The sequence below is a fragment of the Pelodiscus sinensis genome, chromosome 2, assembly GCF_052426305.1.
Source record: "Pelodiscus sinensis isolate ZL-2025 chromosome 2, ASM5242630v1, whole genome shotgun sequence".
Lineage (NCBI taxonomy): Eukaryota > Metazoa > Chordata > Testudines > Trionychidae > Pelodiscus > Pelodiscus sinensis.
In genome coordinates, this window is record NC_143053.1 from 152,908,418 (window position 1) to 152,980,158 (window position 71,741).

Below are 71,741 nucleotides of genomic sequence, written 5' to 3' on the forward strand. Positions count from 1 at the left end.
CTCTGCGGGCTTCTGGGGGTGGAAGCTCTCCTGCAGCCCCCCAATTGCCCCCTCTCCCCAGATGGCAGCCTGCGGCAAGTGCAGCCGGTCTGATGGCCGAGCGCTGTGATGTGCCCAGTGTGGGTACTCCGGGCAATCCAAGCCAGGACTGCTTTGCAAGCGGGGCACCCCTGAGAATTGTCTGTCCGGGGTGGGGGGTCGGGTCCCTTTAAGCACAGCCCTCGGCTAGCCTGAGACAGCAGCTCCACGCTCTAAGTCCTCATCTGATGCCCTGCTGGCACTGCTTCTGGCCATCCTTAACCCTGGTTCAGGGTCCACTCTGCGTGGACATGCTAGTTCGAATTAGCAAAACGCTAATTCAAACTAGTTTTTTAGTCTGGATGAGTTAGTTCGAATTAGCTTAGTTCAAATTAAGTAATTCGAACTAAGTTAGTTCGAATTAGCGCTGTAGTGTAGACATACCCCCCACTCGCTGTCCCTTCCCAAGCCAAAGTCAGGGCCACCTGCCGGCTCTCTGTGCACATGGGTGCAATTAGGCTGAGCCAGGGCCTGCTGCTCTGAAGATCCCTCGCTAAAAAGCCATGCCGTGACTCCGACTCGAGCCGAGGTTGCTGCGGCGGCAGCACAGAGTACTAACCGCTATACAATCACGGCCGAGCCATGGGCCCCCGCGGCAGCTGAACGGGAAAGGCTCAGCTCTGCGCTCGCACAAAGGCCGCTTTCCTCACCTAGGGCTGCAGCTTCTCACGCACCCCTCCTCTCCGCACCCACTGGAGTAACTGAATTTTAGCCCAGGGGGTTTCCCTGAGTATCCTTATCAATTGATTGCTCTTTCCATCTAGACACTTTCCTATGCTTGCAACTGTAGTTTTGCTTTGATAATAAAAGCTTGTGTCTTTTTTTCTAAATAACCGGGATTGGTGGATGGCTGTGTCCTTAGGACTCAGCGCCCAGTTATAAGGGCAGAGTCCATTGTTGTCTGTGTTGTCCTTCCGTGTTTCCCAACTCCAAGCAAAAGGGAGGTTGGGGCAGGGAGAGAGTTTTACCTTTGGGAGGAGATTTCCCAAGTGATCTCTTCCCTGGTGTTCTTGGAATTACTTGGGTGGGGGCAGCGGATTCCCCAAAATCTGGGTATTAGGATTTTGGGGTGAAGTTTTTGTACCAGAGCCTGTAGAAGCCAGGTTGTCGGAGTGCTCTTGCGGGCCCCCACTTCTGCATTCGTCGTGCCAGAGCGGGGAACAGCCTGACACGTCCCAAGCCCCAGCCAGGGCCAGCTGCTGGCTCTCTGTGCACATGGGCGCAATCCGGCTGAGCCAGGTACTGCCACTCCGAAGATCCCTCACTAAAACCCTCCCGTTGTGACTGGCAGTCAAAGCGACGTTGCTGCAGCCACACACAGCACAGAGTACTATCCGCTGTACGATCACCGACGTGCCTTTACCATGGGCAAGCCAGAGCCACTGGCTTTGCAGGGTCATTATCTCTCTGCAGGTAAAAATCACCTTGTGGGGGCAGGAGTGCTGGTTCCTGTATGGGAATAGAGGGGCCAGGCACCCTGCTGGCCAGGCAGGTGGCATTTCTTTCTCTCCATGCAAAAAGCTGGCGGTAACAGCACTTTCCCATCAGGGAGTTGCAGCCCAGTCTCCGGCGCCAGGGATACTCAGCACGATATGAACAGAGAAGGCAGGCATTATAGCACTGAGGTGACCGGAGACTTTATGGAGGGTGCTTTTGGTCCCATGCGCTTTGCGCTTGTCCCCTCCCCAGAGGGGAAGGAAAAGAGAAATCCCTCCTCCCCTCGTGGGGTTAGCGCCAGCGAGCAAAGGGAGCCGCGTCCTCGGCGCGATTAGCACCTTAACCGAGCAGCCGGCGCACGCTGGTTTCAGAGCTTTGAAGTCAGGCGAGCAAGCGCTTTCCCTGCTTCCCTGCCGCGGGACACGGCGCGAGCGGCTCTGCTACTTGCGGGGCATTTCCGGCGGCATTTTCAAACCCCGGCAGAGCACGTGCGCGCAGACAGCCCCTCCCGCACTCGGGCCGACGGGAGCCCGCGGCGACAGGCAGGGAGCGCGCCCGGCGCGCGGCTCCAGCACGGGACATGCAGCGCAGGCGATGGAAAGGGGCCAGCTGGGGACCCCGCCTGGGGGGCGGAGCGGGCGGGGGCGGGGCTACTATTTGAAGGCACGAGGGGGGCGGGCGCAGCCTGGGGGAGGGGCGCCTGCCGGCGGGGAGCAGTGGGCGGGGCGGGGCGGGGCAGCAGCCAGGGGCGCTGAGCGGGGCGGGGCTGCCGCAGGGGACAGTAGCGCGGGGAGCTACTGGCCGCAGCACGAGTCCCACAGATATTGGTGCGCGTGCCGCCTCCTCGCCGCCTTAACCCCGGGGGCCCCGCGCCATGGCCCCGCCCACACTCCTCCCAAGGCCTTCGGAAGCGCAGCGGCGTCCCCTTACTGCGCAGGCGCCAACTTTCCCGCCAAAAAAGGGCGAAACCAAAAACGTAATAGGGCGGAGCCTGCCCCCCCCCCCACCACGTGGTCAGGAGATGGTATCGCCCAGGGCTGAGCATATAAAAAGGCGAGTACTGGCCACGCCCCTTTCACTCCTGGACGCACACGCCGCCTTGCTGCCCGTCTCGCCGGTAGGGGAAAGGTTTGTCTCCGCGGACGCGCCTTGGCTGCTCCGAGCCGGGTAACCGCTGCGCTCGGCTCCCCCCCGCCCGGAAAGAGCAGCGCGGAGCGGGGAGACGCCCGGGGCCGCCTCCTGGGGCCGCTTTGCTCCAGCCCGGCGTGTTCCCCGGCGCGCGTGGAAAGCGTTTCTCTGTTTCCCGGCCAGGCCGCCGCCCCCTGCTCCTTGGAAAGGCTCGCCTGAGAGCGCTTCGACGGGAGCTCCGGTGAGAGAGTGTAGGGGGTGGGGCGCGTGGGCGGTGTCCCCAATAGGCTGGGCAATGTATCTGCTAGTCTCAGTGTCTGGGTATCTTCCTTCACTGGTGCCGGTTGCACAGACTGTCTGGCCAGGCTTTGAGCAGTTTGAACTGTGTGTAACGGGAGTGCTTTGTTACAGCTGAATGTACGAGGGGCCATAGATTGGGAGGCAAGGCTTTGAGCTGGGCCTGCTTCTTGCACCACCACCCTTACAGGAAAGGCAGAGGAAAAACTGAGGGAGCAGCCAATGGGGTTGCTTTTGAGAGCTCTGATGGAAGTTTGGGTAATTGAGGCAGTGCTGGGAAAGGGTTGGACGGTGGCTTGTGTCATGAACTGGCTGATGAATTCTCCAAAAGTCTGTGTGTCAGGTGATGTTCCCTCACTGGGGATGGCTTCGCACAGGCTGGAGCTGTGTGTTGAGCAGTTGGAATTGTCTCTAATGGGAGTGCTTTGTTACATGTGGATGGACAGGGGCAATAGATTTGGAGGCAAAGCTGTGAGCTGGGCCTCCTTTTTAGAGCCACCATCTTTGCAGACAGAAAAGTGAAGGAGCAGCCAAGTGAGGAATTTCCCAAATATCTCATGGGAGCTTGGGTGAGTGTGGTCATTTTGAGGGCAAGGCGGTCTGTGTTTTTAGTTGGCTGCACTCAGGATCCACTAGTCTCAGTGTCTGGTGATTTTATATCAGTGGTACCGGTTGCACAGACTGTCTAGACATGGTTTGAACAGTTGAATTGTGCCTAATGGGAGTGCTTTGTTACAGGTGTATCAACAAGTGGCAATAGAATTGGAGGCAAGGCTGTGAGCTGGGCCTCCTTTTTAGAGCCACCATCCTTGTAGGAAAGGCAGGCAGAGAGCAAACGCAAGGAGCAGCCAATTAAGGAGCTTGCCAAAGATCTGGTGGGAGTTTTGGTAAGTGTGGTCATTTCGGGGGCAAGGCGGTCTGTGTTTTTAGTTAGCCGCACTAAGTATCCACTAGTCACAGTGTTTGGTGATTTTATGTCACTGGTGCCGGTTGCACAGACTGTCGGGACATGGTTTGAACAGTTGAATTGTGCCTAATGGGACTGCTTTGTTACAGGTGTATCAACAAGTGGCAATAGATTTGGAGGCAAGGCTGTGAGCTGGGCCTCCTTTTTAGAGCCACCATCCTTGTAGGAAAGGCAGGCAGAGAGCAAACGCAAGGAGCAGCCAATTAAGGAGCTTGCCAAAGATCTGGTGGGAGTTTTGGTAAGTGTGGTCATTTCGGGGGCAAGGCGGTCTGTGTTTTTAGTTAGCTGCACTAAGTATCCACTAGTCACAGTGTTTGGTGATTTTATGTCACTGGTGCCGGTTGCACAGACTGTCGAGACATGGTTTGAACAGTTGAATTGTGCCTAATGGGACTGCTTTGTTACAGGTGTATCAACAAGTGGCAATAGATTTGGAGGCAAGGCTGTGAGCTGGGCCTCCTTTTTAGAGCCACCATCCTTGTAGGAAAGACAGGCAGAGAGCAAACGGAAGGAGCAGCCAGCTGAGGAGCTTGCCAAAGATCTGATGGGAGCTTGGGTGAGTGTGGTCATTTCGGGGGCAAAGCGGTCTGTGTTGTTAGTTGGCTGCACTCAGTATCCACTAGTCTCAGTGTCTGGTGATTTTATGTCACTGGTGCCGGTTGCACAGACTGTCTGGACATGGTTTGAACAGTTGAATTGTGCCTAATGGGAGTGCTTTGTTACAGGTGTATCAACAAGTGGCAATAGATTTGGAGGCAAGGCTGTGAGCTGGGCCTCCTTTTTAGAGCCACCATCTTTGCAGAGAGAAAAGTGAAGGAGCAGCCAACTGAGTAGTTTCCCAAAGATCTGATGGGAGTTTGGGTGAGTGTGGCCTTTTAGGGGCCAAGGCTGTCTGTGTTTTTAGTTGGCTGCACTCAGTATCCACTAGTCTCAGTGTCTGGTGATTTTATGTCACGGGTGCCAGTTGCACAGACTGTCGGGACATGGTTTGAACAGTTGAATTGTGCCTAATGGGAGTGCTTTGTTTCAGGTGGATCGACAAGGGGCAATAGAATTGGAGGCAAGGCTGTGAGCTGGGCCTCCTTTTTAGAGCCGACATCTTTGCAGACAGAAAAGTGAAGGAGCAGCCAATTGAGGAGTTTGCCAAAGATCTGGTGGGAGTTTTGGTAAGTGTGGTCATTTCGGGGGCAAGGCGGTCTGTGTGTTTAGTTGGCTGCACTCAGTATCCACCAGCCTCAGTGTCTGGTGATTTTATGTCACTGGTGCCGGTTGCACAGACTGTCTGGACATGGTTTGAACAGTTGAATTGTGCCTAATGGGACTGCATTGTTTCAGGTGGATGGACAAGGGGCAATAGAACTAGAGGCAAAGCTGTGAGCTGGGCCTCCTTTTTAGAACCACCATCTTTGCAGACAGAAAAGTGAAGGAGCAGCCAAGTGAGGAATTTCCCAAATATCTCATGGGAGCTTGGGTGAGTGTGGTCATTTTGAGGGCAAGGCGGTCTGTGTTTTTAGTTGGCTGCACTCAGGATCCCCTAGTCTCAGTATCTGGTGATTTTATGTCACTGGAGCCGGTTGCACAGACTGTGGACATGGTTTGAACAGTTGAATTTTGTCTAATGGGAGTGCTTTGTTTCAGGTGGATCGACAAGGGGCAATAGAATTGGAGGCAAGGCTGTGAGCTGGGCCTCCTTTTTAGAGCCGACATCTTTGCAGACAGAAAAGTGAAGGAGCAGCCAATTGAGGAGCTTGCCAAAGATCTGGTGGGAGTTTTGGTAAGTGTGGTCATTTCGGGGGCAAGGCGGTCTGTGTTTTTAGTTAGCTGCACTAAGTATCCACTAGTCACAGTGTTTGGTGATTTTATGTCACTGTTGCCGGTTGCACAGACTGTCGGGACATGGTTTGAACAGTTGGAATTGAATGAACTGGGACTGCTTTGTTACAGGTGTATCAACAAGTGGCAATAGATTTGGAGGCAAGGCTGTGAGCTGGGCCTCCTTTTTAGAGCCACCATCCTTGTAGGAAAGACAGGCAGAGAGCAAACGGAAGGAGCAGCCAGCTGAGGAGCTTGCCAAAGAGCTGATGGGAGCTTGGGTGAGTGTGGTCATTTTGGGAGCAAGGCGGTCTGTGTTGTTAGTTGGCTGGACTAAGTATCCACTAGTCTCTGTGTCTGGTGATTTTTATGTCACTGGTGCCGGTTGCACAGCCTGTCTGGACATGCTTTGAGCAGTTGGAATTGAATGAACTGGGAGTGCTTTGTTACAGGTGGATCGACAAGTGGCAATAGATATGGAGGCAAGGCTGTGAGCTGGGCCTCCTTTTTAGAGCCAACATCTTTGCAGACAGAAAAGTGAAGGAGCAGCCGACTGAAGAATTTCCCAAAGATCTGATCGGAGCTTGGGTGAGTGTGGTCATTTTGGGGGCAAGGCGGTCTGTCGTTAGTTGGCTGCACTCAGTATCCACTAGTCACAGTGTCTGGTGATTTTATGTCACTGGTGCCGGTTGCACAGACTGTCTGGACATGGTTTGAACAGTTGAATTGTGCCTAATGGGACTGCTTTGTTTCAGGTGGATGGACAAGGGGCAATAGAATTGGAGGCAAGGCTGTGAGCTGGGCCTCCTTTTTAGAGCCACCATCCTTGTAGGAAAGGCAGGCAGAGAGCAAACGCAAGGAGCAGCCAATTGAGGAGCTTGCCAAAGATCTGGTGGGAGTTTCGGTAAGTGTGGTCATTTCGGGGGCAAGGTGGTCTGTGTCGTTAGTTGGCTGCACTCAGTATCCACTAGTCTCAGTGTCTGGTGATTTTATGTCACTGGTGCCGGTTGCACAGACTGTCGAGACGTGGTTTGAACAGTTGAATTGTGCCTAATGGGACTGCTTTGTTTCAGGTGGATGGACAAGGGGCAATAGAATTGGAGGCAAAGCTGTGAGCTGGGCCTCCTTTTTAGGGCCACCATCTTTGCAGAGAGAAAAGTGAAGGAGCAGCCAACTGAGTAGTTTCCCAAAGGTCTGATGGGAGCTTGGGTGAGTGTGGCCATTTGGGGGGCAAGGCGGTCTGTGTTTTTAGTTGGCTGCACTCAGTATCCACTAGTCTCAGTGTCTGGTGATTTTATGTCACTGGTGCCGGTTGCACAGACTGTGTGGACATGGTTTGAACAGTTGAATTTTGCCTAATGGGAGTGCTTTGTTACAGGTGTATCAACAAGTGGCAATAGATTTGGAGGCAAGGCTGTGAGCTGGGCCTCCTTTTTAGGGCCACCATCTTTGCAGAGAGAAAAGTGAAGGAGCATCCAACTGAGGAGTTTGCCAAAGATCTGATGGGAGCTTGGGTGAGTGTGGTCTTTTTGGGGGCAAGGCGGTCTGTGTCGTTAGTTAGCTGCACTAAGTATCCACTAGTCAGTGTTTGGTGATTTTATGTCACTGGTGCCGGTTGCACAGACTGTCGAGATATGGTTTGAACAGTTGAATTGTGCCTAATGGGACTGCTTTGTTTCAGGTGGATGGACAAAGGGCAATAGAATTGGGGGCAAGGCTGTGAGCTGGGCCTCCTTTTTAGAGCCACCATCCTTGTAGGAAAGGCAGACAGAGAGCAAACACAAGGAGCAGCCAATTGAGGAGCTTGCCAAAGATCTGGTGGGAGTTTCGGTAAGTGTGGTCATTTTGGGGGCAAGGCGGTCTGTGTGTTTAGTTGGCTGCACTCAGTATCCACTAGTCTCTGTGTATGGTGATTTTATGTCACTGGTGCCGGTTGCACAGACTGTCGAGACATGGTTTGAACAGTTGAATTGTGCCTAATGGGACTGCTTTGTTACAGGTGTATCGACAAGTGGCAATAGAATTGGAGGCAAGGCTGTGAGCTGGGCCTCCTTTTTAGGGCCACCATCTTTGCAGAGAGAAAAGTGAAGGAGCATCCAACTGAGGAGTTTGCCAAAGATCTGATGGGAGCTTGGGTGAGTGTGGTCATTTTGGGGGCAAGGCGGTCTGTGTCGTTAGTTAGCTGCACTAAGTATCCACTAGTCACAGTGTTTGGTGATTTTATGTCACTGGTGCCGGTTGCACAGACTGTCGAGACATGGTTTGAACAGTTGAATTGTGCCTAATGGGACTGTTTTGTTTCAGGTGGATGGACAAGGGGCAATAGAATTGGAGGCAAGGCTGTGAGCTGGGCCTCCTTTTTAGAGCCACCATCCTTGTAGGAAAGGCAGACAGAGAGCAAACACAAGGAGCAGCCAATTGAGGAGCTTGCCAAAGATCTGGTGGGAGTTTCGGTAAGTGTGGTCATTTTGGGGGCAAGGCGGTCTGTGTTTAGTTGGCTGCACTCAGTATCCACTAGTCTCTGTGTATGGTGATTTTATGTCACTGGTGCCGGTTGCACAGACTGTCGAGACATGGTTTGAACAGTTGAATTGTGCCTAATGAGAGTGCTTTGTTTCAGGTGGATGGACAAGGGGCAATAGAATTGGAGGCAAGGCTGTGAGCTGGGCCTCCTTTTTAGAGCCACCATCCTTGCCTGAGAGAAAGCTATAGGAGCAGTCAAGAGGGGTGCTTACCAAAGACCTGACTGGAGCTCAGGTAAGTGTGGTGTTTGGGCGGGAGGGTTTGGGCTGTGGGTTGTCGTGAACTGTGTGGGTTAACTGGTCAGTAGTCTGTCTGGTCATTTTCTTTTACTGGTTCCCATTCCTGGACTATTTTCTCATATGTTGAGCCATTTGAATTGTGTATAATGGGAGTGCTTTGTTACAGTTGGGTGTACAAGGGATAGATTTTTGAGGCAAGGCTTTGAGCTGGGCCTCCTTTTTAGAGCCACCAGTCTTATGCCAACGGCAGAGCAAAATCGGAGGGAACAGCCAACAGGGTTGTTTTCGAAAGATCTGATGGGAGCTTGAAGTAAGTATGGTGTTCGTGGGGCCTTTGTCGTTTGGTGGCTGGGCTAGGTATCCAAGTGTCTTAGTGTTTGGTGGTGATCCTTCACTGGTGCTGGTTGCACAGACTGTTTGGTGGTATGTTGAGTAGTATGAATTGTTTCTATTGGGAGTGGTTTGTTACAGGTGAGTCTGCAAGGGGCGATATAATTGGAGGAAAGGCTTTGAGATGGGCCTCCTTCTTAGATCCTCCATCCTTGCACCAAAGGCCAGCAGAGAGAAAACTGAATGAGCAGCCAAGTGAGGCACTTGCAAAATATCTGATGGGAGTTTGGGTAAGTGTGGCAATTTTGGGGGTGAGGGTGCTGTGTCGTAGTTGGTGGGCTAAGTATCCACGAATCTTCGTGTCAAGTGATTTTTCTTCGTTGGTGCTGGTTGTGCAGTCTGGCCATGCTTTGAGCAGTTTTATTGTGCCTAATGAGAGTGCTCTGTTACAGGTGGGTCTACAAGGGGTGAGATTTTTTTCAGGCAAGTCTTTGGGCTGGGCCTCCTTTTTAGAGCCACCAGTCTTACACCAAGAGCAGAGGAAAAACGGAGGAAGCAGCCAACAGGGTCACTTTGGAGAGATCTGCTGGGAGCTTGGGTAAGTGTGGTCTTTGTGGGGGCTTTGTCGCTTGGCTGGGCTAGGAATCCAAGACGCTTAGTGTCTGCTTATGTTCCTTCACTGGTGCTGGTTGCACAGACTGTTGGGCTGAGTTTTGAGCCGTTTGAATTGTGTGTAAAGGGCGATAAGATAGGACAAAGGGCCTTTAGCTGGGCTTCCTTCTGAAAGGGACCAGCCAAAGTATGGTCTCTAGAGCCCTTTTAAAAATATGGGCATTTCTGAGTGGTTACAGCTAAATTAATCCCCATGGTTTTGTATTTCTAGTCGGGAATTTTTTTCCTCCCGTCTGCAAACTTACATTCAATGACATGTTATCAATCCATTTGAGGGTCCTCCCTCTTATACCATGACAACCTACTTGACGGGAGAGCTTTTGATGAGGGATCTTGCCAAAGTCTTCCTGGAAATTGTTGTAGTCCAATAAAGAGGCTGGCTTCCCCCTTCTCCACAGGTCTGTTAACCCTTTCCCACTCGAACTCTCCAGGAGGGCATGACTTGGCTTTACAGAAACTGTTCTCCCCTGCCCCCAACAAATTACATCTCGCACAATTTTGTGCTTGACCATGGTTCCAAGTAAATTGCCCAGTAAATTACAATTGCTTCTTTTGCTTGGGGGTTCTCCTAGTATGGTTTTTACTATGGAGGACACATATAAGTTCGGCCTCTCTTTCAGTGCCTTTGAAAATCATCCGGGGTTATACTTCTCTCACTGTACCTTTTTGATTTCTGTTTAAGCAACTTACTCATTTCTGTGTAGTTCCCCTTTCCGAAATTAAGTGCTACAGAGAGGTTAGCGGGGTACCGTTTTAGTTTAGATGGAGCCCATCCTTCCTGTATAGGCTCCCCCTTTCCCCAAAGCTCCCCCCTGCCTGATAAAGCTAAATCCCTCCTGTCAACACCACCGTCTCCTCCACTCATGGAGACTGAAGTGCTGCCTGCCTACCTGGTCCTGCGTGTGGAAGCGGAAGCCTGGGAAAGGTCCGAGAGGAGCGCTCGGGTAAGTGTGGCTCTTTTTGGGGAGGTGGTCGGGGCGGAGGGTTTGTTGAGGGGAGGTGGGATGAGTATCGAGTGTCTGTGTAGCCAGACAGGAAACCCCCTTGTAACATCCATCTTTGCTTGCCTGGAAGCATGCAGGCAACACAGAGCAGTAAAACAGCATAGTCTTTGAAAGCCTGGACAGGAGGCCCAGATATGCCAGCTCATAAGTGACCCTGGATGGCTGTAGACAGAGATAGGCCAATTGTTGACCTTGAGGCTGCGAAAACTGCCTTGGCTGGCACCTATATTGATATGAACACACAGCTGTCCGTGGGGGGAGGAATCTCTCGCCCAGTAAAGAATGTCCAGTACTCACAATTTAGTTCTCTCTCTGACAAGTGTAAATTAAGTTGAAACTCCTTTGTAAGAACTGGCATCACAAAGACAGACCAGCACAATTTGGAATCTTAGATAAGAAAGAGGATACGGGCCCCTATGGGTATAAAGATGGGTCCAGCACCACATTTACTCTGAGTGTCAATCTACCATCTATCTGCAGGTCGGGTTAGGTGTTTGACCTCCCGAGGTTCCACGGAGATGCCCACCTCGTATTCGTCTTTCCTAGGAATTGAGGGACTGGCTCTGGCCTGATACGCTGGAGTAGAGAGGCACAGAAGGGGGTAAAAATTGTACCTGGATGTGGTCCTTTGTCTGTCTTAAGTGTACACGTAGACTTACAGCTCTCTAAAGATTAAGCTGTTACTTGGTACCATTATTTCTATTTTCTATCTTAATTTTCTTTGTAACCATTTTTAAGATCTATATTTGCTAGCAGTTAAGAAATAGAGCAATAGCCATTATAACCATATGATTTATAAGCTTCTTTAATAAACCTGTAACTGTTTAAGCTTAAACCTGACTCCTTCAGTTGCTGTAACAGAACCAAGCACAATTTAAAAGAACTCCAGCCGGTCATAAGGGACAGGTATAGGGAGAGCTTGGGCATTTGGATCGTGTCGCTTCCAGAGGACAGATCCGTAGGGGCATCTCTCAGTCTTCCCTAGGCTGCCCGCTGCGAAGGGATCCTGTATCCTAGCAGTCAAAGTCTGAGATGTAATAAGCTCTCCCTGTAAACTCTGGGGCGTCTGTCGGCCTCTTGGCTGCCCTCCGCGAAGGGATCCCGATCCTAGCGGACAAAGACACGGACGTTAAACTCCTTGGGGCGCCCTTCAGCCTCCCAGGCTGCCCACTGTGATGGGACCTTGTGTCTCAGCAGTTAAAGACTTGGGTGTAACACACAAACACACACTGCCCTGACCATCGGCTGAGAGCATTGGCGTAGTCGGCAGGATTGTGTTATTGGTTCAAATACAGCAACGTGAAGCCAGTCACGATTGATGTGGATTTTAGCTATATAGAGAAAATGTTTGCCCTAACTGGTGCTAGTTGCAGGGAGTGAGACGTCATGTGTTTGGCAGTTGAGAGTGCTCTGTTGCAGGTGGGGACCTTGAGGGGAGATTGGGCTTGGAGGGAAGGCTTGAAGCCAGCAGCCGGAGGGAACTGAGTGAGCAGCCAAGAGGGGAGTTTCCCGTAGGAAGGTCCAAGTGGAGCTCAGGTAAGCGTGGCTTTTGGGGGGTTGCGTTAAGAACGGCCATAGTGGGTCAGACCAGATGCCCGTGTAGCCCAGTATCCTGTCTTCCAACAGTGGCCGGTGCCAGCTGCCCCAGAGGGAGTGACCAGACGGGAACGAAGCGATCCCTCTCCTGTCGTCGGTTTCCAGAGGCTAGGGACGCCATAGATGGACCTGACCTTCATGAATGGATCTAGTTCCTTTTTTGGAGCCCTATTCAAGTCCTGGTCTTCTCAAGCTCCTGTGGCAAGGAGTTCCGCGGGTTGACTGCGCGCTGCGTGAAGGAACAACTTCCTTTTTTGTGTTCAACCTGCTACCTATTAATTTTATTTGGCGACCCCTCGTTCTTATGGGAAGAAGTAAATCACTTGTCCTTATTCACCTTTTCCGCCCCAGTCACGATTGTATAGACCTCTGTCGTCTCCCCCTCTTTTTCTAAGCTGTGAAAAGTCCCAGTCTTTTTAATCTCTCTTCACACGGGACCCGTTGCGAAGCCCTCGTCGTTTTGGTGGCCCTTCTCTGAACCTTTTTCAATACCTGGTGTATCTGTTTGGAGATGAGGCACCGACGTCTGTACGCCGGATGCAAGGTGTGGGCGTACCGTGTCTTCAGAGAGGGGCGATAAGAGATTCTCGGTTGTCTTCTCTCTCTCTCTCTCTCTCTCTCTCTCTCTCTCCTTTTGAAAGGATTCCTCAGGTTGTGTGTGCTTTTTGACTGCTGCTTCGCATTGAGTGGATGAATGTTTTCAGAGAACTCCCCCAATGACTCCAAGAGCGAGTGCTCTGTCTCTCTCCTGAGTGGTTAGAGCTAAATTAGTCCCCATGGTTGTGTACTTGTACTCGGGGATTCTCTTTTCCTCATGTCCGTTCCTTTCCATTCAACGATGTGAACTTTCCTTTGCCACTTTGCTGCTCACTGACTTAGTTGTGTGTGATCTTTTTCAAGCTCTTTGCAGTCTGCTTGGTTCTTAGCTATCTTGAGCAGTTGAGCATCACCTGCAAATTTTGCCAGCTCACTGTTGACCCCTTTTCTCCAGACCTTTTATAAATAGGTTGAATTGGATCGGTCCCGGTGCGGACCCTTGGGGGGTGGGGAGGAAACGGGACACCTCTCTCCATTCTGAAAACTGACCATGGATTCCTTCCCTTTGTTTCCTGTCTGTTTTTAACCATGATCTTTGTGGGCACAGCCCACGAAAGCTCACGAGACCATCTACGTATTTGAGTAGTCTTTCAAGTGCTTCCGGACTATTGGTTGTTTTTAAGGTTTTCCTGGTACAGACTAATTCGGCTACCCCTCTGAATTTTTTTTTCCCCCCCAGTTATCAATCCACGAGAGGATCTTCCCTCTTATCCTATGATAACATACTTGACGGGAGAGCCTTTGGCGAGGGACCTTGTCAAAGGCTTTCTGGAAATCCTTCTAGTACACTAAAGCGGCTGGCTTCCCCCTCTTGTCCGCATGTCTGTTGACCCCTCCCCCTGAAAGAACTCTCCAGCAAGGCATGACTTCCCTTTCCAGAAACCATGTTGATTTCCACTCGGCCCTCCCCCCAGAACAAATTCTGTTCATCTGACAATTTTATGCTTGAGCATGGGTCCAAGTAATTTGCCCGGTACCGACGTTAGACTTACCGTGTGTAATTGCCAGAATGCCCTCTAGAGCCCTTTTAAAACTAGGGGTGGGTCCCGTTGGCTGTCTTCCCAGTCATTAGGTACAGAAGCTTGATTTAAAGGCTAGGTTACCAACCCCAGTGAAGACTTGCGCAGTTTCACATTAGACTTCTTCTTCTTTGGGAACTCTTGGGTGAATGGCGTCTGGTCCCGCTGACTTGTTACCGTGAAGTTTGATCAGCTTGAGGTGTCACTAGAGGAGGTTTCGGAACAGTCAGGGACAATGGCTCAGATTTGTCAGCTCAAAAGATTTGCTCGGCTTTGGGAATCTCCCTCACTCTATCCTCAGCTGTGAAGACGAAAGCGAAGAATTCCTTTAGTTTCTCTGAGCACCTCATGGTCTCGGAGTGCTCCTTCAGCATTTGGATGGTCAAATGGCCCCGCTGGCTGGCTGGCTGTTTAGCAGGCTTCCTGCTTCTGATGTACTTAGCCAAATGTGTGAGTTGGTGTTTTTTTTTTTTTTTTTTCCAATTTCTTTCTTTGGCTGCTTGGCTAGCTGTTGTTCAAACTCCTTTTGGCTTTTCGTCTTCTATTTTTACACGTAATTGGACCATTTATGCTCCTTTCTGCTTTGCTCAGTAGGATTGAACTTGCACTTCTTTTTGGAACGATGCCTCTTTCTCTCGCTGCTGCTTTTTCTTGGTGGTTCTGCTAGAGTGGTTTTTAATGTGGCGGACGCATTTAAGTTGTTGGGCCCCTCTTCCAGCGTCTTTGAAAAGTGTCCGGGCAGCTTGCAGGGATTTGACTTTTGTCACCGTACCGGTTTGATTTCTGCTTAAGCAACTTCCTCATTTCTGTGTAGTTCCCCTTTCCGAAATTCAGTGCCACTGGGATGTCAAACTGGATGACATTATGGTCACCACTTGCAAGCAGTCGGTTTCTATTGAGCTCTCGGATCAGATCCTGTGCTCCACTTGGGACCAAGTCAAGAATTGCCTCTCCCCTTGTGGATTCCGGAACCAGGTAGCCCAAGGATCAATCTTTTTAAGGTATGAAGAAATGTTCTCTGTGCATCCCGTCCTGAGGTGAGGTGTAGCCAGTCAATATGGGGATAGCGGGGCATTTCAACTATTATTACTGAGGTTTTTATGGTGATAGCCTCGCTAATCTCCCTTAGCGTTTCGTAGTCACTGTCGCTGTCCTTGTCAGGTGGAGGATAATAGTTCCCTAGGGCTATCCTCTTCTTCTTCTTGGAGCAGGAGATGGCTACCCACAAATATTGCGTGGCATATTTAGGTTCATTTAAGGTGTTTACTTGACTCGATTCTGCATTTTCTTTCACGGATAGTGCCGCTCCCCCACCAGCACGACCTGTTGTGTCCTTCGCATCCCTGCCCGGGGTATGGCTGTGTCCCATTGATCGTCCTCATTCCACCAAGTTTCCGTGGTGCCTATTGTATCGTTATCCTTCTTTGATACGAGGCAGTCTGGTTCACCCGCTGAATATTTAGACGTCTAGCGTTTGTGTAGAAGCACTTGAAAAGTGTCCCTCCTGATCTGTCTGCCACTTGCAGAGGTGTTAGCCTCTGTTTTGTTTCTCATCTGCTCTTACCCATACCCTCTCATCTTCCATCCTGTCTTTCTTACTAGACCGTAGAGACTCTGCATGAATAGAGCCTCCCCTAAGAGATGTCTGTGTAGGATCCAAGTGCTCCTCCGCACCCGTGGGCTTTCCCTTAGCCCTTAGTTTCAAACCTGCTCTACGACCTTTTTAATGTGAAGTGCCGGCAGCGGGGTACCATTTTGGTTTAGGTGGAACCCATCCTTCCTGTATAGGCTCTCCCTTTCCCCAAGGCTCCTCTTCTCCCCCCCCCCCCTCCCCCCCCACTGTTCCTGATAATGCTTAAATCCCTCCAGTCTACACCATGGTCTCGTCCACGCTTGGAGACTGAAGTGCTGCCTGCCTACCTGGTCCTGCGTGTGGAAGCGGAAGCGTTTCAGAGTTAGCCTGGGAAAGGTCCGAGAGGAGCTCTCGGGTAAGTGTGGCTCTTTTTGGGGAGGTGGTCGGGGCGGAGGGTTTGTTGAGGGGAGGTGGGATGAGTATCGAGTGTCTGTCTGATTTCTCTAACTGGTGCCTGTTGCAGGGAGTGAGACACCATGTGTTTGGCAGTTGAGAGTGCTTGGTTGCAGGTGGGGACCTTGAGGGGGGGATTGGGCTCGGAGGGAAGGCTTGAAGCCGGCAGCCGGAGCGAACGGAGTGAGCAGCCAAGAGGGGAGTTTCCCTTGGGAAGGTCCAAGTGGAGCTCGGGTAAGCGTGGCTTTTGGGGGGTTGCGTTAAGAACGGCCATAGTGGGTCAGACCAGATGCCCGTGTAGCCCAGTATCCTGTCTTCCAACAGTGGCCGGTGCCAGCTGCCCCAGAGGGAGTGACCAGACGGGAACGAAGCGATCCCTCTCCTGTCGTCGGTTTCCAGAGGCTAGGGACGCCATAGATGGACCTGACCTTCATGAATGGATCTAGTTCCTTTTTTGGAGCCCTATTCAAGTCCTGGTCTTCTCAAGCTCCTGTGGCAAGGGGTTCCGCGGGTTGACTGCGCGCTGCGTGAAGGAACAACTTCCTTTTTTGTGTTCAACCTGCTACCTATTAATTTTATTTGGCGACCCCTCGTTCTTATGGGAAGAAGTAAATCACTTGTCCTTATTCACCTTTTCCGCCCCAGTCACGATTGTATAGACCTCTGTCGTCTCCCCCTCTTTTTCTAAGCTGTGAAAAGTCCCAGTCTTTTTAATCTCTCTTCACACGGGACCCGTTGCGAAGCCCTCGTCGTTTTGGTGGCCCTTCTCTGAACCTTTTTCAATACCTGGTGTATCTGTTTGGAGATGAGGCACCGACGTCTGTACGCCGGATGCAAGGTGTGGGCGTACCGTGTCTTCAGAGAGGGGCGATAAGAGATTCTCGGTTGTCTTCTCTCTCTCTCTCCTTTTGAAAGGATTCCTCAGGTTGTGTGTGCTTTTTGACTGCTGCTTCGCATTGAGTGGATGAATGTTTTCAGAGAACTCCCCCAATGACTCCAAGAGCGAGTGCTCTGTGTCTCTCCTGAGTGGTTAGAGCTAAATTAGTCCCCATGGTTGTGTACTTGTACTCGGGGATTCTCTTTTCCTCATGTCCGTTCCTTTCCATTCAACGATGTGAACTTTCCTTTGCCACTTTGCTGCTCACTGACTTAGTTGTGTGTGATCTTTTTCAAGCTCTTTGCAGTCTGCTTGGTTCTTAGCTATCTTGAGCAGTTGAGCATCACCTGCAAATTTTGCCAGCTCACTGTTGACCCCTTTTCTCCAGACCTTTTATAAATAGGTTGAATTGGATCGGTCCCGGTGCGGACCCTTGGGGGGTGGGGAGGAAACGGGACACCTCTCTCCATTCTGAAAACTGACCATGGATTCCTTCCCTTTGTTTCCTGTCTGTTTTTAACCATGATCTTTGTGGGCACAGCCCACGAAAGCTCACGAGACCATCTACGTATTTGAGTAGTCTTTCAAGTGCTTCCGGACTATTGGTTGTTTTTAAGGTTTTCCTGGTACAGACTAACTCGGCTACCCCTCTGAATTTTTTTTTTCCCCCCCAGTTATCAATCCACGAGAGGATCTTCCCTCTTATCCTATGATAACATACTTGACGGGAGAGCCTTTGGCGAGGGACCTTGTCAAAGGCTTTCTGGAAATCCTTCTAGTACACTAAAGCGGCTGGCTTCCCCCTCTTGTCCGCATGTCTGTTGACCCCTCCCCCTGAAAGAACTCTCCAGCAAGGCATGACTTCCCTTTCCAGAAACCATGTTGATTTCCACTCGGCGCTCCCCCCAGAACAAATTCTGTTCATCTGACAATTTTATGCTTGAGCATGGGTCCAAGTAATTTGCCCGGTACCGACGTTAGACTTACCGTGTGTAATTGCCAGAATGCCCTCTAGAGCCCTTTTAAAACTAGGGGTGGGTCCCGTTGGCTGTCTTCCCAGTCATTAGGTACAGAAGCTTGATTTAAAGGCTAGGTTACCAACCCCAGTGAAGACTTGCGCAGTTTCACATTAGACTTCTTCTTCTTTGGGAACTCTTGGGTGAATGGCGTCTGGTCCCGCTGACTTGTTACCGTGAAGTTTGATCAGCTTGAGGTGTCACTAGAGGAGGTTTCGGAACAGTCAGGGACAATGGCTCAGATTTGTCAGCTCAAAAGATTTGCTCGGCTTTGGGAATCTCCCTCACTCTATCCTCAGCTGTGAAGACGAAAGCGAAGAATTCCTTTAGTTTCTCTGAGCACCTCATGGTCTCGGAGTGCTCCTTCAGCATTTGGATGGTCAAATGGCCCCGCTGGCTGGCTGGCTGTTTAGCAGGCTTCCTGCTTCTGATGTACTTAGCCAAATGTGTGAGTTGGTGTTTTTTTTTTTTTTTCCAATTTCTTTCTTTGGCTGCTTGGCTAGCTGTTGTTCAAACTCCTTTTGGCTTTTCGTCTTCTATTTTTACACGTAATTGGACCATTTATGCTCCTTTCTGCTTTGCTCAGTAGGATTGAACTTGCACTTCTTTTTGGAACGATGCCTCTTTCTCTCGCTGCTGCTTTTTCTTGGTGGTTCTGCTAGAGTGGTTTTTAATGTGGCGGACGCATTTAAGTTGTTGGGCCCCTCTTCCAGCGTCTTTGAAAAGTGTCCGGGCAGCTTGCAGGGATTTGACTTTTGTCACCGTACCGGTTTGATTTCTGCTTAAGCAACTTCCTCATTTCTGTGTAGTTCCCCTTTCCGAAATTCAGTGCCACTGGGATGTTAAACTGGATGACATTATGGTCACCACTTCCAAGGAGTCGGTTTCTATTGAGCTCTCGGATCAGATCCTGTGCTCCACTTAGGACCAAGTCAAGAATTGCCTCTCCCCTTGTGGATTCCGGAACCTGGTAGCCCAAGGATCAATCTTTTTAAGGTATGAAGAAATGTTCTCTGTGCATCCCGTCCTGAGGTGAGGTGTAGCCAGTCAATATGGGGATAGCGGGGCATTTCAACTATTATTACTGAGGTTTTTATGGTGATAGCCTCGCTAATCTCCCTTAGCGTTTCGTAGTCACTGTCGCTGTCCTTGTCAGGTGGAGGATAATAGTTCCCTAGGGCTATCCTCTTCTTCTTCTTGGAGCAGGAGATGGCTACCCACAAATATTGCGTGGCATATTTAGGTTCATTTAAGGTGTTTACTTGACTCGATTCTGCATTTTCTTTCACGGATAGTGCCGCTCCCCCACCAGCACGACCTGTTGTGTCCTTCGCATCCCTGCCCGGGGTATGGCTGTGTCCCATTGATCGTCCTCATTCCACCAAGTTTCCGTGGTGCCTATTGTATCGCTATCCTTCTTTGATACGAGGCAGTCTGGTTCACCCGCTGAATATTTAGACGTCTAGCGTTTGTGTAGAAGCACTTGAAAAGTGTCCCTCCTGATCTGTCTGCCACTTGCAGAGGTGTTAGCCTCTGTTTTGTTTCTCATCTGCTCTTACCCATACCCTCTCATCTTCCATCCTGTCTTTCTTACTAGACCGTAGAGACTCTGCATGAATAGAGCCTCCCCTAAGAGATGTCTGTGTAGGATCCAAGTGCTCCTCCGCACCCGTGGGCTTTCCCTTAGCCCTTAGTTTCAAACCTGCTCTACGACCTTTTTAATGTGAAGTGCCGGCAGCGGGGTACCATTTTGGATTAGGTGGAACCCATCCTTCCTGTATAGGCTCTCCCTTTCCCCAAGGCTCCTCTTCTCCCCCCCCCCCTCCCCCCCCCACTGTTCCTGATAATGCTTAAATCCCTCCAGTCTACACCATGGTCTCGTCCACGCTTGGAGACTGAAGTGCTGCCTGCCTACCTGGTCCTGCGTGTGGAAGCGGAAGCGTTTCAGAGTTAGCCTGGGAAAGGTCCGAGAGGAGCTCTCGGGTAAGTGTGGCTCTTTTTGGGGAGGTGGTCGGGGCGGAGGGTTTGTTGAGGGGAGGTGGGATGAGTATCGAGTGTCTGTCTGATTTCTCTAACTGGTGCCTGTTGCAGGGAGTGAGACACCATGTGTTTGGCAGTTGAGAGTGCTTGGTTGCAGGTGGGGACCTTGAGGGGGGGATTGGGCTCGGAGGGAAGGCTTGAAGCCGGCAGCCGGAGCGAACGGAGTGAGCAGCCAAGAGGGGAGTTTCCCTTGGGAAGGTCCAAGTGGAGCTCGGGTAAGCGTGGCTTTTGGGGGGTTGCGTTAAGAACGGCCATAGTGGGTCAGACCAGATGCCCGTGTAGCCCAGTATCCTGTCTTCCAACAGTGGCCGGTGCCAGCTGCCCCAGAGGGAGTGACCAGACGGGAACGAAGCGATCCCTCTCCTGTCGTCGGTTTCCAGAGGCTAGGGACGCCATAGATGGACCTGACCTTCATGAATGGATCTAGTTCCTTTTTTGGAGCCCTATTCAAGTCCTGGTCTTCTCAAGCTCCTGTGGCAAGGGGTTCCGCGGGTTGACTGCGCGCTGCGTGAAGGAACAACTTCCTTTTTTGTGTTCAACCTGCTACCTATTAATTTTATTTGGCGACCCCTCGTTCTTATGGGAAGAAGTAAATCACTTGTCCTTATTCACCTTTTCCGCCCCAGTCACGATTGTATAGACCTCTGTCGTCTCCCCCTCTTTTTCTAAGCTGTGAAAAGTCCCAGTCTTTTTAATCTCTCTTCACACGGGACCCGTTGCGAAGCCCTCGTCGTTTTGGTGGCCCTTCTCTGAACCTTTTTCAATACCTGGTGTATCTGTTTGGAGATGAGGCACCGACGTCTGTACGCCGGATGCAAGGTGTGGGCGTACCGTGTCTTCAGAGAGGGGCGATAAGAGATTCTCGGTTGTCTTTTCTCCCTCTCCTTCTCCCTCTCTCTCCTTTTGAAAGGATTCCTCAGGTTGTGTGTGGTTTTTGACTGCTGTTTCGCATTGAGTGGATGAATGTTTTCAGAGAACTCCCCCAATGACTCCCAAGAGCGAGTGCTCTGTCTCTCTCCTGAGTGGTTAGAGCTAAATTAGTCCCCATGGTTGTGTACTTGTACTCGGGGATTCTCTTTTCCTCATGTCCGTTCCTTTCCATTCAACGATGTGAACTTTCCTTTGCCACTTTGCTGCTCACTGACTTAGTTGTGTGTGATCTTTTTCAAGCTCTTTGCAGTCTGCTTGGTTCTTAGCTATCTTGAGCAGTTGAGCATCACCTGCAAATTTTGCCAGCTCACTGTTGACCCCTTTTCTCCAGACCTTTTATAAATAGGTTGAATTGGATCGGTCTCGGTGCGGACCCTTGGGGGGTGGGGAGGAAACGGGACACCTCTCTCCATTCTGAAAACTGACCATGGATTCCTTCCCTTTGTTTCCTGTCTGTTTTTAACCATGATCTTTGTGGGCACAGCCCACGAAAGCTCACGAGACCATCTACGTATTTGAGTAGTCTTTCAAGTGCTTCCGGACTATTGGTTGTTTTTAAGGTTTTCCTGGTACAGACTAATTCGGCTACCCCTCTGAATTTTTTTTTTCCCCCCCAGTTATCAATCCACGAGAGGATCTTCCCTCTTATCCTATGATAACATACTTGACGGGAGAGCCTTTGGCGAGGGACCTTGTCAAAGGCTTTCTGGAAATCCTTCTAGTACACTAAAGCGGCTGGCTTCCCCCTCTTGTCCGCATGTCTGTTGACCCCTCCCCCTGAAAGAACTCTCCAGCAAGGCATGACTTCCCTTTCCAGAAACCATGTTGATTTCCACTCGGCCCTCCCCCCAGAACAAATTCTGTTCATCTGACAATTTTATGCTTGAGCATGGGTCCAAGTAATTTGCCCGGTACCGACGTTAGACTTACCGTGTGTAATTGCCAGAATGCCCTCTAGAGCCCTTTTAAAACTAGGGGTGGGTCCCGTTGGCTGTCTTCCCAGTCATTAGGTACAGAAGCTTGATTTAAAGGCTAGGTTACCAACCCCAGTGAAGACTTGCGCAGTTTCACATTAGACTTCTTCTTCTTTGGGAACTCTTGGGTGAATGGCGTCTGGTCCCGCTGACTTGTTACCGTGAAGTTTGATCAGCTTGAGGTGTCACTAGAGGAGGTTTCGGAACAGTCAGGGACAATGGCTCAGATTTGTCAGCTCAAAAGATTTGCTCGGCTTTGGGAATCTCCCTCACTCTATCCTCAGCTGTGAAGACGAAAGCGAAGAATTCCTTTAGTTTCTCTGAGCACCTCATGGTCTCGGAGTGCTCCTTCAGCATTTGGATGGTCAAATGGCCCCGCTGGCTGGCTGGCTGTTTAGCAGGCTTCCTGCTTCTGATGTACTTAGCCAAATGTGTGAGTTGGTTTTTTTTTTTTTTTTTTTTTTTTCCCCAATTTCTTTCTTTGGCTGCTTGGCTAGCTGTTGTTCAAACTCCTTTTGGCTTTTCGTCTTCTATTTTTACACGTAATTGGACCATTTATGCTCCTTTCTGCTTTGCTCAGTAGGATTGAACTTGCACTTCTTTTTGGAACGATGCCTCTTTCTCTCGCTGCTGCTTTTTCTTGGTGGTTCTGCTAGAGTGGTTTTTAATGTGGCGGACGCATTTAAGTTGTTGGGCCCCTCTTCCAGCGTCTTTGAAAAGTGTCCGGGCAGCTTGCAGGGATTTTACTTTTGTCACCGTACCGGTTTGATTTCTGCTTAAGCAACTTCCTCATTTCTGTGTAGTTCCCCTTTCCGAAATTCAGTGCCACTGGGATGTCAAACTGGATGACATTATGGTCACCACTTCCAAGCAGTCGGTTTCTATTGAGCTCTCGGATCAGATCCTGTGCTCCACTTAGGACCAAGTCAAGAATTGCCTCTCCCCTTGTGGATTCCGGAACCAGGTAGCCCAAGGATCAATCTTTTTAAGGTATGAAGAAATGTTCTCTGTGCATCCCGTCCTGAGGTGAGGTGTAGCCAGTCAATATGGGGATAGCGGGGCATGTCAACTATTATTACTGAGGTTTTTATGGTGATAGCCTCGCTAATCTCCCTTAGCGTTTCGTAGTCACTGTCGCTGTCCTTGTCAGGTGGAGGATAATAGTTCCCTAGGGCTATCCTCTTCTTCTTCTTGGAGCAGGAGATGGCTACCCACAAATATTGCGTGGCATATTTAGGTTCATTTAAGGTGTTTACTTGACTCGATTCTGCATTTTCTTTCACGGATAGTGCCGCTCCCCCACCAGCACGACCTGTTGTGTCCTTCGCATCCCTGCCCGGGGTATGGCTGTGTCCCATTGATCGTCCTCATTCCACCAAGTTTCCGTGGTGCCTATTGTATCGCTATCCTTCTTTGATACGAGGCAGTCTGGTTCACCCGCTGAATATTTAGACGTCTAGCGTTTGTGTAGAAGCACTTGAAAAGTGTCCCTCCTGATCTGTCTGCCACTTGCAGAGGTGTTAGCCTCTGTTTTGTTTCTCATCTGCTCTTACCCATACCCTCTCATCTTCCATCCTGTCTTTCTTACTAGACCGTAGAGACTCTGCATGAATAGAGCCTCCCCTAAGAGATGTCTGTGTAGGATCCAAGTGCTCCTCCGCACCCGTGGGCTTTCCCTTAGCCCTTAGGATGTACGGTTGGTGTATTGTGGGAGAAGAGGAAGAAAAGCATCCATTACAGCATGTCCCTGGAGAGGGATTGTTCATTGGGGAAGGAGAGGATTTGAGCCCAGGATTTGGAGTTTTAGTCCTTTAGCCCTGCCTACCATTGAGCATGGCCCTTCTGCTTGATCAGTGATTTTCAGATAGTTATGTGTAAGATGTGTGCTGGGTATCAAAAGTAAAGGAGCATTTCATAACTTTAGTAGATTTTTCATGCAAATATATGTAACTCAACAATATTAAATTAAATATTCATTTGATATCTCTCCTCCCTTAGCATGCAAGAAGTATTGTGCACAAATGAAATTACGTAATGTGTGCTATTCATTTTACACTGCTTTGTCAGCAGTGTATGTCCTGTAACAATGTTAAGCTTGGATGAATCCTGTTTTATAAATCTGATTTATTTCTTGGAAGGAAAAGGAAGAAAACATCCTTTTTTGTGAACTCTCTAATTTATCCATTCTCATCAGGAACATGGTAGACTACAGGAGTAATCTGTAAGCCTTTAAATATTTCTAACAGTTTTGAGTTGAGTAAGAAAATGTTGAGTTTCTTTAATCTTTGATTTTTACTACAAGGCATACTTGCTCTTTGGGTAAAGATCCTCCACCTAGTGTTCAAGTAAATAAAAGCCTATTGTACACTAATGAAACATCGTAATTGATGCTTTAAATCTTAGATCTAGAAACTCAAAGCTACACTTCCCACAGTAACTATAATACAATATAAGTAAGTAATGATTAATAGGGCACAGTTACTGTTCTGGAAGCTTAACTTTAAATCTCATAACTTTAAATCTCATCCCCCAATCACAAAATACATGTCTCAAACAGCACATTACAGATGACCATTTCTGTTTCATTTTAAGAAAAACAGATTACACATTCAAAATAAGTGCATTGAGTTTATTTCCATGAGAGAGGCTCCACAACGAAGAAAAACAAGAGATCACAAAAGCTAAATACTGTAACAAATAGGGCTGGTTTAGATTTTATTTTGGCATTAGTTTTGTATCTTCGCTTCAAATGTTTTGAGAGGCACGGAAGAGAACCAGTGTGCACTTTGCTCAATGGCCAGCCTATCCCTATTATATCAGTGACAAATGCCATCATTAATATGACAGTAGCTTTCTCAATGAGAATACTTATGTTTACATATATCATTAAGATCTGGCAGACATACATTATTACATGATTTACATAGCTAACCATTATTAGTAGGAACGAATAGCAGGTGGAACTGTTGCCCAGTCTTCTTCATTTAAAGTTTTGTCAGTTACAGGTCTGTATTTTAAAGTAACCTAAAGATACAAAAGACAGTATTAACTAAAGCAAACAAGAGCAAGAAATCACAAATTATGTCATAGAAAATACTGGCAACTACTGCTCCATCACAATATTCAGAATTAGAAAATTGACAAAAAAAAACTTGCAAAAAGCAACATTAAGTCAAAAGCATCTCAAATGGGAAAAAAAAACCCACCTCTTTCCAGATCTAAGTAAGATTTATTTCTAAGTTCCTTCTTGCTTCCCTACCAGTAACATCTTGGAGCATTTGAAGGCACAGTCTGTATTCAAGGGAATAAAATGCCTCATGTCACTCAACAAATCACCCTTCTGGCACTTAAGGAGGTTAATCACCTGGAAGGGGAGGTGATCCTGAGTACTTCGTATTAGAGCTGTACTGTAGATCACCTTGCAGGGGGAGTGTGCATATAGGGAGGGGGTTGTAAGAGCAGAGATTTTTAAAGCTGTAAATTATTTATACTAAGCATCACCACACACATCTGTGTAATAAGAATTATGAACTAGCCTGTTGTAAGATGAAAAACTATTCCAGTTCCCAGCCAAGTACAAAATCAATTTTCTACAAAGCAATTCAGGAATGGCTCTCATCTTGCACATTTAGTTCTTATACTCCTAAATTATACTACTGTACAGTAGACTTCCACTAATCTGGCACCTTTGGGACCCAGGTGGTGCTGTATTACCAGATATGTCCGAGTACCTGGAGGTACTATAAAGGAGCATACTCCCAACCCAATCCCCCTTCTCTCACCTCCCCTCCCCTCCCCTCTACCAGAGCCAAACTCCTCCCCTCCCTGCTGTAACCCAGTCTCTCTTCTGCCCCAACCTTATGTCTGGGTTCCAAGGCAGCTCCCTATGCTCAGCAGCCAACTGCTAGCAAGTGCAGGCTGGATGCTGTGTGCACTGGGGACTGTGAGCGGAATGGCGCATGATGGGAGTGTGCATGCGGTTTATAGTGGCCCGGCCGTGAGAGCGGCTGACTGAAGCACTTCCGCGTTCCAGTTACTGCCCGACTATTGGGAGTACCAGACAACTGGACACCAGACTATTGGAGTTTTACTATATTTAACTAAATGAGGTACTTCATAAAGAAATTTCAACTAACTTCCATTACATTAATGCAATTTCCACTTGAAAAACAGGATGGGACAAAAGCCCCCCCCCCCCCCACCCCCAGAATCAACATACCGTCCCAGTCTTGGCATCCATAAAAGAAAGGGTGTGTTTTCTCCAATGCTCTTCAAAGGGTCTTTTCTGTTGCCCTTGTATTGGCTTGGAAAAGTCATATTCATCTACCCTTACCTAAGCAGTAAAAAGAAAGTATTATGCAGTAGATCACAAACTGCATTTTCCAAATGAATTTAACTACCAACAAGATTAGGTCACTTCTAATTATACTGCTGTAATACCAAATTAATGCTGTAATACCAGATTAAGTTTTGTTCTACATTTTATGTTAATTCCTGTTTTTATTTCAAAATTAGTGCAGAATTTCAGCAAGTTAAGTAGGATTGTAACTGTGTGGAAATTCTAGAGTGCATTATCTTATAATGCGTACACTGTTTTCAATCTTTTTATTGCTAGCCAGTGACCATATCATAGCTATTCTTTTTATCAATATTTTAAAAGTAAGATTCAGTGGGACTGATTAGAAGCTGTGTTTATTGCATCAATACCCAGCTGATTCTGGTTACTGAGATACTGATCAATGGGTGTGAAAGGGTCATTTAGATTTACTTAAACCATTGAGGCCACAAATCAGTTTACAAGCTTGAAGTCAATATCAGGAACACTTTTTCAAGCATCTTAAATCAATTTTAGAGTTTTAGGAATAAGCAATGCAAACTGAAACCTCACCCTTCTCCCAACCTCAAGTATATGTGATTTAAAACCAAGATATGTTTGCCAAGAAAAGTTGTCCCATATGTATGAAAACCCTATTTATGAAACATGTTTAAAGTACACAAGCACCTTGTAGTCCTCTCTGGCATGAGCACCACGAGATTCTTTGCGAGCCTCAGCACCATAAATAGTTTGCATAGCACAAATCATCAAATTTTGCAGTTCCAAGGTCTCCACTAAGTCAGTATTCCACACCATACCTAGCAAGACATTACACTACATTGAAGTATGTTTAGCAACAAGTGTAAGTACTTCTCATCAATCTCTTTTGTTTGCTGGTACTGTACTTAGAAGACAGTACTGTAGTCACAACACATGTTTTCCTACGCAAAAAGTGCATCTCCATCATAGCATGCAGACATCTCTCGCCAGTCTTGCATCTTTCATAAGCTGACAATCAATTTTCCCTCTTTTCCATCCATGTGCAGAATAAACTGTGTGCGCACTGAGGCATGTGCAAGTGTGCGCCCCTAGCAGAAAGAGAAAACCAAGCTTTCTGCTGATCACTGGCTGTTGCTGGAATCTCTCCTAAGCAGCCACACAAGTGCACGGTTTACAGGCAACATGTCTGATAATACTGATTAACTGTGCAAAAGTAGCATATTTTGGTTTTGAGGCATGTGCCTGCCACTACTAGAGACAATTGTGAAATCAAACTTAATTATCTGAGTCAAAAATAATTATTAAAGACTAAATGTGCCCAAAATGAGATTGAATCTTGCATGTAATGCATCAAAACACAATTTTGTCCTCATACTCAAGCAGCGTTTGTTTCAGCTTACAAAACTTGGCTCCAAATTTAAATGAGGTCACTTAAAAAAAATCTTTGGAGCTAGCTGGGCAAAAAAGTTTTTCCAGCAGAATTTTACTGGTATCCAGTGGATACAGGCTACGTTTTTAAGAAACTGTATAATCCAATTGCAGGGATCACCAATACGCTGATATCATGTCATTCATCCATAAGATCTTAAATTGTAAGACAGGCTTTTCCTCAACTTGGTGTCTAACAATCACTACAGCCTGTAACACAGCCTCTTTTAGAATGTTCAGTTCAAAGCCCATCTCTACAAGTAGCTACAAAAAGAAAAGTTGCGGAAAGGAAAAAAATAATTTACCGATTATTTAAGAAACTCTTGAGTTGTATCCTATTTTTAAAGGAAAAGGTGTACACCCTCCTTAGAGAGCTTAGTAAAGCTGGATTTGTGTATCTTTTTTCCCCAAATAAACATATACCAGAACATTGTTAAGAATAGATTAACCTTTACACATTATACTATTTTCAGGATTTGTTTATAATAAATTAAGACTAATATCCTTCTGCATATTTGAGGTGAACACACACAAGTTTTCTGGGAAGGAATAATATTTTCCTTATATTGAAAAGTGTTAGGTTTTTTTCTAGTTTGTGTAAGTTAACTAACATTTACACGTCTGATTTTTTCTAATCTACATTTGCATTCTATAAAACATTCAAACAGAACCTCTTTAAAATGTTTCCATGCAAATTCACAAATGTCAAGACAACTGCAACAATAGTTTTGAAACTGCAGCTCAAGTCAGTTGATTTTTATATTAACTCTTCATTGTAACTGAAAATACCTTTGAAATGTAGAGATTTACACACAGTGCGCCCCCACACTGAGTAAACACACGTACACCCACAGGTAACAAAATGAACACACAAGCTACTGTAGAATTGTACCTCTGTCAAATGTCTTCAGGTCATCCAAATCACGATAAATGTGGCCAAGTTTCTCACAGCCTTCCTGTAGTACAGAACCTGTTCGGAACACTGCAGCATGGCTTTGCATTGTCTACAAGACACCAAAATGTTTTAAAAAATAGTATACTTCCAAAACCTGTAAGAAGTTTCAAGGAAGGCATTAGAATGTCTTTTGTAATCTCAGTTTCTACAGAATTAAGCTTTCTTTTATAATTTCCCGTCATTGTGGTTGCAAACCCATTCTGTATGTGAAATAATGCAACGATTCCATTCTGAATAGGAAATCTGAAAAAGTTCTAAGGGCCAAACAATCCCCCACATATTTATGCAGGGATCATCGAATTGAGGACATAAATGCGTGGTTGCGCAGGTGGTGTCGCAGAGAGGGATTTGGTTTCTTCGATCATGGGACTCTGTTCCGGGCACAAGGATTGCTAGGAAGAGATGGGATCCATCTAACCAAGAGAGGAAGGAGCATCTTCACGGGCAGGCTTACAATCCTAGTGACGAAGGCTTTAAACTAGGTTCGTCGGGGGACGGTGACCAAAACCCTGAGGGGAGTGGGAAAGTCGGATACCGGGAAGAAATGCAGAGAGGAACTAGCAAGAAAGGAGGACCCCTGTTGCAAATGGAGAAGATAGGGTGATCAACTGGTTACCTGAGGTTTTTGTACACTAATGTGAGAAGTCTGGGCAACAAACAGGAGGAACTGGCCCAGTCCAAGAAATATGATTTAATTGGGATAACAGAGACTTGGTGGAATGACTCGCATGACTGGAGCACTGTCATGGAAGGGTATAGACTGTTCAGGAAGAACAGGCAGGGAAGAAAAGGAGGGAGGAGTTGCACTATATGTAAGAGAGCACTACGATTGCTCTGAACTCCAGTATAAAGAGGGAAAAAAAACCTGTTGAGAGTCGATGGGTTAAGTTTAAAGGCACAAACAACAGCAGTGATGTTGTGGTTGGTGTCTGCTACAGGCCACAGAATCAGGTAGATGAAGCTTTCTTTGGACAGCCAAGAGAAGCTTCTAGATCGCAGGCCCTGGTTCTCGTGGGGGACTTTAATCACCCTGACATCTGTTGGGAAACCAATATGGCAGTACACAGGCAATCCAGGAAGTTTTTGGACAATGTTGGGGATAACTTCTTGACAAGTGCTGAAGGATACAACAGGGGCCGTGCGCAGCTTGACCTTCTGCTCACAAACAGGGAGGAACTAATAGGGGAAGTGTGGAGGTGGGTGACAACCTGGGAAGCAGTGATCATGAGATGGTAGATTTCAGGATCCTGACCAAAGGAAGAAAAGAGTAGTAAAATATACACCTTGGACTTCAAAAAAGCAGACTGACTCCCTCAGAGATCTGATGGGCAGAATCCCCTGGAATGCTAACATGAAGGGGAAAGGAGTCCAGGACAGCTGGCAGTATTTTAAAGAAGCCTTATTGAAGGCACAGAAAGAAACCATCCTGACGCATAGCAAGAGAGGCAAACATGGTAGGAGACCGGATTGGCTTACGGGGGAAATCCTTGGTGAACTTAAGCACAAAAAGGAAGCTTACAAAAAATGGAAACTTGGACAAATGACCAGAGAGGGGTTTAAATGTATAGCTCGAGGATGCCGGGGGTTATCAGGAAGGCGACAATGGAATTACGACTGGCTAAGGATGTGAAGGATAACAAGAAAGGTTTCTACAGGCATGTTAACAAGAAGGTGGTGATCAGAGAGGGTGTGCAGCCCCTACTAGATGAAAGAGGTAACCTAGTGAAAGATGACGTGGGGAAAGCTGAAGTACTCAATGCTTTCTTTGCTTCCGTATTCACGGACAAGGTGGGCTCCCAGACTACTACGCTAAGTGACGCAAGATAGGATGAAGATGGACAGCCCTTGGTAGGTAAAGAACAGGTTAGGAACTATTTAAAAAAGCTAAACGTACACAAATCCATGGGTCTGGACTTAATGCATCCGAGAGTACTGAGGGAGTTGGCAAATGTCATTGAGGAGCCTTTGGCCATTATCTTTGAAAAGTCGTGGAGATCAGGAGAAATCCCGTATGATTGGAAAAGGGCAAATGTAGTGCCCATCTTCAGAAAGGGGAAGAAGGACGATCCAGGAAACTATAGCCCGGTCAGTCTTACCTCGGTTCCTGGAAAAATCATGGAAGGGATCCTTAAGGAATCCATTTTGAGGCACTTAAAAGAGAGGAAAGTGAATAGGAATAGTCAGCATGGATTCACAAAGGGCAAGTCGTGCCTGACTCATCTGATTAGGTTCTATGATGAGGTAACTGGCTCTGTGGGCCTGGGAAAGTCAGTGGATGTGATATACCTTGATTTTAGCAAGGCTTTTGATATGGTCTCCCACAATATTCTTGCCAGCAAGTTAAGGGAATGTGGTTTGGATAAATAGACGGTAAGATGGATAGAAAGATGGCTAGAAGGCCAGGCCCAGCGGGTAGTGATCAAGGGCTCGATGTCAGGATGGCGGTCGGTTTCTAGCGGAGTGCCCCAAGGTTCGGTTCTAGGACCAGTTTTGTTCAATATCTTTATTAATGACCTGGATGAGGGGATAGATTGCACCCTCAGCAAGTTTGCGGATGACACTAAGCTAGGGGGAGAGGTAGATATGCTTGAGGGCAGAGATAGGGTCCAGAGTGACTTAGACAAATTGGAGGATTGGGCCACAAGAAATCTCATGAGGTTCAACAAGGACAAGGGCAGAGTCCTGCACTTGGGACGGAAGAATCCCAAGCATAGTTACAAGCTGGGGACCAACCAGTTAAGTAGTAGTTCTACAGAAAAGGACCCGGGGGTTACAGTGGATGAGAAGCTGGATATGAGGCAACAGTGTGCCCTTGTAGCCAAGAAGGCTAATGGCATATTAGGTTGCATTAAGAGGAGCATTGCCAGCAGATCCAGAGATGTCATTATTCCCCTTTATTCGGCTCTGGTGAGGCCACATCTGGAGTAGTGTGTCCAGTTCTGGGCCCCCCACTACAAAAAGGATGTGGACACACTGGAGAGGGTCCAGCGGAGGGCAACCAAAATGATTAGGGGGCTGGAGCATATGACTTATGAGGAGAGGCTGAGGGAGTTGGGTCTGTTTAGTCTGCAGAAGCGAAGAGTGAGGGGGGATTTGATAGCCTTCAACTTCCTGAAGGGAGGTTCCAAAGAGGATGGAGAGAGGCTGTTCTCAGTAGTGACAGATGGCAGAACAAGGAGCAATGGTTTCAAGTCGAGGTGGAAGAGGTCCAGGTTGGATATTAGGAAAAACTATTTCATTAGGAGGGTAGTGAAGCACTGGAATTGGTTACCTAGGGAAGTAGTGGAGTCTCCCTCCCTAGAGGTGTTTAAGTCTCAGCTTGACAAAGCCCTGGCTGGGTTGATTTAGTTGGGATTGGTCCTGCCTAGAGCAGGGGGCTGGACTTGATGACCTTCTGAGGTCTCTTCCAGCTCTATGATTCTATGAGTAGGGCCTGGACCAGTAGGAAAGTAGAGCCACACAGCACCACTCTACTCCCAGCTCTGCTCCAAACCTTTCCGAAGCCTCTGCCCCCAACTGAAGTCTGGCTCCAGACCTGGCCCTCAGCCCCCTTATCCATGTCTGCATTTTCCCCTGGTCTCATGTCTCTATTCTCAGTTCTGGGAAGAAAAGGGAGGGGGGCACAAGCCCGAAAAGCTTGGGGGACTACTGTCCTAAAATGTAAAAGCTACCAGGATTCCACAATGTAATAGGGAAGACTATAAAGGAGTTTAACTAGGAAGAGCAGAACTGAATGACAGAAAGCTCCAATTATTCTAAGATTGTGGGTAGGGTTTGGGTAAAGTACCAACACTTTATACACAAAACTGGATCCCTGAACAGCATATACTGATTCTAGGTGCAAAAGTCACCTGTTTTGCTATAACCCCTGACTGGAATCAAATAAAGCTTGATGCATTTGCAATCTCCAATTATTAATTTGTGATGTTCAGAATTTTCAAGAGGTCCTGACTAAATCAATGAAAGTTTCTGAATCACAGTGAACTCAACTTACAAAAAGAACTGTTGTATTTCGAGTATAAGTCAATTCTGTGCTGAGTGAGGTTCAGAAGCACTTTAAAATGACTCATTGAAGTTATGATTGTAGCCTAAATTATTTCTAAAAGGGCTTAAACTCACTTGGCCCACATTTTTGCTTGTAACTGGATACCCTCTCTCTACAAGTTCAACATGGAATGATCTCTAGGCTGTTAGTTAAGGTGGATTAAAGTTCTTGGAAGTTTAGCTTCATGTTGTGTTCAGCATCAATTCTCTAGATTTTGCTATAATTAATAAGAAAATTAAATGAAGGCATTGCATGAAATTAAAAAAGGGGGTATTCAACACAGGTAAGAAGGATTTTTTTTTAATACAACATATAATTATATTGTGGAACTCACTATTACAGCACATTGTAATAGTGAGCAAAATTCCGAAAAGGAAAGGACATATGTATGGATAACAAGAATATCCACTTATAAAAACATTTGGAAGAGATTAAATCTTACGCTTCAGATTTTAATCCAATCTTTAGTAGAGATCATGGCAAGGCCTAATGTAGGTAGAAATTACATCACATGTTTACTGCAAGGTTCTTGTATCTTCCTCTAAATGATAAAATATGGTTGGAAGTGAATACAGGACTAAATGGACCACAAGTCACATCTAGTATCAGCTCCCGTGTTCCTAAAACTGTTGAAGTGGCTGTCTTACTACATTTCACTTCATGCATGAAGTGTAGTTATAGCCATGTTAGCCTCAGGATACTAGAGAGATGAGGTTGGCAATGCAATATTTTTCTTGGTCTAATCAAAGATATTACCTCATTCACCTTGTTTATATTTCACTTTTACAGCTAGGTGTTTCCTTCAGGAAGTAATCTTGGCTACCAATCAGATCCATATATAATGATTTGCAAACTAATCACTTAAGTCTTGTCTAAACACTTATAAAAACATAGTTATAGATTTGGCTTCTGGAAAACAGATTAAAGGCCACATTTTCACTTGCCGTGCTAGAGACCGATAATCTGGCATATGGTTTAGCAAGCCTAGTTAAAACCCATAAATCAAATGCTGAGGGCAGCTCCAGTCAGCAATGCCCTCAGTCCCAGTCATGAGAAGGGAAGCTGATGGGAACATTTACTCCTGTCGTCTTCCTTCTGTGAAGATGGCACCAAGCACATCTTAAGGTAAACCAACTCCAGCTATGTATTTTACATAGCTGGAATTGTGTACCTTAACCCAACCCTCCTCTCTAGTCCTTATATATGCACAACATCTCAGAATTTGTGCGCGCTATGATTTATCAGATGCTGAGCTTAAAGCATAGACCAAAGAGCAAGAACAGAGCATTTTCATTGGTGAGTATGAAAATATTTCATTGGGAAAGGTGCATCTGATCAGATCAGACAAAAAGTAGATCAAAAGAGGATGACTGTTTCAAATAGACAGGAATAGAATTCCCTATAATCTGAGCCCTTGGACAGCTGCCCAAGTCAGATTAAAATGCCGCTCAGTTCATTAGTAGAGCGCCCACAGCTCTGATTCTATTGAAGGTGCACATCTGCTCATGCCTCAATGCACATTTTTTTTCCATCTAGGTATAGAGTAAATTGAGGGAACATTGGAGATTTCAAGTGGCATTTCTTTTTCCTAATTTAAAGGACAAGGGTGATCTTTTGGGCAGGTGATTCAAGCAGAAAGATCTTTGTGTAGAAAAAAGGCTGATATTGATAAACTTCAGTTTTCCAAAGCCTGAGCTTCATTTTACTAAATATCAACTTAGCTTTCATAAATATCCACAGTATATCTTAAATATCAACCTCAACTCAAGATATTATGCTCCAGTCACTGGTACTGAGGTCCTTACCTTCTGCATATTAAGTCTCAATTCTGATGTTCTTATGTTTCCATTGGCAAATCGTAGTTTGTCAAGTTTTGCAACAGATTCTTCTCCAGCATTTGGTTTAATTGAGGGAACTGATTCTCCTATGAAGGGTAAATATCTTCATTTTTCTTATTCAATTATTTCAATAAGATCAAGATTTAACGATCCTCAGGCTTTCACAATCTTACAAAGCAATAATTATTTTAAGTGTTTTTTCTTCATTTTAATACATCAAAGTAAAAGTCTATGAATAAACAATAGAACCTGGAAAGTGATAAAATACACTTTTATGAAGCAAGACACATGTACTTTTTCTTGTATTATGTGGGATGCTTATATGAAAACATGAGTTCAGGATTCATCAATTCTCTGTGTTTATTCTCCACCGGAACTTGTTAGAAGCATGTTTAGTGGCTAGAGAGAGTATAAAATGAGATCACCCATGTTCCATTCCTGTCTGCCACTAACTTCATGTGACTTCAGTCAAGTTCCAGCCTAACAGTACTATGCTTGAGTTTCCTCACCCGGAAAGTGCAGCTACTACTTACCTGCTTCATGGGGATGGGTATATTCAGTTCATTTATGTTTACAGAGAACTCTGGGATTAAAGGAACCAGAGTGCAATATATTAACTATGCTGTCGAACATACATTTTTGTATGTTTTGCATCACAGGCGGTAAGTCAGGATGCATAATTGAACCAAAACATTTCAGAACAGACTTTCCACACTACCATTAAGTATACAATGTTTTACAGCTTGAAAATGGTTTAAATGTTAGTGTTAATTCTACTGTAATTCTGAAAATATATTTAACTTAAATAAAAGTGTAAATAGAATGTTAAGATAGTTAAGCTCAGAAGTAAGACAACAGTAAAAATTCCAGCCTTTACTCACACTATCCTTGATAACACTTCACACTGTGTCAAAGAAGACCTCATCAATACAGCCGCTCCCCGAGTTACGAACAAGTTATGGACCAACACTTGGTCCGTAACTCGAAGTGTTCGTAACTCGGATCCCATAGAGTTACATAGAGACCGCGCAGTTCGTAAGTGCGGATTGCTGTTCATAACTCGGATCCGCATTTACGACTACTTTGGTCATAAGTGGAGGTGGTCGTAACTCAGGAAGTGGCTGTAACCAAAGAGGAAACCAAGTTTTATCAATACTATGGAAGTATGCTATCCTATGCCAAATATCTATCCATTTACATTCTGTATTAGGTCCCAAGGGGGATCTACAGTTGATAATCCCAGGGTGTAGAACAGGCCTGGGCAAAGTACGGCCCGCGGGCCGCATCCGGCCCACCAAGCTACTGGATCCGGCCCACAGAGACAGGACCTCCTGCTTGCCCCGCGTGCCATGCAGAAAAGTAGTTGCAGGGCTCTGTTTCTGTTTTGAAACTGGAGAGCAGCGGAGCAGTTTTAGGATCTGCCCCGCCCCCAGCACATTCCCATTGGCCGGTTTCTAGCAGAAATCAGCCAATGCAACTTGCATGTTAGAATAACAGGCAGCTAAGAAGAACCATGCCCCCTCTCCTGGGCTCAGACAGTCATGAAGCACATGGCCAGTCAAGCAGGCTGGGAAACATTTTAAGCTCTGTAGGCAGGCAGGCAGGCAGGCTAGTTTGGCAGCTAACAAGTAAGTCTCTTGGCCACAGCCTGCTTCTGGCACCCCAGCCCTTTCCTGCCCCAACTCTCTGCCCCCCCCAACATACCCAAACCCTCTGTCCCCCTCTCACACCCATACCCCCTCCCAGACCTGGCACCCCAATCTCCTACCACCCTAGGTCACATCCCAAACCCCTGCATTCCAGTCTCCTGCCCTAGGTCACAACTGCCTGCTTCATCCCAATTCCCTCCCAGACTCCAGTCTCCCTCCTGCACCCCAGTCCCTTACCCAAAGCTCCCTTTTGCACCCAACCTCCATTCCAAAACCCATGTCTCCATGAATATCATGGAAGAGTGCAATCCTTGACCACTTTTCAAAATCTTGGAGTGGCCCCCTGTGACGGCACGTTGGGGGTTCCCCGTCTCCTGCACCCCGAAATGGCACAAACAGACAGTACCAGCCAGTGGAATTGAGGGTGGTTTATTGCTCCTCCAGCACAGCGCAGCACAGATGTAATCTGGTTACAGGAACTGGGCTAGGAGGCCTCAGGCCCCCTTGAGATGGGGGAGACTGGGCCCCTAAACTCCAGCTCCTCTCCCTAGGCTGTCTCATCCATCCTCCCAGACAGCCACCAGCCAACTAACCCACTTCCAGCCCTGCCCCCCAGCCAGGGCCGCATTCACCTTCCTTTGTTCCTCTCCATGGGGGGTGTCTGGCCACTGGTTCAACCAGTTTGTCCTTACCTCTGCCTAGTGAGGTTTTCCCTGCTGGGTCTTGCTCCAGACAACAGAGGTCACCACAGCCCAGCAAGTACCCCCACTACGTCACACCCCCCATCAAAAGTTATTGGCCACCGCTGCTGTAGAAGTTAATGTAGGCTACAGGACACACACAAGCATATTTGGGCACAAACTGATCTGTAGCACTTAAATGATGTGTGTAGACTCAAACTCATACTGAGGGAACAAGAGTGGTACAGCCCAACTGAAGTGGTAAATAAGGATGGAGTGTCACATCTACTCCATATACAGAGAAAATGCAGTGATTATCGTTGTTGACAAGAAAGATGTGGGGAAAAGATCTCAAGCCTATACCTAGTAGACAGACTCACAGTTCTCAGAGAAATATGTATATTTGTACTGAAGAATTATCAATGGGGAGGATGAGTGGCAAGAGTTAAGGTCAGCGCTGGTCATGGGAAAAGGAATCTCTGATTTAATTTTGATATAAGAGATCTGTTTTTTGGTTGAAAATGTAAAGTGTTCTATTATGATTTAAGTTATCTCAACCTTAATGCTTAGAGTTTCATGACTATATATTGTTCCCAATTTCAGAAAGGCATAGGAAGTGAGCCTATCATACAATATTTAAATCCCGTTTCTTCTCCCTGGCTAATATTAATAAAGCCTCTCTAATAAAAGAGTTAATCCAACTAAGATTCCTAGTTTGAGAGTACATTCCTTCTATATCTTGGCCCACATACCTAGTGGGACAGGGCTGAAGAGAGGTAAGTGGATGTTGTTTTAGATACAGATTTTATTTATACATGTAAACTAACCAGAAATGAGGGGCATTATGCTAACCTTTTTAAATAAACTAAAATAAAGTGTTCTTCTGATCCATAAAAATCAGAAGTTATTAAAATCAAAACCCACGGTAACCGTTTTAGAATGAGCTCATGTTTTTATATAAAAGTAGAACAACAGAAGTTACAGTGGAAAGATCTAAGTATTAAGTCATTCTGTAAACTGCTTTCTAAAGTATCAGATATGTTGCCATCTGACATGCACCTAAAGGAATTAATTTTATGTTAACATTTTAAAATGTAACATGTTATACGTGCAAGGCTGCAGCAAATGTCATCATCTCAGACTTGTTTCAAGTAAGAACAAATAGTATAAGGTGAGTTTGCACTGTATCTTCCATCTTAAAATGTAGTACACTCCAAGACCTTGTTTCTTAAAACTCATGATAGCATCAGTAGTATTAAATTGTTCTGGTATGGAAGAAAATCCTCTCAATCACATCGTCCAATTGCTTTGTCAGAATTATATTGCCCTACAATTAGATACAATATAGGGACGTATGAGACTAGCCGACTATCCGATAAGCAGAAGTTTGTGTGACGAGTCACTTCCCACCCCCCCCACTTTGCTGCCTCTATCAGAGAGAGACAGCAATGGGGGGGAAGAGGGGGAGGGAGGAGAGAAGCCGGAGCTGGTGTGGGGGAGATCCGGCTTAAAAGCCAGTTCCCCCCAGCACCATCTCTGCGGAGGGCAGGGTAGGTAGAGTCACAGCAGGGAATGGCATGAGTGGGGACTGAAGCAGCCTCTGCTCACGCTGCTTCTGCTGCAATTCTGCTATTGAAATGTACAAGAGCCCCATTTCTAAAGGAAGCCCTGAATTCCCTGCACGGCTTCCACTTTTGAACTGTAGCAAGAGTTCAGAAGGACTCTTGCTACAGTTCAAAGGCGGAGGCGCTCTTGTAGAGTAATTGAATAGTTGATGGAAATCCCATCAACAATTTGATTAGTTTATTAATCTAAATTTAACATCCCTAATGCAGTATGGTGAATTCTTGACGTTAGTAACACTGCACATTATGTACAGCAACAATAGAAAATTGCAATAGCTTTATATTTTCAATAGTCTAGCTATTAACCCTATAATTACTTGCTAAGATGTAAAGATATAAAGTAATAGAATGCCTTTTAGAGGATGGGAATTGATAACAATTTGTTCTGACAATATTTAAGGAGTTAAACTTGAACAGTCTTACCAGGCTTGCATAATTCTGCAATAGTAAGGGCACAAGCACGACCGAAGACCACCAAGTCCAAGAGAGAGTTTGCTCCAAGTCGATTAGCACCATGAACAGATGCAGAAGCTGCTTCACCACAAGCATACAAGCCTGGAACAACTTGATCTTTGCCATTCACATGTGTAATTACCTGTAATTTCAAAAGAAATTCACTCAACATGTTTGCAAAACCATCTGTAAAATAAGGATCACTAGCAGATGAGGCCCGTTTTTGTCTGGGCAAAATCTTATTGCCTAAATTAACATAGGAAAGTTCAAGAAATTAAATATACGTAATAGAAAATTTTATTCATGTACTTGCAAGAGGTAAAAGAGTTTTGAAATCCTGCAAAATTCAACTTCAAAGATTCATTTTATTGATTTACCATATATAGTAAATTTGAAATCAGAAACCTGTAAAGCTTTCATTACTCTTTCTGTAATTAATTTGAATTATTTTGTGATTTGCAACAGTAAAACTTTTCTTTGCACTAAAATTACAGTAGAATAGGTGACTCAATGTTAATTTTGTTAGCAAATATTTTGATGAACTCTACTCATAATAGCCAGGACTTTTTTCTGATGGAAAACAAAATAATTATTTAAATCTTTCACTCAGCATATTCTGGTGTAAAAAGTAGTGCATTCAGCAAATTTAAGTGGCAGGATTTTATGAAAAATTTGGTATCTGTAGGAAAGCATGAAGTATGACTATTTGGCACTAATAAATCCAGAAACTCACTCTTCAAAATATGTAACAGATTTGTAGTACAGCATCAAAGTTTCATTGTATTTGAATATCAGTTATTTATCTTGAAAGCACAAAGTCAGTTCAAATAGTAAGCAACCAATTTAAAGGTGGGAAAGGGAACACCATGAAAATAATTTATTAACTGAAAATATCACATTCTTTTATGCAATTTAATTATCAGGGCTTGACAAACGGGGCGAAATCTACTAGCCAGCTCCGTGCTGCGGATGCGCAAGACCCGCATTGTGCATGCGCACGCCGCTGGTGAACGGGGTGACCGGATGAAATCTACTCACCATGGGCGAGTAGAAACAGTGATTTGTCGAGCCTTGTTAATTATGATGTTTTACCGGCATCAATGTGAGACAAAGCAGCATGGCTCACCAAAATATTTTTGTAGTAAAATTCAGAGCAGAGTGGGAAGAAAATTGGACTCTATAATGCCAGACCATGTTGACAAGGCAGAATTTTATATTTATTTTAAAAACTGATCTAAATAAACTAATCCAAGAAATCAGACTGGTAAATTCTCAGATTCGCTCAGCCTGACACAGGGACTGGTTGCCATTAAAATTGGTATTTACACAGCAGTGAACTTAAGTTACCAATTTTAGTGCAGAGAATGCAGTAATGGAGCTAATAATCCATATCACCTAAACCTTTAATGATTTATAGTTCAAGCCCATCTATACAGCCATTTTTACCTATACAGTATTACCCTCGTCTGAATAAACTTTCACATGGACAGTTTAAAGAACGCCTGTATACTTAATGCATATTGAAAAGACTACATTTCATATTTTGCATATTGTCTCTGGAGTTCCATCCCTATGCAAACATCCCAAGAATGCTGTGACAACTTGTTTACAAGACAAACAAAGTTATAACTTTTTCAAGTTATCTTAATATTATATCATTTAACATACTTGTACATATAAATTTAGTAGCAAGCTCACTTCAGACTAATTTTATAAGGAACCCAATATTTCATTTCTACTAGAGAAAACAAGATTTCACGATACTGATCTATGATAGTTACCTGCCCTTTGTAGTTAGTAGGAATACCTCCCATATTGTAATGCACAGTAGGAAGAACAGGAATAGGTTCTTTTGTGACATCCACACCAGCAAATATCATAGCTGTTTCTGAAATTCCAGGGAGGCGCATTGCTAGCTGTTGTGGTGGTAAATGGTGCAACTGCAAATATACATGATCTTTCTCAGGGCCACAACCCCTAATGTGAAAGGAAATAGGAGTGAAAGGTTGGAATACTGCTCTCCACAGAATTTCCCCTATATAAAAGCACTCATTTCTAAAGTATCTTGACCATATTATCTAGACACTATATATAAAGACTTCAATTTTATCCAGTCATCTGCATGGTAACATGAACCACAAAAAACACCAGAAAAACAGAATTTAAGTCATTTTATTTCTGCTTTGAATAATCATTTGGGAGTTCAAAACAGATATTCACAACCAAATGTGTGTGTGTGTGTGCGCGCGCACGCGCTTACAGATGCATCCTATTTAGAAAACTGATGCATCTGGAAGCACAGAAGAGCATCAATAACTGACCTCCTTCCCCAACCTTAGTACACGTAAAATGTTCCCCATTCTACTGTCTTTCCTACCATAATTATGAAATTCCTGTATTTTAAATGAATTTCTAAAACAACTTTAATATGAAGTCTCCTAGTGTCCTGCAAAGATGTTGATGTTACAGCAATTTACAATTTGTAGATTACAGTTATCAGACCATTTAGAAATTATCTAGTGAATCATCAGGTGAATGTTAAGAACATCTGTGGTATCTTTTGACTTCAGAAAAATATCAAACAGGTATGGGCCAGATTTTCAAGAGCACAGCAGCTCTTGCTGTCTCCAATGAGAGCTGATGCGTTCTGAGTGTTTTTGAAAATCTGGCTTAAAGCTTTAATTTTACTAAAACAAAAAAGACTAGAGAACTTTTCTGATTACCCTTTTAAAAGGGATCAAGATTTTTGCCTAAAATATATGTAAAATCTTCAGCCTTCTACCAGTTTAACATGGCTGCTCGAGATGATCAAAAATCTTCCATGAACTATTGCAACTCCCTATCTGCTTTTACCAAATACAAAAACTTATGTCACTGAAAAATTAAACAAACCTTCCTTCGCGGATTTCAATCGTCATAGAACGAGACACAACATCTCTGGAAGCAAGGTCCTTTGCAACAGGCGCATATCTCTCCATAAATCTTTCACCTTCACTGTTAATAAGAATACCTCCTTCACCACGACAACCTTCTGTAATAAGACAGCCAGCACCATAGATGCCTGCAAAGCAAGAAGCAGCAATGTTATGAAATACTTACAAGATAATTTTGTAATCAAGTTATTGTAAAAACAAAAGTATTTAATTTAAAAGATACGGAGGATTCCATAAGACAAAAGTGACACAGATCTCTGGCAAAAGGTCCCCTGTTCTTTGCAAACTGCTCTCACTTCAGACCGACAAAAATATCTTATAGGATGTTTATCTATAAAACAGTAAAATGTAAGGGTACGTCTAGACTACATGGCTCCGTCGACAAAACCATGTAAACTAGTTTACCCGGCATAGTCAATGAAGCAGGGATTTAAGTAATCCTCGCTTCATTAAAATAAAAATGGCCACTGCGCTGTGCCAACGATCAGGTGATCTGGCACAGCGCAGCAGCGTTTCACGAGGCATACTAGAGCAGTCAACAAAGGCTTCCCTTGTCGACCATGCCGCATCTAGACTACCGCGCTGTGCCGGATGAGCTGATCGTCAGCACAGCATGGTGGCCATTTTTATTTTAATGAAGCTGGGATTATTTCAATCCCCACTTCATTGACTATGCTGGGTAAACTAGTTTACATGGCTCCGTCCACAGAGGCATGTAGTCTAGATGTACCCTAAGGTATCTACAGAAATGTTTGACTTGTTAAGACTCAATACTTGTGAGATGTATACAAAAGTAATATTTACTGAAAATGTATTTATTCTGAAAGTATGCTTTATGGACTTGGAGTAAAAATTAGTCATGGGGTATTGTGTCTTAGTGATGACCTGTTCAAGCAAGGTAAATACAGGGCTGACATAGCCCAGAGAAGAATGCTTATGTGTTTGAAAGGCTGAAGGTGTCAGAAACCTGACACCCAGCACAATAAAAGACAGTCCCTTTTCCCAGAAGCGGGGAATAATAAAGTCACTCACAGTACTGGCTACCACGAGAACTGTTACACCTCTGAATATTATAAAGTTAATATTTTAAATTGCTTTCTATTATATTCCACCCTTGGACTGATTTTATGACAGTCTGCAATTCCACATCATTGCTGCTCTACTCCTTACAGCTAAAAGGAAGGAGGAGGAGTGCAACAGATATGCTTCTGTGGCTCCCTGGATCACCCAGGGAGTAAAGACTTAGCTCAGTATTATCTTCTCTTCCCTCAAATTTAGCAAGACCCTCTTCATTCCTCTGGGTGATCCTGGGAAGTGACAGTGTTGACTGATTTACAAAATTTAAAGGAATACTGGTTTTGGTAATTCAAAAGCTTAATTAACATTCTTTGACCAAAAAAAATATTAATGTTATACATGTGTATATATATTATATGTACCACCACACAATGAAATAGTCAGAAAATTGTAGTTATAACACCTTTGACAGTTAAGAAATTCAAAGATCAAGTAACCATATCTCATTCACTTTTCAATGTGGACCATTAGCCTTCATTACCCCTACGTTAAATACAGGTTCTTTACTACAAATAACAAGGATAATCCGAAAGACACACTGTACTTCACTTTAACACCAACACCTAGTTTCTTAGCTTCCATAAACATTTTTATAATTACAATATAAGAAGCAGTCCAACAGATTTCCACCTACCCTAAAAATGAACAATTGCTGGAAGACGTCATGATATTTCAATACATCTTCCCCTTCCCACTCTCACTACAATTCAGATATCTAGCCAATTTACTTGGTAATTATGTCCCCACACCTTCTGAAATCACACAAACTGCACAACAATAAACTTATGACAGGCCTGGCAGGATGCAATTTAAATTGATAGTTGTCCATAAAGGTGGGCTTCTCCTAATAGAAATTAATGGAAAATAAATAGATGACAGTCTCAAACACATCCTCCCTCTCACATAGCACCCACAGGAATTCATGTTGTAGGCCCTGCAATCATATAGGCAATTTTTACAGTCCTGATGTTATGATTCCACTTGCTAACTGCTAGGAGCACAGAGGCTGCTTTCAGACAGAATCCACTAAGCAGCTGGGTTGGACTTCCCTATGGCTGTGGGTTAGTCATCATGGCCCTCACCAACTGCTTCTGCTCTCTCTGCCATCACCAGAGTTTTCTCCATACCTTGCACCTGCAAGGATCCAGTCAGTGTTTTCTCTAAGCTGCCTGGCAGCAGAGCTTCACAGGTGATTAATTAGTCAGTCAGCTCCATGCAAGGAGCCCTGGGAAGCTGTGCCACCACACAGCTTAGAGCAGCAGTTTCCAACCTTTTTAAGCCCAAGATCACTTTTTGAATGTAAATGCAACCCAGGATATAGCTCAAACCCAAATACCCTTGCTCTTCCTCCTTCATGCCTCTCCTCTCCGAGGTCCTGCCCCTGCTCACTCCATCCTCCCTCCCTTTCACCAGGTAGGGGCAGATGGGTTTGGGCACAGGCTCTGGTCTTGGACTAAGGGATTTGGAGCGTCAGGGGCTTTGAGCGGAGCCTTGACCACAGAGTTGGGGGTGCAGGAAAGGGTTCAGGTTACAGAATGTGTAAGAGTTTGAGTCCAGGGGGCTCAGGACTAGGACAGGAGTTTAGGGTGCAGAAGGGGGTTCATACCTCTTGTGGCTCCTGGGTGGTGGTGCAGTGGGGCTAAGGTAGGCTCACCCTGCCCTGCCCCACTCTCAAAAGCAGCTAGCAAACTCCCTACAGTCCAAGCCCTATTGTGCCCCCCATCCGTTCTGTGGGGATAGAATACATGGTGGGAAGGGGCACCCTGACATCAGTGCCCCTCCTCTGCACTACAAGCAGGAGGCTCTGGGTGGGAGGGCGGAGGGGAGAGCTCCAAGGGCAGAGGGCAGGAGCAGCATGGCAGTGGGGGGAGTGCAGCTCAAGTGCTGTGCTTGATAGCCTCTTAGCCAGCCAGTCACGATCACCTGTCAGAGGCTCTAAGATCTATCAGTAGAGCTCAATCTACTGGTTGGTGACCATGGGCTTAGAGGGAACACTGGTCAAAGCCTGCTCACTCACTGGAGGGCACTGGGACTGTCAAAGGAAGAACCTTTCAGCAGCTGTGTGGCCTTCTCTACAACTGGGGGTTCATCACTCTCCTTAACATCCCTGGCCAAGGATCTCTCTTCCCCAGACCAGGACCAGAGTCTCCTACAACTTCTGTCTGGGTGCGTCTAACCCCTTGGCCATGGAGAGAGCCCCCTGCAGCCCTGCTCTAATCCCAAAATTCCCTTTAATTTCCCACAACTGTGAAAATAATGTATATTAATACTTAAAACTTCCTCCAGAATACTTGATGAATGAAATGGATGTAACATGGAAAATACAAAGGCAAACGTGCAGGGGCCTGAACTATGAAAACCCTGACTTCAGTTATTAGGATGTCTTTAAAGTTCAAAAATACAGTATTGATTAATTTGTTTCTTAATTCTGGGAAGCATTAGTGTCAAGAAATCAGTTGATAATTCCTAAAGAAATAAGATGAAAGTGTACAATCTAAAATTTAAAACATGAAAGGAAGAATTCATTTGTTATTTTAAAGAAAGACTCAAATGGAGGCAATAAATTACAATTCTGAAAGGTGAATATAAATTGATGTATAAAATTATTACTAGGGGGCTGCGCCCCATGCTCACCAATCCCCCTTCTTGTGGGGGTTAGGCAAACCCAACTCTCCCCACAGCCACCGGGGAGGTTGGGCTGTGGCTCCGCCAACCCAGGCCCCTTCTCTTCTCCCTTCCCTCTGATGGTCCAGGCCCCTGCCCCCCGCGAGCCTGGACCCCTTTTCCATCCCTCTCCCCTCCCCCCCCCCCGCCAAGCTAGCCTGGGCCCTTTCTCCCTCCCCCCACTCCCCAGCCAGCCCAGGCCCCTTCTCTCCCCCATGCCTCCCCCCCACCTCGCCTCTCCCAGCTGCGGTGTGTGCCAGGCTCAGGTCTAACCCTGGTGGCCAGGGAGGCACAGGTAGTGCTGTGCACACACACTGCTTTGGGGCACTGCAGCCAGCTGAAGTGGGAAAAGCAGCAGCGTGAGGGCCACTGTCCCGACCTCTTCCCCATGAAGTCCTGCCTGTGCTGCTCACTGCCCTATCCCTACCCACAGAGCCCAGGGTTGCCATCCACCCACCGAGAGCAGAAGGGAAAGAGCCTACAGGCCAGTGTGATGGCTCCCCGGATGGCTCGGGTGCTTTGTCAGCTGCGGCAAGTGCAGCTGCTGGAGAGGGGGTCAGTCTCCATGGGGGTAGATGGATTCCAGGAAGTCGGGCACCACGCTCCAGCTCCCCAAGAGCCTGGTGGCAGAGGAGCCTTACTCTTAGTACTTGTCACCAGGCTGCTGTCCCAAGCACTGCACAAACACTCCCACCCCGGTCTATCACAGCTGCAATGTGGGGTCTGCCAGCCACTGTGCCATGTTTCTTGACACTGAAAAACCTATGGGGTGGGATAGAGGAAGGTGAGTAGGTGCTTGGTTTAAAGAAACAATTGCAAGTGGTGAGAGGAAGCAGCGAGGTCAAGCTTCAGCTGGGGGGAAGGAGGAGGCAGGATGCAGAGTGACGTGATAACATCACCCTGTTGTCCCGCAGGAAAAAACTTTACTATATAGAGAGAGATTTGTTACAGTATTTGAAGCCCAAAATTAACGGAATGCAAGTACCAAAAGTACGTAAGTACATTTCTATGCAATTGTAAAAGTTTCTCCCACTTTACTTCATAAGACTCCTGAATTGAGGGATCTATATTTCTCCTACCACAATTGCAGATATCAAAAACATCTAAACAATTTCAATGAATGGAAATTCTTTGCTCCATTTAGTTGCTTACAATGTTAACTTTTGCATGAGAATCTGTAGCCTGAAAAGAGGTGGTAAGGGTAAGTGGTAAAGCTTTTAAGCTGTTTAACACACCACAGATCTTAATAATGTAAAACTGTGAGGCTTAATATTTCAGAGATGTTCTTTCTGAATATTTTAAGTTCCTGGAAAACAAAGGTTGCCTTCCTAGACTTGTAATCAAGTGGTTCTCAACCAGGGACAAACATACCCTAGGGGAGAACATAGGGACCTTCCTGGGTACTGTACATCAACTCATCTAAATTTTTCTCTAGATTTAACAATCATCTACACAAAAAGCACTATCAAAGATAGAACTAACTAAAATTTCATACAATTATCTATTCATACTTCTCTATATACTGAAAAGTACAATATTTATATTCCAATAGCTTTATATGGTAAAAGTCAGAAAGTATACAATTTGAGTAATAGTGTGCAGTGACACTTATATTTTTACATCTGATTTTGTAAACTAATTGTTTTCAAGTGAAATGTAACGTGGGTGTATGCACACCAAATCAGACTCCTGAAAGGGATACAGTAGTCTGGAAAGGTTGAGAGCCAATGTTATATTGTACCTGTAGGATGGAACTGTACAAATTCTAGGTCCTGGCAAGGAAGGCCAGCTCGTGTGACCAGAGCTGTGCCATCACCTGTGCTGGTATGAGCAGATGTGCAACTGAAGAAGGTGCGGCCATATCCACTAGAGAAAACATTTCAAAAATTAAAATTTGTCTGCAATAGTTTCCTTAAGAAATCAGTAGAGAAGCAGTCAGATATCATTAGGATATTCAGCTTATTCACTGCACTTTGTGCAATGCAGATTTATAATTCAACTAAAGCAGAGGATAATTTCAACACAGCATTCAGTCAGCCACTGTAATCATTTATCACACAATTAAGATATTCACACATTTAAATTGAATCAACGGTGAACAAAACTGATAGATTATCTGCTATGTAACTTGACCACAGAGAGCATCATCTAGCGCAGGGTTTCCCAAACTATGGGTCGCCTTTACATTTCAAAAGGGTCCCCAGGTGGCTCTTAAGGAACCATTCACACATTTTTTGAATTGCCCTGTGCCACCAAATCTTCCTGAATTGTCAAAATGGGTGCCCATCTGGAAAAGGTTGGGAACTGCTGATCTAGCTCAATTAGTATCTGAGAAATAACTTGAGACCAGCAGGTGGCAGAGCAATAGCACTACCCTTTCTTCACAATTTCTAACCAGAGTTCTTTTCATAAACTGTCAATAGAATCCACTGGACACGGGTGGAGGGAATCGGGGTACAGGAAAGGATGCAGAAATTTGAGTTGTGAGCTAGGGCAGGAGGGGACTGATCTGGGGCAGGGGACTGGGGCGCCAGATCTGGGAGGTAATATGGATATAGGAGGGGGGCAGAGGGTTGGGGAAGGGAGGGATTGGGGTGCCAGAGGTAGGCTCTGTCAGGAGACTTACCAGCCAGCAGCAGTTCCCGAATCATCCTCCCTGCCTGCTCCGCCCCTGCACAGGCCGCAGCCATGTGCTCTGGAGCACCTTGTGCTTCATGGCTGCCTACTATTTAAATGGGCAGCTCCCATTGGCCAGTTTCTGGCTAGAAACCAGTCAATGGCATTGTGCTGGGGGTAGAAGCAACTCCTGAAGCTTCTCCCCTCCCCTCCGGACTCACAGTTTTTAAAGAAAAACTGCCCCACAGCTGCATTTCTGAGCGGTTTGTGTGGGTGAGGCGAGGCAAGCAGGAAGCCTGCCTGGCACTCCTCGCAGCGTTCATGGGCCGGAGCCAGTGGCTTGGCGAAACGGATCCAGCCCATGGGCCATATTCTGCCCAGGCCTGCAGTAGGCCCTACATATATGTTTTCCTGCCATAGCCAGTTTACATCTAGCATTTTAAGTAAAAGAAGAAAGTACAATGTAACTAAAATATTTAAAGATTATCCTTCACTTCACAGACTACATTAACTGCCTCCACAGACTCTAGCTTCATAACTTAAAGCCTTTTAAATTACTCAACCTTAAAATTCAAACTTCAATCAATGCAGTATATTAAAGCATGGAACTAAAACTAATTAGAGTAATTAAATTGCATGTATTCTGTTTTTTTACCCAAAAGATAAAAAGTGATTTAACTAGAGCAGGGTTTCCCAACCTATGGGTCGGGACCCAAATATGGGTCGCCATTACATTTCAAAAGGATCGCCAAGTGTCTCCCCCAGGTAGTTCTGCCCTCCCTACTCACCCCGTTTTTGAATTGCCTTGGGTCACCAAGTCTTCCTGAATTGTCAAAATGGGTCCCCATCTAGAAAAGGTTGGGAACCACTGAACTACAGGCAGTATTATTCTCATTTAACAGATAGGGAAATGAAGAAATATGAAGTAATACGTATTGTGCTAGGTCACAGTGTTCCAATAGCATAATTTGAACTCGAACCCTTGCCTACAACCGTATTTTTCTCCTCTAGCTTCTAGATTATGCTACCTCACATTATAAAACATTTTTCCATTACATTACCCAGTGGCAATAACAGTGTTCTTTGCTCTTAAACGATGTATCGATCCATCTTCTATGCAAAGTGCAATGACCCCACAACATTCACCATTTTCCATCAGGAGATCCAAGGCAAAATACTCAACAAAGTAGCTGGTATCATATCGTAGAGACTAGAAAAGAAAACATTTGTAACAGTTAAGGAATGTGCAAAAGTTAAAGCCACCCCACTTTTTCAATGTCTCATTAAAGGGCTTAGTTAACATAAGAATAAAATCAGACTCCGTTTTCATGGAAACTATTTTCCAGATAAGCCTGTATGCAGAAAGTCTGCGGCTCTTTTAGGATGATTGTATTCTAGAATATAAAAAACTTTTAGATTGAAGAGGTCACATTTAATTACCAAACCATTTAAAGGAATACAGTCTCACATCAAACTTGTCTGAAAATGTTTAACCTATCAACATGAAGTTAGGTGAGAAAAAAAAATACATTTTTCATTCTACTTTGTGTGTTTGACAATACCTAGTATATGGTGAATCTCTCTTTTTAGGTGATCTGTTTCTATCCCATACACTACTAGCATGTTATCCCTCAATTTACCAAGGGGAAACTTCACTTTACACTTCAAGCACTATAAGGGGGTGTTAATGGTGTGTGTTTTAATGGGACTGAGGAATGGACTGGCTTTTGAGATTTTGCATTTCAAATGCCACTTTGAGGATACAGAGTGCCAGCAATAAGTGGATCCCTGGCGCTCCCTTCATTTCTGAAAGAACCAGATAGCAAATTGAAGCAGGTTTCTGATCTCTCTTCACCTTCCCTCACCCACCCCCATACTATTTCTCTGTATTATGGTTCCACATACAGACTTCATTCAAGATTGAGAGGAACAATTAGCTAAGGCTCAGTAAACAATGCATGAAGTACATGGGCTGTTAAATTAGGTCTAGAAGCCATTTACTAGTTCTTAATGGTATGCTGGGTATTTGTTCTTTTTTATGGCCTTGCACAGCAGCGTGGTGGTAGCATTTTTTCATTGTCAGAATCACGCTTACTGTAACTGCCCATTTTTCTTGCTGTGATCGTGGAGGCTAGTTTTACTTGATACTTCCTTGTTGGGGTGTCCTGCCACTCTACTTGACCCATGAAAAGATCAAGATGAACTCTGATTTAAAAAAAAACAAAAAACCCCACCAACCAACAAATGGTCTGGCAGCAGTTTATAGACTAACAAAACATGTAAATGGTATCATGAGCTTTCGTGGGCAAAGCCCACTTCTTCGGATGACCGGAGTTATGAGTTTGGGATGTGAACACTCGAAATAAATAGGAGCAGGGAAGGGGGGAGGAGGAATAAGGGAGGGGCTGGGAGACAGATCAGTAAGTATCTGGAGAATGGATACTTAAACATAAGCAGATAAAAATCAAAGTCAGTCCTTCCTGACATAGGAATCGATCTATCAACCGTGATTTTTATCTGCTTAGGTTTAAGTACCCATTCTCCAGATACTTACTGAAACACACACACACACACACACACACACACACACACTCTCTCCCTCTCCTCCTCCCTCCGAGTGTTCACATCCCAAACACATAACTCCAGTCATCTGAAGAAGTGGGCTGTGCCCACGAAAGCTCATGATACCATCTACATGTTTTGTTAGTGTATCAAGTGTTACCAGACCATTATTTGTTTTTTTTTCTGTAACAGACTAACTCTGCTACCCTCTGAAGCTCTCCTTCTGAGTTGCCAGGGTAGGAGAGAGTGAGTGCGTGAGTGTGTGAGAGAGCAGCAGTAGGCGAGTGTATCATGACAGCAGCAAAAGGAAGAAACAGTAGCTTTCTCTGGACACAACACCGGTCTACAATTTTTTAGACGCCATCTGCTTCAGAGATAAAATGTGCTATTTATTATGTTTTTTGATGTGCTGAATTCAAATATGACAATTAAAACAACTGATTGGCTAGTGTTTCAAAGATATTTAAGTTTTTACATTTTACGTCTATGTATATTGTGTAGATAGAGTTTTAATCATAAATTGTAAACCTAGGTCTTTTCATGTGTTTATGGTTGCTTTACATGATAATATTTCACCTGTCCGGTTTATGTAACACTTTAAAAATCAGCAAAAGGGTTATATAAATAAAAATTATGAAACAAAAGGCAAAAAACTACTATGTACATAGTTTAAGCCTATTCAGTGTCTACTCGGAACTTCTTGGATTGTCTCGTATTATTAAATGGAGCATCTCAACAGTTTTGGAACAGTACACATTTGCACATACTTATAGATAGTTAAAACGTCTCTAGTAGCCGTGTCAGTCTGTACCTTGTACATTGTTATTAATACTTTTTACTGTATTGAAGTATAGAGTAACATTGCACTTCTCTAGTTCTCATTTATATAATCAGAAGTCTTATTTGCAGAAAACTTTTCACAAAATCACTGTAAAAATGTACATTTTAGTTACATAACAGGACTAAGCACACTTGTTGAATCTGTACTGTTTATTCTCACCACTCACGTTCTTTTCAGTAATTTTCTCAGGAATGCAAGACACGTGTGCTCACCTCTCACAAGAATCACACTGCACCTTTAATAGTACATGAGAAAACTAAATTAAAAAGTCACAATTATACAGATAATTTTGATAAAATGGTACAATTTACAAAATAATATTCCTTCAGAATATAATCCCCGCTGAAGATGACTATGAGCATTAGTGGAAATACTTGCTAATGTAAACTTTCTAACCGTCAGAGTGGTTAAGCACTGGAATAAATCGCTTAGGGAGACTGGGGAATCTCCATCACTGGAGATATTTAAGAACAGGTTAGATATACCTCTGTAAGGGATGAGCTAGATGGTGCTTGGTCCTGCCGTGAATGCAGGGGCCTGGACTTGACAGCCTCTTGAGGTCCCTTCCAATTTTAGTATTTTATGAGTCTATGAAATTTATTACAAAAAACATGATCCTTAAACAATTATTAAATTGGCACAATATGCAACTGGTTACATTTTTGGCCACCAACTTTGTGCTTGCACTGCTTGTGTTTTTCTCATTAGACTCCAGCCCGAATACAAAATTGGTATCCACATCTAAATCTGCAAAAATGAACTGCATATATCCGCATCCGTGGATGTGGATACCCACAGATACAAATCAGATATCTGTGGATTTGTAGGGCTCAATTTCTCGTAGCTTTTTCTTTCTTACCATCCTTCCAGCTGTACTTTTTTTACTGCAAGTCACAGAATTGCAATATAAACAATAGTCCTTTACTCTCTGGAAAAAACAATGAAAGATGGACAAAGCATGGTTACATTGTAAATTGTAAATAGAATTCTTGACTTATTCAGTAGCATTAATTCCATTAAAAATTAACTGTTTTGCAAACTTTTCCTTTGAGTGTGTGTGTGGGGGGAGGGGAGTGCTCATGGGTCAAAGTATATTTGGAGCCCCAGCCTATATTTCTATCCATTTTGGTTTATGGATGGTGGATATAATGGTATCCAAAGAGATTTCCCTGCTGAATCTATAGCACCCATTCACTCCCACCACATTTTTAACAGTACTTCCAGATATTATTCATGCAGAATCACCACTATAGAACTAAATCTGTTATAATATGTTAGAGTCCCACTAAGAATGTGGCACAGTTACTGTAACCTGATTCTTTTATTTAAAAAAATTGTATTTTTCTTCTGACTGCATTTAGCGTCTTTTGTGTAGTCTGCACTCTGCTGATGTCTTTAAACTATAAATATGTTTCTGCAAACTAATTACACTTCCACTTAGAAAAAAATTAACTCATGTATCACTATTAACAATGATGAACATTATAAAAATAGTTGACTTCTGGCACTGAATACCTTGAGGATTAGTGGTCCACAGTTGAACCCATCCGTTTATCTGTTGTGTTCTACCATTTTTGTTTTCCAATTCCCTGTTGGTGTTTCGCTTCTTTGAAAGAGGAAAGACCTGAAATTTGAAGGATGTACAGTAGCCAACTGTATAACAGTGCTTTCTTTTTTGTTGCAGTTTCTCAACATGTTTTGTAACCCTTTCTTTTTCTACCTTGAAACAATCAAATTAACACATCTATTCACTTGGTTTCATATAATCGTATCAGTGCTGCTACTAACTTCCTATGACTCATACTATGTGCTAGTGTTTTCTGCCCACTTTCAATGAAGAAGTTGGCCATGATCAGATTTCACAAGTTGACTCAATGTCCATTATGAAGCACAGTCTTCCTCAGTGTCACTAGTTTTTAAAACAGCTTGCACAATAACTATACATGTGAACAGGACCGGCTTTCGGAAGTGCAGGGCCTGATGCACGGGGGCGGCACCGCACATGCACCGTGCGGCCGGGGCGGGAGCCACACATGCGCCGCATGCCTGGGAGTGGGGCCCTCTTAGGCGTGGGGCCCCACACATAGGCACGGGGCCCGATTCCGGGGAATCGGCCTGAAGCCGGCCCTGCATGTGAACTATGAAACTAAGTGTCTAGAAAGATCCCTTCCAATTCCTCAGGAATTGTCTTTCATGCTTTATTTCATTGCCCAGGGGATCAATTATTACCAGCTCTATAAGTGACCATTTATCCACATGGTATTTGGAATATGATGATTTAACAGCTTTCTAATTATTTTTGTAAACATCAAACACATCTTATCAATTGTAAAAATACAGCAATGCAGACTATATTTACATTGCTGATAAAATTATAGCAAGGGTGAGCAATAATTTTTGGTGGGGGGCCATTCCAAGATTTTGGAAAGTGGTGTGGAAGAAAACATTGTCCTCACTCTGAGTTTGTAGCAACAAGTAGCCAGAGGCAGTTTTATTACGAGCTGCAGCAAGGGAAAAACTGGTTCGGACAGGGGAGAAGCCCCCCCCCTCCGAGGCAGATCTTCGAATACAAGCAATTATGAAGCAGTTTATATACTGTCTATTAGATATAATACCAATAACAATTAGTCTCCTTCCCATTACAAACACCAATGGCTAACAGTTATTTAGTTCCACCCAGATGCTCCTTATCTCAAGGTCCCTGCCAGAGTCAGCATTCGTCCTTATCTCCGTATGGAGGCGAGAGGCAAAGGCAGCGTCTAATTACAGATCTCGCGTTGTCAGGCCACAGACTTAGCCTGACTCTTGCTCTCTTGTTAACAAGACCAAGATGGCTGCACACAAATTCCCTTATTCCCTTTTCCTGCCTCCACAGCGGTCAAGGGCCACACTTTTCTGTGGAGGGGGTGCCAGGACTAGGATGGAGGTTGGATGCAGAAGAGTGCATGGACTATGGGACTCGGGCGCAGGAGACAGTGTGAGGTCTGGAGTTTGGGTGAAGAAGGGGGTTGTGATCTGGGTCATGAGATTGGGGTGTAGGATCTGGGAGGGTATTTGGGTGTACTTGAATTGATTTTATTCGCTTTTAGTCTGTGAAACCCTGTTTCTTTAAGTCATTAAGTAAAGGTGAGTTAATTCTAATTTAATCAATTAGATTGTTATTTATAATTGTTGTTTTGGAGTTAGGTCCAGATTATTACTGGAATAATTTTATTCCTGGAGACTCCTACGGCATACCATTAAGTGTCTAGAGGGCCAGCCAGGTGGAGGCACCGCCATTGTATGTTCCTTTAGGAGCAAGGGACTGCAGCAAGGGGGTAGATAGGGAATCCCAAACTAAACAACATTGCCACTGGGGTACTCAGGATATCTTTTTATGTTAAAACTATCAGGCACCTAGGCACACAGGTGAGCGTGGCATGCTGCCGCATAACCCAGGGAGGAAAAAGCAGGTTACACAGGGGTCAGGAAGGAGTCCAGAGAATCCCAGCCTGCCAACTATAGATTCCCCATTCCTGCTTTAGCGGGACCTCCTCATACAATTAGGCAGATTCAGTATATTGGATATTGGGGAGGGGCTAGTGGGGAGGTTTTTCATTACTTTTGCATGGCTGGATATTATACCCTCAAGAATGCAGCACTATAAAGGACAATCCAGGAAACTACAGACCTGTCAGCCTTACCTCAGTCCCTGGATAAATCATGGAGGGGATCCTCAAGGAATCCATTTTGAAGCACTTGGAAGAGGAGAAAATGATCAGGAATAGTCATTAAGGGCAAGTCATGCCTGACCAATCTGATTAGATTCTATGATGAGGTAACTGGCTCTGTTGACATTGGGAAGTCACTTTAGCAAAGCTTTTGATATGGTCTCCCACAGTATTCTTGCCAGCAAGTTAAGGAAGTATGGATTGGATAAATGGACTATAAGGTGGATAGAAAGCTGGCTAGACTGTCGGGCTCAACTGGTAGTGATCAATGGCGCAATGTCTGGCTGGTGTTCGGTTTCAAGCGGAGTGCCTCAAGGATCGGTTCTAGGGCCGGTTTTGTTCAACATCTTTATTAATGACCTGGATGAGGGGATGGATTGCACCATCAGCAAGTTTGCAGATAACATTCAGCTAGATACTTTAGAGGATAGGGATAGGGTCCAGAGTGACCTAGAGAAATTGGAGGACTAGGCCAAAAGAAATCTGATGAGGTTCAACAAGGACAAGTGCAGAATCCTGCACATGGGACGGAAGAATCTCAAGCATTGTTACAGGCTAAGTAGCAGTAGCAGTTCAGCAGAAAAGGATCTGGGGATTACAGTGGGTGAGAAGCTGCATATGAGTCAACAGTGTGCCCTTGTAGCCAAGAGGGCTAATTACATATTAGGTTGCATTCAGAGGAGCTTTTCCAGTTGATCTAGAGAAGTTATTATTCCCCTTTGTTTAGCACTGGTGAGGCCACATCTGTGTCCAGTTCTGGGCTCCCCACTATAGAAAGGATGTGGACACATTGGAGAGGGTCCAGCGGAGAGCAACCAAAATTATTAGGGGGCTGGAGCACATAACTTATGAGGAGAAGCTGAGGGATTTGGGCTTATTTAGTCTGCAGAAGAGAAGATATGATAGCAGTCTCAACTTTCTGAAGGGAGGTTCCAAAGAGGATGGAGAGAGGCTGTTCTCGGTGACCGATGGCAGAACAAGGAGCAATGGTCTCAAGTTACAGTGGGAGAGGTTTAGGTTGGATATTAAGAAAAATGATTTCACTAGGAGGGCAGTGAAGCACTGGAATGGGTTACCTAAGGAGGTGCCAGAATCTCATCCCTAGAGGTTTTTAAGTCCCAGCTTCACAATGGGTGGGATGATTTAGTTAGGGTTGGTCCTGCTTTGGGTAGGGTGTAGGATTCGATGACCTCCTGAGGTCTCCTCCAGCCCTAGGATTCTATAATTCTATGATAACAATAACAATAAAAGGTAGCAAGTGCTATAAGAGAAACACAGAGGCTACGTCTACACCGTAGCCTTCTTGTGGAAAAGCTTATGCAAATGAAACACGGAGTGGAATATCACTCCCCTAAGAGATGTCTCTGTCTGATCCATGTGCTCCTCTGAACCCATCAGCTTTCCCCTAGCCCTTAGTTTAAAAATTGGTCCACGACCTTTTTTATGTTATGTGCCAGCAGTCGGGTTCCATGTTGATTTAGATAGAGCACATCATTCCAGTATAGGATCCCCCTTTCTCCAAAGTTCCCGCCATTCCTGATAGAGCTAAATCCTTCCTTTCTACACCATGGTCTCATCATGCATAGAGACTCTGCAGTGCGGCCTTCATACTTGGCCCTGTGAGTGGAACTGGAAGCATTTCAGAGATAGCCTGGGAAACATCCGATAGGAGCTCTCAGGTAAGTGTGGCTTTTTTGGCGTGACGGGGTGGCATGGAAGGTGTGTTGGAGACAAGGAGCTGTGCTGTGGGCTGGTGGGATGAGTATCCTAGTGTCTGTCTCAGTGGTGCTAGTTGCAGGGAGTGTGTGACCATGTGTTTGGCAGTTGAAAGTGCTTTGTTGCAGATGGGGGGGCCTAGAGAGGCTGATTGGGTTGGAGGCCAGGCTTGGAGACAGCAACCTTCTACCAGAGGCAGCCAGAGCAAACTAAATGAGCAGCCAACACACAAGTTTGCTTAGAGGCAGCCCCACAGAGGTTGTACTTTTTCTTGGTTTTTGTTTTTTCTTTCTTCTCTTCAGGCTTCAGGGGGCAATAAAAACATAGGAGCCTCTCAGAAGGAAGGTAGAATAAATAAAGATAAGCTGTTGGGAGTTGCACAGCATGTGCTATGTTTGTCTTCCTCCTGGAAGATTGAAGAAATTTCATCTGGATAGAAGACAGCATTTAATACTGCATACACTACATGCTGAAAAACCATTGAGGGGAGCCCAGAACAGAGAAGAAAATTGGCAGCATATGACTTCCAGGAGACGACAACTCCAGAATCCTGATAGAAGCAAGTAACCGCTCTTAGGGTCTCTTCACACGTATTACTGTGGGAAATGCTTTGGCAGAGACCTCCAAAGGAAGGCATCAGGAGGAGACCCCATTGACCAGAAGGCATGGATTGCCTAGGCTCGAGGGTTCCACCACCACCAGTCCCAAGAGGAGGAGAGGGGTGGTGGTGGTTGTCGTGGTCTCCCTCTTAAGAGGGATGGAGTCATCCCTCTGCTGTCCAGATCATAAATCTCAAAGTGTGCTGCTTACCTGGAGAATTCAGGATGTGACGGAGTCTTCCGAGACTGATCAAACTTTTGGATCACTACCCCTTCCTACTTCTCTATGGGGGAATCTAACGATACTGCCAAGAATGACCTTGAGTGGGTCACTGCAGATTATGCAGTGATGGGAAGAAGGATCAAGGAGTTTGAGGTGCAGGTGGTGGTCTTGTCAATCCTCTCTATTGAAGGAAATGGTCCAGGCAGGCATCTTTGAATTTTGGAAGTAAATGCTTGCTTGTGGAGGTGGTCTTCAGAGAGGGCTTTTGTTTTTCGACCATAGGATGCTGTTCTGGGCTCATTGATTGCTAGGAAAAGATGAGATTCATCTAATGAAGAGAGGGAAGAGAATCTTTGCAGGCAGATTACTTGCCCGTTGAGTCTTTAGGTTAAGCTTAGAGGCAAGAACAACAGAAGTGATGTTGTACTTGTTGTCTGCTATAGATCACCAGATCAGGTCGATGAGGTGACGAGGCTTTCTTCAGACAACTAAGAACCTTCCAGATCACAGGCTCTGGTTCTCACGGGGGACATCTGCTGGGAGACCAATACAGCAATATACAGACGATCCAGGAAGTGTTTGGAGAATGTTGGGGTACTTCCTGGTACAAGTGCTGAAGGATCCAACAAGGGGCTATATACAGCTTCAGCTGCTGCTCACAAACAGAGGAATTAGTAGGGGAAGTAGACATGGATGTCAGCCTAGGAAGCAGTGATCATGAGATGATCGACTTCAGGATTCTGACAAAAGGAAGAAAGAAGGGCAGCAAAATACACACCTTGGACTTCAGAAAAGCAGACTGATTCCATCAGAAATTATGGCCAAGATCCCCTGGGATGCTAATATGAAGGGGAAAAGAGTCCAGGAGAGCTGGAAGTATTTTAAAGAAGCCTTATTGAAGGCCCAGGAACAAACCATCCCGATGTGCAGTAAGAAAAGCAACTCTGGTTGGCCATCAGCTTGGCTTAGCAGTGAAATCCTTGGTGAGCTCAAACATAAAAAGGAAACTTACAAGAAGTGGCAACTTGAACAGATGTCTAGGAAGGAGTATAAATATATTGCTGGAGTATTGTTTGGAGAGGGAGTTCTCCAGGTAAAAGAGGAGTAAAAACGGGACCCTTGTGGTAAGTGGCTGTCTGGAGTGTGTGTTTGTGTGTGAGGGAGTTATTTACTGTGTGCTGAGCTTGTGTTTGTCTGGTTGGTTGGTTTGTTTGAAGGAGATTCTAAAAGGTTTGAAATCTAGAAGCCTCTGTTAATTGGCTGAGCCTCAGTCAGGGGGAGGGACTACCAGAGCTATATAAGCCTGTGACTCAGCGACCAAGGAGCTTGCGAACAGGAACAGCTAACAGGGAGTTTGGAGAGGGAGGTTAGAGGGCACTAGTGACTTATGACCTTCTTTAAAACATAACTCGTATAATAATCTATATTCCAGAGGTTTAAAAAGAATCCCAGTTTATACTTAAACTTATTCATTAGAAAAATGGAGACAGAAGCCCAGCAGCAGAGTGGGGGCTATCCTGTTTATTGCATCAAGTATAACATGTATGATTACCTGCCCTGTGGGTGGGTGGCATATGTGTGCACCCGTTGCAAGGAGCTCCTGACCCTCAGAGACCGAGTTTGGGTTTTGGAGGCCAGCGTGGCTGAACTGGAGGAGCTAAGGGAGGTAGAGAGCTATGTTGATGGGACTTTCCGGGACACTGTAGTACTGTCCCACCTCCAGTCTGAGAGCCCCAGTGCTCTTAAGGAGGATGAAAGTCTCAAGGGAACAGAGCATTCAATGGGAGCAGAGGGAAACCATCCCGTAGTTGGGACCTTCCTCCCAGAGGATGTTGCAGTATCCTCTCGCACTGAGGATACCTCTAAGGGGGAGGGAATGCCAGTTATGAAGAGGCAGGTGTTAGTAGTGGGCGATTCGATCGTTAGAAACATAGATAGTTGGGTTTGTGATGACCAGGAGAACCATGTGGTCACTTGCCTGCCTGGTGCGAAGGTTGCGGATCTCTCGAGGCATCTAGATAGACTTATGTGTAGTACTGGGGAGGAGCCAGTAGTCGTGGTACATGTAGGTACCAATGACGTAGGGAAGGGTAGGAGAGATGTCCTGGAGGCCAAATTTAGGCTGCTAGGAAAGAGACTGAAATTCAGGGCCTCTATGGTGGCATTCTCGGAAATGCTTCCAGTTCCACGCGCAGGGCCAGGTAGGCAGACAGAGCTTCAGAGTCTCAATGCGTGGATGAGATGATGGTGTAGGGAAGAGGGGTTTGGATTTATTAGGAACTGGGGACACTTTTGGGAGAGGGGGAGCCTATACAGGAAGGATGGGCTCCACCTAAACCAGGGTGGAACCAGACTGCTGGCACTAAACATTAAAAAGGCTGTAGAGCAGTTTTTAAACTAAGAGATGGGGGAAAGCCGATTGGTGCAGAGATGCACGTAAATCGGAGGGAGACTTCTTTTAGAGGAGAATCCATTGATAGAGATTCTCTAAACTGTAGTCAGAAAGAGAGGAGGGGAGAGGGCAAATCATGGGCCAGAGCGGACAAACAACTGCATACAAAGGAATCCAATGCATCAGGGAAGGGCAGACAAATAAGCAGTGGCAAATTTTTAAAGTGCTTCTACACAAATGCTAGGAGTCTGACTAATAAGATGGGTGAACTAGAGTACCTCGTATTAAATGAGGAGCTTGACATAAGTGGCATCACTGAAACCTAGTGGAATGAGGAAAATCTGTGGGACACAATCATACCAGGATATAAAATATATCGAAAGGACAGAGTAGGCTGGGTGGGTGGCGGAGTGGCACTGTATGTGAAAGAATGTAGAATCAAATGAAATAAAAATATTAAGTGAATCAACATGTTCAATAGAATCGCTATGGATAGTAATTCCATGCTCCAATAATAAGAAATTAGCAGTAGGGATATGTTACCGACCACCTGACCAGGACAGCGATACTGACATTGAAATGCTGAGGGAGATTAGAGAGGCTACCAAAATAAAGAACTCTATAATAATGGGGGATTTTAATTACCCCCCATATTGACTGGATACATGTCAACTCAGGAAGAGAAGTGGAGATAAAATTTCTCAATGGCTTAAATGACTGCTTCTTAGAGCAGTTGGTGCAGGAACCCACAAGGGGAGAGGCAATTCTCGATTTAGTCCTGAGTGGAGCGCAGGATCAGGTCCAGGAAATAACCATTACAGGACCGCTTGGGAATAGTGACCATAATATAACAACATTCAACATTCCTGTGGTGGGAAGAACACCTCAGCAGTCCAGCACCCTGGCATTTAATTTCAAAAAGGGGAATTACACAAAAATGAGGAGGTTAGTTAAACAGAAATTAAAAGGTACAGTGGCTGGAGCCAAATCCCTGAAAGCTGCATGGAAACTTTTTAAAGTCACCATAATAGAGGCCCAACTTAAATGTATACCCCAAATTAAAAAACATAGCAAGAGACCTAAAAAAGAGTCACCGTAGCTTAACCACCATTTAAAAGAAGCAGCAAGGGACAAAAAGGTATCTTTTAAGAAGTGGAAGTCCAATCCTAGTGAGATAAATAGAAAGGAACATAAACACTGTCAAATCAAGTGTAAAGATCTAATAAGAAAAGCAAAAAAAGATTGAGGAACAGCTAGCCAAAAACTTAAAAAGAAATAACAAAATGTTTTTAAGTACATTAGAAGCAGGAAGCCTGCTAAAAAAAACTCTGTGGGTCCCCTAGATAATCGAGCTATAAAAGGAGCGATCAAGGACGATAAAGCCATTGCAGAGAAACTAAATTATCTCTTTGCTTCAGTCTTCACGGCTGAGGACGTTGGAGAGATTCCCAAATCTGCACCGTCCTTTGTGGGTAATGAATCTGCGGAACTGTCCCGGATTGAAGTGTCATTAGAGGAGGTTTTGGAACAAATAGAAAAACTTAATGTTAACAAATCTCTGGGACCAGATGGCATTCATCTAAGGGTTCTAAAAGAACTCAAATGGGAAATTGCTGAACTATTATCTGTGGTTTGTAACCTATCCCTTAAATCGGCTTCCGTACCTAATGACTGGAAGGTAGCCAACATGACACCAATATTTAAAAAGGGCTCCAGAGGTGATCCTGGCAATTACAGACCGGTAAGTCTAACTTCAGTACCGGGCAAATTAGTTGAAACAATAGTAAAGAATAAAATTGTGAAGCATGTAGAAGAACATAATTTGTTGGACAAAAGTCAACATGGTTTTTGTAAAGCAGGGGTTCCCAAACTTTTTGATGCGGGGACCAGTAAATCCATTCACGAACTTTTGGAGGCCCGGTAACATTCATTTGCATATTTGCATATTCATTAATCAAATGATGAATATTCAAATAAATTGTTTCTGGTCCTCCCAAAACCCCCAGTGCCAGCTTTAGCAAAGCTTTTGATATGGTCACCCACAATATTCTTGCCAGAGAGTTAAGGAATATGGATTGGATAAATGGACAGTAAGACAGACAGAAAGCTGGTTAGACCAGGGTTTCCCAAACTTTTTACTTTAGTTGGAACCCTTTTTTTTTAAATTATATTTTTGGGCTGCAAAAAGCAGTAACACATAAAAAACAAACTGAGAAAATACCAGACATAATACATGTCTGGTATTTTCTCTTTAGGTAAGTTGTATTACTACTAGATGTATCAGTTTGTAGTTTCAAACTGCCTGGCTGGTAAATGTGCTCAGGCTCCATAAGTGTGTCTACCAGCCAGACAGTTTGCAACTACTCAAGGGAGGTTGTGTGTGGGGGGGGACAATAGAAACCCCGGGCCGGACTAACTCATGTTTTGCGAGGGGGAAGGAGGGAACAGGGACAGAGTCCCAAGATCTACATATGGCCGGGTCAGTCCCACTCCCCTCAGGCCGATTCATTCCTCCCTCCTGCTCCCCCCAGCGTGCCTCTGGCCAGCCCCACTCCCCCAACCCATTCCCGGGCAGCCAGGTACCCCCCTTCTCCTCCCAATCTCCCTTGGCCAGCCCTGCTGTCTGCATCCAGCCCTCTATCCAGCAGCTGCTTCTTCTCTTCCCCCCTCCCCACATCTTCCCTGGCCAGCTCCCTGCCCCCAACCTTGCACCCCCTGGCAGCCCTGCTTCCACCAGCCCCCCAATCTCCCCAGCCTGCCCCGATTCCCCCGTCCAGTGCTGCTTCTAGTGGCCAGCTCTCCCCTCCTCACCCCAGAATCCCCTTAGCCCTGCACCCTCCTGGTGCCTCCCCCTTTGCCCTCTCTTTCCCTGATACCCATCCCCTCAGCACTCTCTGCCACATCCCCTCCTGCCCCTCTGTGCCCTCACACCTGACTTGCTCCATCCCCACCTCTCACATGCCCACCCCTTCTTTCAAGCCTTCTCCCACCACCTCCTCCTCCAGCCCCCAATGCCCTTCTCCTCTCCTCTCCTCTCCCAACATCACCCTGTCCCCCCGCCCACTAACACCTCCCCTCCTGCCCTTTCCCTCGTTGTCTGCACTTGGCCCCCTGGCATTTGTCTCTCTTTCCTGCACCCTGTTCCTTGGTGCCTTCCCCTCCCCCTGCCCAAGCCCCTTCTCCTTCCACTCCTCCCCCTCCACGCAAGCCCGCCTCCACTGCCGCTGCTGCTTCCACCCAAGCCTGTTCCCTACCTTCTGCCTCCCACATTGTGGGGCCGGAGGCTGCCGGAGTCAGCGTGGCCCCGCCACATGCCTCCGAAGACTTTTAAAATCCCAGGCCGTGACTTCGCGTCACGCCCGGGCGTCCTCCCCACCCACGTGCAACGCCGCACATGGGCAGCAGCAGGCGGTGAGGAGGAGCCACGCATGGCAGGGATACTCTGGGGGTGGGGTGGGAGGACGAGCGGGGGAACCCGCGCCAGGCAGAGCCGGGGGAGAGACCTAGCTCCTCATATCGGTGGAACAGGACCCCCAGCTCTGTAACTCGCCGGCACTTCCGGGTTCAGGAGCGTGGGGCTCGAATAGCCCTAAGGCCGGCCCTTCCGGCAACCACGAGCCATGCTGAGGCCCATTGTTTGGGAAACTCTGTTGTAAAGGGAAATCCTGTCTTACTAATCTATTAGGGTACGTCTAGACTACATGCCTCTGGCGACAGACGCATGTAGATTAGGGTACCGGACATAGTAAAATGAAGCGGCAATTTAAATAATCGCCGCTTCATTTAAATTTACATGGCTGCCGCGCTGAGCCGACAAACAGCTGATCAGCTGTTTGTCGGCTCAGCACCATAGTCTGGATGCTCCCCTGCCGACATCAAAGGTATTTGTCGACCACCCAGGTATGCCTCATCCCAGGAGGCATACCTGGGTGGTCGACAAATACCTTTGATGTCGGCAGGGGAGCATCCAGACTGTCACGCTGAGCCGACAAACAGCTGATCAGCTGTTTGTCGGCTCAGCGCGGCAGCCATGTAAATTTAAATGAAGCGGCGATTATTTAAATCGCTGCTTCATTTTACTATGTCCGGTACCCTAATCTACATGCGTCTGTCGCCAGAGGCATGTAGTCTAGACGTACCCTTAGAGTTCTTTGAAGGGGTTAACAAACATGCGGACAAGGGGGATCCAGTAGATATAGTATACTTAGATTTTCAGAAAGCCTTTGACAAGGTCCCTCACCAAAGACTCTTGTGTAAATTACATGGCCATGGGATAAGGAGGAAGGTCTTTTCTTGGATTGAGAACTGGTTAAAAGACAAGAAACAAAGGGTAGGAATAAATGGTGAATTTTCAGAACGGAGAGGGGTAACTAGTGGTGTCCCCCAAGGGTCAGTTCTGGGACCAATCCTTTTCAACTTATTCATAAGTGATCTGGAGAAAGGGGTAAGCAGTGAAGTGGTAAAGTTTGCAGATGATACCAAACCGTTTAGGATAGTCAAGACAGAAGCAGACTGTGCGGGACTCCAAGAAGATCTCACCAAACTGAGTGATTGGGCAACAAAATGGCAAATGAAATTTAATGTGGATAAGTGTAAAGTAATGCACATCAGGAAAAATAACCCCAACTATACGTACAGTATGATGGGGGCTAATTTGGCTACGACAAATCAGGAAAGAGATCTTGGAGTTATCGTGGACAGTTCTCTGAAAACTTCCACACAGTGTGCAGCAGCGGTCAAAAAGGCAAACAGGATACAAGGAATTATTAAGAAAGAGATAGAAAATAAGACCCATAATATCTTACTGCCCCTGTATAAAACTATGGTACGCCCACATCTGTGTACAGATGTGGTCTCCTCACCACAAAAAAGATATTTTGGCCTTGGAAAGGGTTCAGAAAAGGGCAATTAAAATGATTAGGGGTTTGGAACAGAGAGGTTCAAGAGATTGAGGCTTTTCAGTTTAGAAAAGAGGAGACTGAGGGGGAATATGATAGAGGTATATAAAATCATGAGTGGTGTGGAGAGGGCCGATAAAGAAAAGTTATTTATTAGTTCCCAAAATAGAAAAACTAGAGGACACCAAATGAAATTAATGAGTAACAGGTTTAAAACTAATAAAAGAAAGTTCTTCTCCACACAGCGTGTAGTCAACTTGTGGAACTCCTTGCCAGAGGAGGCTGTGAAGGCTAGGACTATAATAGAGTTTAAAGAGAAGCTAGATAATTTCATGGACATTAGCTCCATAAAAGGCTATTAGCCAGGGGATAAAATGGTGTCCTTGGCCTCTGTCTGTCAGAGGCTGGAGAGGGATGGCAGGAGACAAATCGCTTGATCATTGTCTTCGATCCACCCTCTCTGGGGCACCTGGTGTTGGCCACTGTCAGCAGACAGGATACTGGGCTAGATGGACCTTTGGTCTGACCCAGTACGGCCATTCTTATACAGGGGGTGTAATTAGGACAGACAAAGCTCAATTGGAATTGCAGCTGGCTAGGGATGTGAAGGGTAATGAGAGGGGGGAGGACAATCCAGGGAATTACAGACCAGTCAGCCTCACCTCAGTCCCGGGAAAAATAATGGAGAGGGTCCTGAAGAATCCATTTTGAAGCACTTGGAAGAGAAAGAACCAATCAGGACTAGTTGACATGGATACACCAAGGAGGGCAAGTCATGCCTAACCAAAATGATTAGCTTCTATGATGAGGGAACTTGCTGTCTGGACACGGGGAGGTTGGTGGCTGAGAGACTTTGCTTTTAGCAAAACTTTTGATACGGTCTCGCACAGGATCCGCGGCAGCCAGTTAAGGAAGTATGGATTGGATAAATGGACTACAAGGTGGCTGGAAAGCTGCCTAGATTGTCAGGCCCAACAGCTAGCGATCAACAGCTTGACGTCTGGTTCGCCGTCAGTTTCAAGTGGCGTGCCTCAGGGATCAGTGCTAAGGTCATTTTTTCCCCATCACCTTTATTAATGACGTGGATGAGGGGATGGGTTGCACCCTCAGCAAGTTTGCAGATGACACTAAGCCAAGGGGAGAGGTAGATATGCTGGAGGGCAGGGATAGGGTCCAGATTGACCTAGGCAAATTAGAGGTTTGGGTCATGAGAAATCTGAGGTTCAACAAGAATAAGTGCAGAGTCCTCCATGTGGGATGGAAGAATCCTAAGCACTGTTCCAGGCTGGAGACCGACTGTCTAAGCAGTAGTTGCCCAGAAAAGGACCGGGGGATTACAGTGGAAGAGAAGGGAGATGAGAGTCAACAGCATGCCCTTGTAGCTGAGAAGGCTAATGGCATATTAGGCTGCATTAGGAGGAGCATTTCCAGCAGCTCTACAGAAGTTGTTGTTCTCCTTTGTTCGGTACTGGTGAGGCCACATATGGAGTATTGCATCCAGTTCGGGGGCCCTCCCTACTACAGAAAGGATGTGGATGCATTGGAAAGTGTCTAGAGGAGGGCAACAAAAATGATTAGGGGGTTAATATGTAACTGCTGAATTTTTCAGCGGTTGCACATTTATATGTCAGGGGGAAGGAGGAGGCTCTACAGGAGCAGGTTTGTGCAGGGAACCACCCCACCGTTCTGCTGCCTCTGATACAGAGGCTGGGGGGCGGGGTGGCTTGCATAAAACTGTGAAGGTTAACTGTACACTATCAGAGCCCTAGTTTACGATGCACATTTTAAAATGTCCTCCCAGAATATCCCTCTGGTCAAACGAGATGACAGTTGAGAGTAACTGCTGCAACCACTTGCCAATATTTAGTACTAAAACACCTGACGCATTTAATCAGGTTACAAGGACCACTTTGCCTGCATTGTTTTTCCAAAACACTTTCCTAATCAATATTACATGAAGAATAAAAAAGTTATCAAAGCGATGTAATGATGGAAAATATTAGGCTTCTTATTCATCAGTAGGCATCCGAGTTCTTCTGCATATAGAAATGATTAGGCAAAATTTTAAAACCTAGCATGAAAACCAGTTGCAGAACTTCTCTCTACAGTTAAAGCCAAACTGTGTGTTCTGGTTGATATTTTCTACGTTCTGCTTATAAACGCCATCTATCTGTTTGCATAGTCTATATGCAACAATTAGAGAGAAGTACATTTTTTCCTTCCCCAAGAAATGGAAGCAACAGTGTTCACTTTTTGTTTGTTACCAGGGTCTATTCTGTTAATTGTAAGGCTTTGAAGTTATTTACGCAAACCTAATTCATAAATACCACAGTAACTTCTTATTCCTGCAAAGAAGCAGCAACCTAATTTACCTCTTCATTGGAATAGTCGTAAATAGTAAGTGGCTTAATGCAATCATGCACAAACCTGCCACAATACATGTTTAGAGAAGACATTAAAAGTAGTAAAGGAATGCAATGCTTGGTGTGATGACATTCACTAAGTCTTTTAAGGATTGATACCCAATCCCACAAAATGTGTTGGCTAAATGGAAACACGATTAGCTAGGTTTTTTGCCTCCGTCCCCCAAAAAGCACTGCAGCCCTCTCTGAGAAGATGTTTGTGTAATGTGTTTTGTAAACACTACCGTAGACCACAGCTACCTTCTCCATCTTATTTTTCCCATAAAATAATTAAGATGTAGAACTGGATAGCAGAGAATTGGTCCTGTAAGGATAATTTTTAATATGGAGATATGCCATCATCTCGTAGAACTGGAAGGGACTTTGAGAGGTCATCGAGTCCAGTCCCCTGCCCTCACAGCAGGGCCAAGTACCACCCCTGACAGATTTGCCCCAGATCCCAAAATGGCCCTCTCCAGGATTGAGCTCACAATCCTGTGGTTTAGCAGGCCAAGGCTCAGTCAGCTGAGCTATCCCTCCCCCCCAATCACTAGATAAATATAACTTGTTTCCTTTCTGTGCTTCTAATGTTAACATTTCCAAATTGAAGAGGTACTATTTCTTTCAAACTTCTTTGGTGTTTAAGAAAAAATAATACTTTCAAAATAATCACCTGCACTATACAGAAATGGCTTATTTTGTTTAACGTGTGAATCTGTCTCCGGTTAAATTGGGCAACCAATACTAATGGTACAGTGTCATAGGCGGTTCTGTTATGCTGAAAAAATAGCAGTGTCATGAATGCAGGTGAAAAGGAAGCAATAGAAAAATTCTTGATCACAGCTTGTATTGTAGAACAAGAGTGAGAAGGAAATCAGCTTAATTTTCAGTCTCTGCCCACAATTTTTGCCACTAATCCGGTACCTCAAATTAATGCAGCACAAGGTTTTACATGGATTTAAAAATTAAGTATTTTAGGGTGGGTCTAGACTACGGGATTTTTTTTTTTTAAAGTGGCCTTTCTTCCCCTCCATCTAGACAGCTGCCGTGTTCTTTCGAAAGTAAATCAAAAGACTGTGGCAGGTTTTTTGACCGCGGAAGACCTCGTTTTATGAGGAATAACACCTTTCGAAAAAAGGCGCTATGTAATGTAAACTGTGCTTTTTCAAAAGACAGCATCCAGACTGCCTGAGTGCTCTCTTTTGAAAAAGCGGTTTGCTTTTTTGAAAGTACTGGTTATAGTCTAGATACTTTAGAAAAAGAGCATCTTTCGAAAAAGGCTTGCAGTCTAGACGTAATGTGAAAGCTAAAAGATGCCTTTAAGGCACTAGAGAACCAGTACTTAATTCTTGGTCACTGCAACAGATCAGTCAGGATGATCAGTGCCACAGAGCAGGCTTTAAAGCCAGAAAGGATGGCCATGATCTTTTAGTCTACTCTGACATGCACACTTCAGAATCTTGCTCTCCCATTCCGCAACAGACCCATATCTCAGAAGGAATAGATCCCCTCAATTCTTTGGTGGCAATTCTTTCATTACCACGTATGTACGGATCGATCTCTCATTGAACACGATTGCTTTCATAAAAACAAATTTACAAAATGCTTGCAAAGTAACCTTATTTTAAATTATGTAATTGCGGTAATATTAATGTGTTAAAGATGCAGTAAGATGAAGGCTACTTACGATGTTATGCTAACGTAGGCAGATGGTATTGCAAACACACAAATTGGTGCAATAACGACAGAGGTATCATGTGTCAGAACTCACAGTCCAAGCAGAGACTTCCCTGAGTTTGCCCCACCAGCTCCCCAAATACAATCTGCAAGAGAAATCAACTGTCTTGTTTTCTGCAATCCTTCACTGTTGGTTCCTCATAATTAAGCTATATATGTTAAGTCAGATCTGTGACCGTTGGAGTGCTTTTATTTATAGAAGTCTTGCTTTTAATGCATTGAATATTTAATTGACAATCTCATGCACTAAGTTTACTTTTACAGGATCGTTTTAAAATAGAAGGTTTAAAGTTAGTTTAGCTTAGTTAATAATTTCTTACGTGTTTAGTCAATTGAGTAAAGAGCAAAGCAAAAGGAACCAGTCCTGGACAACAATTGGTTCAAATGCTTAAAAAAATAAATAAAAAATGCAACATTGAACAAGCCAAGCTTTGCGAGGAAACTATGCTTGAAATATGATAAAGAGAACTCTCCTAACAGCTTGGTTCTAACAGACAGGGGAGGGTTGTTGTCAGGGGGTATGCCCCTGACGGGGGCTGCTGAACCCCTTATACTGACCCGCGTCTCATTCCGGGCCCATACCGCACCCCAAAGTCTCCAAAAGTTCAGGCCCCTCTATCAGGGGATATACAGTATCAATGTCCCAACACAAAGTCCCGGCCCCTCTATCAGGGGATATACGGTATCAATGTCCCAACACAAAGTCCCGGCTCCTCTATCAGGGGATATACGGTATCAAGGCCTAGTCCCTCTGAGGAGCCTCTCCCGGCCTCAGGCCTGGTTATCCGGGGGGGGGGGGGCCTGCGTGGTAGGGGGACCCGGGCCCTCCCTCTCCACCGGGCCCCAGCCCAGGGCCCTTTTAGGCAGGGTCTGTGGCTCCTGCCGGCTCGGCGGGGAATCCGGCCGATACAGGCCGAGCCAAATTTTGTATCCCCTGCCCTGGGCTGCTTCCTACCGCGCCCTGGTTCCCCGGGGGCCCCTTGTCCTCCGAGGCAGGACCTGCTGGGGTTGTGGGCAGGTTCCGGTCTCCTGGAGTCGGGGTCTGCTTCTTCGGTGTCTGGGTCCAGCACTGGCAGCAGCTCTAGTCCCAGCGGCTGCACAAACACTGGCCTGGCTTGGTCTCCTCCTTCCCCCAGCTGTCTTCCTGCTTGCTGGGCTCCCTCTGCCTTTATACCTGGCCTCTGCTGGGAGCATGCCCAGCAGGGCCGGAAGGGCGGGGCCCTCTCAGCCAGCTGGGCCTGGGCTACTCCCAGCCCTGCAGTGCGGGGCCTGTTCGCCCCGTCACAGTTGTGTTATGGTGCATTTATAGTAATCTCCAAAATGCTAAAATTTTAAAATATGAGCCTGTGGAAAGAGAGAAGACCCATTGCAGCTAGATTTGACATCCATAAAATCAAAGGAAAAGGCCCCCTTTGGTCTTAGCCCCAAGGATGAGGGAAGACCAAGAAAAGCACAACCCCAGCTTGCCCAAATTTAGATCGTAGCAGAAGAAAGCAATTGGCAATGCAATCACTTGTTATACTGTGTAAATAACCCATGTTTGCCAAAGATAGTTGTCATTCCCATCTGATTACATTGATGCCCCTCAGGATGAGAGGTATTTGCAGGATGGGCTTTTTGAGAGTGTGCCGAACACTTACGTTTGCTACCGTGTCCGTGTAGCAACCATAACACGGTTTCCAAATATTTCTGAAAGTTTTGGAACAACATTTGACCTATAACCCCTGACTGAGTTACTGAAGTCTTCAAATCCTGTTTTAAAGTTACAGGCCATTCACCATTTACTCATATAACCGTGCAAGTGACCCATGCCCAATGCTGCAGAAGAAGGTGAACCCCCCGAGACACTGCTAATTTGGCCCAAGGGAAAATTCCTTCCCAGTCCTAAATATGGTGGTCAGCTGGACCCCGAACGTGCCAGCAAGATCCAAACATCCAGACAATGTCTACACTACATTGATGTATTGGAAAAAGGTATGCCGCGTAGCGTAGATGTAGCTTCAGACTCCTAGGTAAAAAGACATTGTAGTAACTCCGAGAGCTCCACGACTAGAGTCTCATCACTGGCCACGGTGGGTATTTGCTGTTAACGGTTGCAGCGTGACCACGTGCCACTGTAAACAGTCCCCTCATACCACCCTCTCCGTACAATTATTAAGCACAGTCTTAAAGCCGGTAAGGTTTTAGGTCCTCCGTGCTTTTCGCTGAGGAGTTAATCCAGAAATTCTCGCCTCTGATTGTTAGAAACCTTTGTCTAATTTCAAGCCTAAATGTATCGATGGCCAGTTTGTCTGCATTTTTTCTTGTGTCCACACTGGTGCTTAACTTATAATGCCTCTCCCTCCCTGGTATTTATCCCTCTGCTGTATTTAAGGAGTGCGAGCGCATCTCCCCTCAGCTGTTGTTTGATTAGGCTCAACAAGCCAAGCTCATTTAGCCTCTCTTGCCTAAGGTAGGTTTTCCATTCCTCTGATCATCCTAGCGGCTCTTCACTGCACCTGTCCCTGTTTGCACTAATCTCTCTTTAATCCGGGAAACCGGAATTGCACACGCTAATCCAGTTGAGAGCTCCCCAATGTCGTGTATAATGACATTAATGCTTCACTAGGGCTATTGGAAATACCTTGCCTGATGCATCCTAGCATTCCATTGGCCTTTTTCACAGCTGCCTCATGCTGGCAGCTTGTGGTCATCTCGTAACAAACCAGTTTCCTTCTCTGTTGCTTCCAACTGACAAGTCCCCAACTTAGAGCCAAAAAAATCTTTGTTACCAACTGCACTGCTAAATTTTATTCCATTCCAGTTTTGGAGATCATCCAGA

The 71,741-nt window shown here is 45.4% G+C and overlaps 1 protein-coding gene across 1 annotated transcript; it reads right to left on the bottom strand.

Annotated features, from left to right (window-relative positions):
- Positions 1-24,177: 24,177 nt before the first annotated feature.
- On the bottom strand, positions 24,178-49,068 carry LOC142826878 (succinate dehydrogenase [ubiquinone] flavoprotein subunit, mitochondrial-like). Its single transcript, XM_075919828.2, has 10 exons — positions 48,902-49,068; positions 46,966-47,090; positions 41,443-41,611; positions 40,332-40,527; positions 38,521-38,692; positions 34,111-34,229; positions 28,198-28,309; positions 26,565-26,695; positions 25,782-25,895; positions 24,178-24,586 (listed from the first exon to the last, which is right to left on the bottom strand). The coding sequence occupies exons 1-10, from the start codon at positions 48,994-48,996 to the stop codon at positions 24,500-24,502; spliced, it is 1,320 nt and encodes a 439-aa protein (XP_075775943.2). The 5' UTR covers positions 48,997-49,068; the 3' UTR covers positions 24,178-24,499.
- Between the last annotated feature and the right edge of the window lie 22,673 nt (positions 49,069-71,741).

Bases quoted from the DNA above. Each gene is read 5' to 3' on its own strand.
- LOC142826878 (XM_075919828.2), bottom strand. From the start codon at position 48,996: ATGGAAAATGGTGAATGTTGTGGGGTCATTGCACTTTGCATAGAAGAT. The intron at 40,528-41,442 runs GTTTGTTTAATT...CTTTCACATTAG, and splicing joins ATTGAAATCCGCGAAGGAAG to GGGTTGTGGCCCTGAGAAAG. The intron at 34,230-38,520 runs GTAAGACTGTTC...TACCCTTCATAG, and splicing joins TGCAGAATTATGCAAGCCTG to GAGAATCAGTTCCCTCAATT.